The sequence below is a fragment of the Pseudochaenichthys georgianus genome, chromosome 1, assembly GCF_902827115.2.
Source record: "Pseudochaenichthys georgianus chromosome 1, fPseGeo1.2, whole genome shotgun sequence".
NCBI classification, from domain to species: Eukaryota; Metazoa; Chordata; class Actinopteri; order Perciformes; family Channichthyidae; genus Pseudochaenichthys; species Pseudochaenichthys georgianus.
Window position 1 is genome coordinate 14,527,328 of NC_047503.1, and position 52,152 is coordinate 14,579,479.

General features: G+C 41.0%; 2 protein-coding genes and 1 long non-coding RNA gene across 3 annotated transcripts; 2 read left to right on the top strand and 1 right to left on the bottom strand.

Annotated features, from left to right (window-relative positions):
- Positions 1-3,309: 3,309 nt before the first annotated feature.
- Positions 3,310-4,484, bottom strand: LOC117451842 (uncharacterized). The gene is made up of 3 exons (XR_004552732.1): positions 4,407-4,484; positions 3,874-3,935; positions 3,310-3,671 (listed from the first exon to the last, which is right to left on the bottom strand). It is a non-coding gene; the product is annotated as an uncharacterized lncRNA (long non-coding RNA).
- Positions 4,442-11,392, top strand: get3 (guided entry of tail-anchored proteins factor 3, ATPase). Its single transcript, XM_034090146.2, has 7 exons — positions 4,442-4,663; positions 5,366-5,513; positions 6,217-6,365; positions 6,496-6,646; positions 7,219-7,326; positions 9,227-9,424; positions 9,517-11,392. The coding sequence occupies exons 1-7, from the start codon at positions 4,488-4,490 to the stop codon at positions 9,643-9,645; spliced, it is 1,059 nt and encodes a 352-aa protein (XP_033946037.1). The 5' UTR covers positions 4,442-4,487; the 3' UTR covers positions 9,646-11,392.
- Positions 11,393-12,549: 1,157 nt separating this feature from the next.
- Positions 12,550-22,024, top strand: best2 (bestrophin 2). Its single transcript, XM_034093396.1, has 9 exons — positions 12,550-12,701; positions 12,781-12,875; positions 14,059-14,292; positions 15,498-15,652; positions 15,799-15,876; positions 19,028-19,180; positions 19,289-19,369; positions 20,235-20,389; positions 20,633-22,024. Exons 1-9 carry the CDS (start codon positions 12,550-12,552, stop codon positions 21,426-21,428), a joined length of 1,899 nt encoding a protein of 632 aa, XP_033949287.1. The 3' UTR covers positions 21,429-22,024.
- The last annotated feature ends 30,128 nt before the right edge of the window (positions 22,025-52,152 follow it).

Below are 52,152 nucleotides of genomic sequence, written 5' to 3' on the forward strand. Positions count from 1 at the left end.
AGGCAGGACAGAGCCCACTGCAGGTCCACACTGAGGGGCAGCTGGTTCTGGAGCAGACGCCACGCCACTACCTGGGCGGAGACAGAGACGTACAAGGAGGGAAGAAGAGTGTGTTTAGACATAATATAATGAAGGGTGTGCATAAAAACGTCTAAAAAGAGATAAAGGCATAACTTGCATTCCTCTAAAGAAGCACAACATATCTTTCATGTTAGTGGGTAAAACTTGAAGTATCTAGTCAGTTTTAGTAAATGTCTTGTGTTTGCTTGATTTATTTCCCTTAGGTTTATACAGCATTTTTGGGAAATTGTATACCCTGTTCGTTGTTTTGCAAATGTATTCACAATTACATCATCCTTTATCTTGTATTTCTAACAGTTTTGTGTCAATAAAGGTGCAGGCAACATGACATCCAGCTGGTAGTGAGTGTCTGTGTGTGTATAAAAGATGTATGGAACCATCGCTCAGTGTTTGTGTGTATAAAAGATGTATGGAACCATCGCTCAGGGAAACCAGCTCCTTTACGGGCCCTGTCGTAAAGCAAACACACGAGAAATTTGGGGTGAAGTGTCTTGCCCAGGGACACAACGACATGCTGACTGCAGTGGGGTTTGAACCTGTGACCCCCTGATCCGAACACCTACGGACAGGGGCGCCGTAAGGGGGTGAAAAGTTAGGACGATTCTAAGGGCCCGTGACTGACAGGGGCCCCAACATGTTCAGAACATTAAGAAAAAAAATGTAAGTAACCTTTCATCAATCCTCAATAATTAACATTAATAGAACGATATATTGATAAATTACTCACTAAACTTACGATTCATTTAACTTATTTTCTTCCAAAAGTGAATTACCCAAAGCCTCTGTACACCCCCTTCTATTTACATGTAATGGTTTGGTCCTGCCTCCAAACGCGGTGCGGCACCGGCACTTGCAGAGAGTGAAAGCATGTGAGGAGGGATGCTAGTACTTACTTGTGTTGTTTCAACGACCAACAAAGTCAGGCTCTAAGAAAAGAAGAGAAAGACAAGAGAGAGGGACTAAAGGGCGACAGTATGTCACACAGTTGTTCACAGGAAAAGGTGGGTGTGGTCCATGAGTGGTGGAAATTAGTCTGTTAGCTAATGTTTTTTTGTTTACTAAGCTGACATTAAGTACTGTTAATATCTTTACAGAAAATACAGAGGTCTTTAATTTCACTGCTCTTTTAGCTGACATGTAAATGTATGGTAGGTAATTCACTTCAGATACACTTGTCGTTATATTCCATGGAATGCTCTTAACATCCGATAGCAATGAATATATTAAATGCTTTGGTACAAAAATGTCATCTGTGGAAGCCGTGGCGCTGTAAAAAGCACGACCAATCATCTGAGCCGGCCCGGCTAAATTAACTGGATGGCCTACCTGCCTGTCAGCCTTCCATCTGTGCACAAGCTTATCTCGTGCCCTCATTGGTCATGTGCGCGTTCGTGTGTGTTGGAGGAGGGGCTCTGTAAGGAACTCTGAAGGAAGGGGCAGATTTTTTTCGGTTGTGTACTTTCACATTCTAGGGCTTCTAGCTGGTTTCTCCATTCTTACCTACCTACCTTTAATAAGTGCAGGCAGGCACATTTTTAGCACCTATTCATACTAAATCAGTTGTCCCTCCCCCTGGTGCCAGGTCCAACAGATCCATCTTTAGAACCAGCTTTTCTCCAAACTGAAGGAGGTGAGCAGCATTGTGTTGAATGCCACATAACATATATGAAGGGAGACTGGAATACAACAAATATATATATAACAAAAAGCTAACATCTAATTTAGATTATACATTTCAAACATAGCCAATGATCTATATAAAACAAAAAACTGCTTTTAGTCTATTTAGGATGATGGACAGTTCGAAGCATTTAGTGATCAGTCTGAAAACAAAATGTTAATCACCGACATTTTGGCTATGATATTAATACTAATGTTATTATATTAAAGCAGGGGTGGGGAACCTCCGGCTCCCGGGCCGTATACGGACCGCTAGACCATTTGGTACGGCCCTCGAGGTAATTTATAAACAAAGTGGCCTGTGCCTGGGCCCTTTCTCATTTCTCGAATTCCCCTCCTCGACTCCCCTCCTCGACTCCTATCCTCGATACTTAGTCCCGCCCACAGGAGATGCGAGCGGAGGAGCCGAGGAGGGGAACCGAGGAGAGAGGAGGGGAAGCAGCAGGCGGTTAGAGAAATGAGAACTCCTCTCCTCTGAGCGGTCATTTTAAAGAGACGTCCATTAATGATGACAGAAGGCACAGCAGCCCTCTGTCTGATGGACAGATGTGTTCATGATGACTTATATATTTACTTTGATTCATTCACAGTGCGGTATAATGAGACAATAACAGGCTACAGATGCGGACACGCACACACACATATATATGTGTATATATTTATATAAATATATACAATTTCAGAATCAAACGGAGCACTCTCATAACTCGTAACACTATCAGAGACTGGATATACCCCCCCCTCTGGTCGCTACAATGAGGAAAATAAATTACGGGCCAAAAGTTGTATTTACAAGTATTACAAGTAAGCAGAGGACACCAAACCAACATACCTGTCTGTCCGCTGCACGCACGCACACACACACACACACACACACACACACACACACACACACACACACACACACACACACACACACACACACACACACACACACACACACACACACACACACACACACACACACACACACACACACACACACACACACACACACACACACACACACACACACACACACACACAAGCCGTTGTGTATTTTATTGTGAAGCACTGAATGGTTTTAGAAAAATATCGACTCTTTGTTTGTAGATATCTACTACTAAACTAAAGCAAATAAAGAGAGTAGGCCTGTTATACTGAGTGATATATATTATACACACTGCTCTGCTTTCTGCACCTCACAGCTGTTCTCTCTGTAAACATCGCGTCGCGATGAAAGTAGTTTCTAAAATAATATCCAGGGGATGCATGCAGAGCTGTCATTGGCTGAGATAAGTCCGGCCGTGCGTCACGACTCTTTGAAACATCTCTGTTCCCGGAAATGCATCCGCGAAGGAGCCGTGGAGGACCATGGAGGACCCATCAGTGTATCCTCGGTTAGAGCTCCTCCAGAGAGCCTCCTCGATGCTCGATGCTCGGTCCTCGACGTGCATTTAGAGAAATGGGATGTCCTTCAACATGGCGCGCTAAAATTCATTTCCGGGTCACTACCGGAGGACAGAGGAGTCGAGGAGGGGGATTTGATGAAATGAGAAAGGGCCCTGGTCAAGAACAAACACACCATTTTATTCTATGGATTGAGTCCATGTAAACAACAGTGTTGAAACATTGGCTTATATGGATAAAACAAATGCATATCCTTCTTGCTTCTTCTAATGAACACTTTAACAACGTCTGATTTGCAACAAAGCTGTTTTAGATATCTTTACCTTGCTGATGTCATTAAATATCTCCTATCATGCTATTTTTAGGCATATTTATGGGTGTCAGATATATAAAAAACCTCTGTGATGTGTTTTGCTCAAAATACCAAACAGATCATGCATTTTAGACATCCCTCAGCTGAGAGAGAACATCTAGAGCTGAACGCAGAAATCTTCCAAACTTCTGTGAAGGTCCAGCGTCACCTAGGCGAGAAAAAAAACCCACAATTAATACCAGGCTATTTAGGATATGAAAAGCTGTAACACATTTCTGTTGAGTAGAGTTTTACAGCATCATTTAAAATATTCATATGCATCACAACAATATATCTTTTTTAAAACCCAGATTTCTGCACAGCAGTTGTGGATAAAGATTAGATTAATAGTATTAAACTAGTAGAATTACATTCCAGTTGTAGTTGTGTCCCATAGTTTCCCACTTGCGTCATCCAAACAGTTCCAGATATTCTAGAACAGAAAAGTTGAGAAAATGTTTTAAAGATTCACTACCCAAGTGATTTTAATAAATAAAATAAAAAAAGACCAATTCATTTATTCTGATTAATCACTTGGATGACATTTTTTATTATTAGGGTTCTGACATTATCAAATATGAGAGACATCATTTGGAAAACAGAAGCTTTGAACAAAAAAAAAACCAAATAACTAAAATAGTACAGTCCTACTAATTTGATAGAGAGAGAGCAAAACATGTTAGTCCGTTCTTCCATCCAGTGAAGTGGGGCTTAACCAGATCAAATCATGAAACAGAAACTCCACATTTGTATTTCTTTAAAAAAAAATACTGCAGCTTTTATTGATATTAAATTAATAGGGTGAATTGATGCCAACCCTTATGGAAGCCACATTTGTTGAACAGGTCCACATTGGAAGAAAATATGTTCCACAGTCTCAATGTTGCTACTAATTGTAACCTACTAGCTCTCCACTGTAGACCTTTTGTTACACGGTGTTTGTCCGAGGAACCTTGAAGGCAGCAGTTTGGTACATCCCCCCTCGATGTCGCTGTTCGCTACAGTGTACACAGACAAGATGGCAGCTTCATTGGAAGACGAGTTTGAAGATGCGCCTGATGTCGAGCCGTTGGAGCCGACACTGAAGAACATCATCGAGCAGAAGTCTTTAAAATGGATATTTGTGGGTGGAAAGGGTGGTGTGGGTAAAACGACATGCAGGTCAGTTGAAGGAAAATGCTAATTCCGCCTGCTGATATTAACTAACGCTACGTCGTATGCTAACATAGCTAGCTAGCTAGCTGAGATTAGCCGCAACCATAATTTGACGTGGCTAACTCTTAGTGAATGATTAAGAAGCTTTTTACAACAACACCACTTTAATAAGAGATACAATACCGGATATAGATGTAATATCATACAATGTCATTGCCGTAACATATTAAGACAGTTAGGCCAAGCTAGTTGTCAATTAGCCGGGTGACGTTAGTAGAACGCTGTCTAGCACTGTCACCAGCTAACATTAGCCAACTGACATTTACTCATCACTTCTTTAAATCGTTTGCCTTTGGTTTCGTAAGATGACACCTACAGCCTGTTTGATATCTTCTGCCTGGTGTTTTTTCAACGGTTTACCTTGGTTAGCGTGCAACTTAGCTAATGGAAGGTAATGCTTACACTGGCTATCTGGCGTTAGCCGTCATGACAGCTCCACCATTACGCATATTTTTAACATTGGAGTCATTGGGTGAGGCTTTAAAAATGGTGTAGCATTTAAAAAAAGAAAGAAATACAAGACGCATGTGTTCGGTTATGGCCTCGAATAAAAAAAATATCAATATTTTGTTTGTTACATGTTCACTGCATCTTTTCAGATATGGGAACAAACAGCATACTTACCTCTCTCTTGTGTCGTTTTTTCAGCTGCAGCTTGGCGGTCCAGCTCGCTGCTGTCAGGGAAAGTGTCCTCATCATCTCCACCGATCCTGCTCATAACATCTCTGATGCTTTTGACCAGAAGTTTTCAAAGGTGCCCACTAAGGTCATGGGCTATGAAAACCTCTTTGCGATGGTAAGTGGCACAGGAACACGCTACAGACAAGCTTACATTGGTTTCACCCGTTCCAAAAGCACGAGGCAGTTTAATTTGTCAAAGACGAAAAAGCACAGGTGTAACTAATTACATTTTAATTGTGTCTGTAAGCTTAACAACATGCATGTTCGTGAACATTCACCTGTCGGATGCTAGTTAATGTGAGAAAACTCTAACATAATGTTTGAATTATACAATAGGATGCCAGCATAATACATTTTAAAGCTAAAAACATCATATTGGAGTCACTCAAATGGCACAGGTGTTACTAATAACATTAACAAGGGCATGAAAACACAGCACCAGTGTCTAAAGCAGCTAAATTCAATTTAGCCATCATTAATTGTATTATTTACACCTGTGGTTTAATTGCCATGACATGTGAAAATGTATAGTTCTTCTTTCTTTTTTTGTGCATAATCTCAAAACTCTCTCAAAAAAAGTTTTACAAGTAGGCTATAAAGGATCAAAACTCAATGTAGGCTGTTTATGTCAAATAAAAACAAGAGCATGACTTAACTATTTTTATAGTGTCCCAAGGCTTATTCCACATCTGGGAAACAAACCTTTATTGTGTAAAAAAACAGAATTGCCCTGAGGCCCTGAAATAATTTGCAGTTTCCCAGCCACTCGGTGTGTAATATGCTGATTTATTTTTTTCATTTGTTTTGTGTGAGTGTAGGAGATTGACCCGAGCCTGGGTGTTGCAGAGCTGCCAGACGAGTTCTTTGAGGAGGACAACATGCTCAGCATGGGTAAGAAAATGATGCAGGAGGCCATGAGCGCCTTCCCCGGCATCGACGAGGCCATGAGTTATGCTGAGGTCATGAGGTAAGTCACATGCTCACTGGAAAGCCTGTTCTCTCTTTGTTAGCAGTTTTCTGGAATAACTTTTCACAGTGAGCTAATAAAAAATGGTCAAATGTTTAACTAACTCACGTACTGTCTTCCTGTCTCCCAGGTTAGTGAAAGGAATGAACTTCTCAGTGGTTGTGTTCGACACGGCACCCACCGGTCACACACTGCGGCTGCTCAACTTCCCCACCATTGTGGAGCGTGGTCTGGGCCGCCTCATGCAGATAAAAAACCAGATCAGCCCCTTCATCTCCCAGGTGAGGAGGGACACGCACATCCAGTCGGTCATTGGTTGTGGTTATTTACAGATTCTTTTTTTTAAGTTTAAATGCCGTCGCGGCAAAATTATAAAGAAATGAAACTGAAAATTCTCTCAAATACAACTGCCTCTGAGGCACCAGCTAGCGAATCTTATGCAGGGGAAAATATCCAAAGTTCAAGCAAGAACGCTGTTTATGTGCAGTTAATCCCAATTATCCAATATCAGACGGTACAATGACAACAGTTTTTACTATTGTGCCTTTTTTGTGGCCACCTTGTGTCTTTCCCCTGGTAAAAAAATATGTGCCCTCTCCGTTGTGCTAATCCCACCACCACCTGTCTCCAAAATATACATAATCAGGTTGGGAACAGTACTGCATTTTTATCAAGTAACATTTAAGAACGCTTTTCATTTGCATTTACGGCAGTATTGAAATGGTGACGTTTTTGCCTTCCAGACCTTAGAGCAACTATTTAAAGTAATGCACAATGGTTTATTTGTTATATACATGAAATATGAGCTATCCCATTGATATACATCTTCTCTGTTTCTCTCTCTGTGTTGTAGATGTGTACCATGCTCGGTCTGGGTGACATGAACGCTGATCAGCTGGCCTCTAAGCTGGAGGAGACCCTGCCCGTCATCCGCTCAGTCAGTGAGCAGTTCAAAGACCCTGTAAGTGTCTTGCTGTTTTAACATAAGCACATCCCTCTATGTTACTTTTCTATGTCATGCCAAACATTTGTCCCATCTCACACGGGATTACAAGACACCACTATTTTACATGCATCATAATATGAGTTAATGTGACTATGCTTCGGTTTTGTTTGACTTATTGCAATACAGGCTTTTAAAACTGCCAGTATTGCCAGACAAATTAGGCATTTTCTATTTAGCTTAACACTGTCATCTCTCTTTGCTGGCGCTCTGTTTCTTTGGACATACAGACCTCTGCGCTGTTTGCATCCAGCGTGAATGTGCATGTATGTGTGCTGTGATGATGCTGCCTCTGCAGTGGCTCAGTATATTCAGGAGAGGAGTATTAACAACACAGATTAAAACTTTGATATACTATTAAAAAGAAACTAAACTCTAATCCTACTGAACCCAATAGAGTTGTGCAGTATTGATGCACATCTCTGGAAAAACCTAGGAGACCACCCCTTATTTTTCTTCAATCTCCACATGTATAGCAGCCATTGAATTCCAACACAGAGAAATGTTGTGAATAGTTTATAAAATAAAAACATGTTAATTTAACTCGAACACACACTTATAAATAGTAAAACCAGAGAAACTGATCATTCTGCTGTGGTCTCTTAATTTTTAACAGAGCTGTATGTTTTTTATTGACTGACCCGGAAGTTAGCATTCTTAGGGGCCGTGGACAAAAAGCCAATGGGATTTTATTTTATTGGATTTTGAAAAATTCATAAAATAAGATCTTTGGCACACACATGGTATTTACACATATTGTTGAGCAGAATAATCACCACCAGTAAAACCAGTTTTATAATTTTCACGAAAATGGAATTGCCAGAAGTAAAAAGCTAACGCTACGATACCACCACACCTAAGCTAAAGGTGGCTAGTAATGCGTGTGATGACGTTTAGTAGTCTCATTTAGTCACCGTCATAAAACATAAAGTGGAACTGGTGTGTTCCTATAGAGTGGTGCAGGGATGACGTATTTTTGTAGGCCGACCCGGAAGTAAGCTGCACATGGGTTCCCTCGACAAAAAAGCAATGGGATTTCTCCATAGGATTTTAGACTATTGTAAAAAATAAGATCTGTGGAAAACGAACATGTTTGATAAATGCACCTTTTGTTCAGCCGGATAATCTCCACGTCTATCCTACTTTTATAATTTTCGCATCATAAATCTAATCCGCAGAAGCAAAAGGCTAACGTTATGCTACAAACGAACTACAGCCGAGTACAGCAGGGTCGCACGACTTCAACGTCACGCCAACTTAAGATCGATATTCAAAAATACAGATACAAATTGTACAATTTGAAGCGTTTGTTTCAACAGTTTGCAAGAGCGCAGGTACCGGCTTTCAAGCAGAACAGGGGCAAACAAACTTTGCGGGAGTGTTTACGTGTTCGGTGTAATGACGTACAACATCCTCCACAATTTCTGCAGTCCTATTCAGCCACTTGTTTACAACCATCGTTTTTCAGACACGTAAACTCTTCAAAAATCAAATGAAGAGTTATATGTATTTAATGTCGTAGAACAAAACGTGATCCGTCTCTTAAATTTGTGTCAACCACAGACCTTATTTCCAGATATTTTCCAAAACCCTATGGGGAAATCCCATTGACTCCGAGACGAGGGAACAGGAAGTGGTAAAATGCTAACTCACTTCCGGGTTTTAGGACTCGTTCCTGCACCACTCTATTCCAAGCATCTAACCGAAAACAGTTAGACAAGAGAACCAGAAGTGTTTTTGTTGTCTGCTTTAGGCGTTATACAAACATCCTACTTTTGAAACAAAAAATAGAACTAGGGTTAGTTTAAGCATTCTGTGTATGTTTCGTCACCCTTTTTTTCTTCCCCACATCCATCAGGAACAGACCACCTTCATCTGTGTGTGTATCGCTGAATTCCTCTCCCTGTATGAGACGGAGCGGCTGATCCAGGAGCTGGCCAAGTGCCGCATCGACACGCACAACATCATCGTCAACCAACTTGTTTTCCCCGAAGCAGAGAGGCCGTGCAAAATGTGTGAAGCCCGCCATAAAATACAGTCCAAGTATTTAGACCAGGTACGTGTAAGCAGAATGATTTTGGGGGTTGTGACTCTACGGCTTAAAGGTTTGTTAACGGTGTTTCCCCCCCCCCTCCCCTCCCCCTACAGATGGAGGATCTTTACGAAGATTTCCACATAATCAAGTTACCGCTGCTGCCCCACGAAGTCAGAGGAGCCGAGAAGGTCAACACGTTCTCTCAGCAACTTCTGGATCCCTACAAACCCCCGAACAAGTGATCTCCTTCTCTGCAGGACCTCCTCTCTGCCCCTCCCCCCCAGACCACACCTTTACAGACCACACCTATCCAGCCTCAAACCCTGCAGCAACAGCCACCAATTGATCCCCTCAAAGTCTGTCAACCAAAAGCAAATCACTGCTACAGCAGGACACTCGCGCTCACAAAATCACAAACACACACGTACATAACCTGAAATATTGTTGGAGAGGTAAGACAGCCCAGCTTGGTGCTGCCTTACCTCTCACTTCTCCTTCCTTCATATCTGCCTTGTGGCATTCTTACTTAAAGCATTTAACTTTCTCTCTAAAACGTCCCTTCCTCCTCCATCACCTCGAGTGTTCCCAGTGACGGTGCCCTTTGTTCCAGGATAAAACAGCTTTCAGGCGCTCAGTGTTTATGCCTTGTTTATTCTGTGTGGTTTCGGTGGCTGTGTGTGTTCCCCAGTTTGACTTTTGACTCAAATTTCATGCAAATTGTTCTGGAATTTACATCAAAATATCTAAAGATTCAGGGTGTGTAGCAGTAGAGTGGTTCAGTGATGACGTCTTTGTTTAGGACAACCCAGAAGTAAGAATTAAAAGTGGTCCCTAGACAAAAAGCAAAGCAATGTTTCTATTTTCTTTTTCGGAATATTCTAGAAATGAGAGCTTTGACAAACACAAGTTTTTGGTACTTAACACGTTTAGTTAAGCAGGATAATCACCCCATATTAACACTGCTTTATGGTTTTTGAAGTGCAATCAGCAGAAGTAAAAAGCTAATGTGGCTATGAATGAACTGCATTTAGTTCACATGATTTCCCCTCACAAATGCTAAGCTAAGGCGGGCTAATGTTCAGCGTGATGACATTTAGTAGTCTTATGTAGTCACCGTCATTTTTTCATGACAAATAGAAGATTTAAACATCCACGAGTGGGGTTTCTACTGACGTATTTAACGTCTTAAAAAAAAGTAAACATTTCTTCGGATGGTATTAACCACAGACCTCCAACCGGTGTAGACATCTAACCCACTTGACTTGGAGACGAGGGAACCGGTAATTCTAATATGCAAACAAATTTCTGGGATTTAGGACTAATTTCTGCACCACTCTATAATGAAAAAATATGCTATCTCCTTAAAAAAAATGTTATTGTAATAAAGAAAGGCAGAGCAATCCGAGGTGTTTATTTTACCATGTGTCAAATCATTAGACTTTGCAGTAACCCAGTGTCGATGAGATTTTGAATCAAGTCAAGTTTGGAGATCAGTATTCATATTTGGCCATGTCATTGTTTGAACTGGACAGTCTTAATGTTACATATTTGAGGCCTCTGTTGATGGAGCAGCACCAGATCTTATGTGATTTAAATTCTAAATGTGAAAAGACTCTTGATGTTTATTCGACTGGAAGCTAAAAAGAGTCACAGCATCACCCCATACAATGCTCAAACATTTTGTGTCCACGGACTTTATGGGAACACTATTACATTAGTAGCCTTATTAGTGCATTGTTAATATAAATATATTGAATGTTGCTTGATCAGTTGTGGAACAGATGAATGGCGAGTAGTTTAAGAAGAATCAAAGCATCTCTGCCCTGTGATTGGCTCCTGGACTGTGATTGGCTCGCCCGATACTCCAACAAGTTCCTAAAGGAATTGGCCCTCTTTCTGTCACTGAATGCTTTTGAGTCAATCTGTTTTCTAAATATTTTTTTCTTCAAATTATACTGCGAGTGTTAATTAAAACTAACTTGCATCAGACGAGAGCCCTTTGTCGTTCATTTAGACCTGCACAGTGCTTATTTAATGGCAGCATGACGCCTCAGTTAACCTTTAACACAGCAATTCAGGAGAGATTTACTTTTATGTGAAGGATACAAAATATCCCTTATAAACATTAACTATACATATGTGAATGGAGCCTGAGGGATTCAAAGTCACCTTACATAAAATAAATCCAAATAACAAACAAACAATAGAGTCCAATATATCACACACATAAGGCAGCTCTGTTCAAAACACCCAAAGTCATTAGGAGTCATAATAAATGATTTCCTTTTGAAAAACATGTCCTGGTGGGAAATTGGATTGCTAACAAATGGGATTATTAAACCCCACATGGATTATTTTCCCAGCATGAAAACAAAGAAGTTTAAAGGGAGGAAGACTTTTCTTTTTGTACACAACTTGTTTACTGAAAGAAATGTATACACTTTTTCTGGTTATTCAACCATAATGATAAACCTGTAGCCATTGAAATTGCTTGTTGTTTTCATATCACTTCACACGACAGTTATACGGTCCACTGGCTGCTGTTTCGTAACTCCCCGGTGCTGTCCGCTCCGTGGCCCCGGCGCTGTCCGCTCCGTGGCCCCGGCGCTGCGGCCTGTCGCTTGCGGTCCATCACCGAGCCGCGCGTCCCGGTCGGGGGCCGCGCTAACGAGCTCCTCCTCCTCCTGGTTTTGGGGATTTACCCCGGGGCGCACTGACCACTGGACGCACCGAGGAGGCTCCGAGGATTACTGCCATGCAGCCGACCGAGCCGCGAGTTAACCGAGCTGACGCCAGGGGACATCAGGGTTATGAGCTCTTCGGGGGGAAACACTCCACTGGCGAGCGCAGAGAACACTATACCGTTAAGTGAAAATGTGAATTCACTTCTCCACCGGTTCCAATTACGCACAGAGATGCGCTGAGCAATTGGACACATTCATCAAGAATAACAATTCACAAGGTAAGGAGATATTCTTCCAAGACGAAATAGGAATAAGTGAATTTTGTATCCTTCTATTGGAATTCACTTCATCTGTGAAATGACTAAGAGAGTTGTTTAGGTTTGATCTGTCCTTGGCCTCATAGCAGGAGTTTTTTCTTCCATGCAGCTCTTTCATTGTAGACCTTGACATTTGCTGCCACCAATGACTGTCACATACACAGCCAGAGTTGCAAATGCCCGTTTCTGTGGCTTCTCCAAGCTGCTGCTGGCCTGGAAGGGCAGCATCTACAAGGTGTTGTATAAAGAGTTCCTGGCTTTCTTTGCCATGTACACCGCCATCAGCATCACATACAGGTGAGACAGAGCGAGAACAACTTAAGGGAACATCACTGCTTTGATTTATAATGACTTTGTATCACGGTTACTCTTTTAGATTTGTCCTGTATGATGATCAGAAGAGGTACTTTGAGAAGCTGGCAATTTATTGCAACCACTACGCTAGCCTCATCCCCATGTCCTTTGTTCTGGGTGAGTACTTGTCATGTTTTTATCCACTTTGGGATAACAATAGATGGGACAGTATTTATCTACATGTCCCAGACATTTGTTCTGTGTGATGTCTGCGTCTCTGATGTTTGACTCAGAAGCATTTTTGCTAAATAAAACAGGAGGGGGTCAGAAATGTACGAAACAACTTTTGTTTGGTTTCTATGTTAAGGACTTTCAGCTGTAGACCTCAGAATATATTTAGTTATTGCAATGGAGGTATAAATACAGCCAAATAATTAAAATATTGATTACCTGACTCATTTTGAGCTTTAAAGGATTGTGAATAGTTGAAAAACTTTAACTATGTAGAGCAAAGAAAATCTATTAAAATATCCTTTGTAACATTTCTACCACCACTTTTACAGAATTGAAAGTGGATTTTCTGCTCTGTACTTTAAGCGTTTCTTTTTTGATATATACTAAAATACTTCATAAGGCTTACATACAGTAGAGCTTTATTGAGTGGTTGACTGATTGATTTGTCAGGAAAAAAAATACAGAAAAACCATTCAGAACTATTTTTCTCAGATTAATCGTTAGTATTATTCAAATAGTATTAAGTGACTTTTCATGAAAGAAATGTATTGGACTACAAGCCAGTGGAATAACAATGCACTCAGCACTTTAACTATGACTGCAAATGGGTCACTTTTAGACTAGATACACAAATGTTATTGTGTATTGTGTGTGAACTGTATGTTGTGTGTAAACTGAGTGTCTTTGTATTTGCTGGTAGGAAAGACACATTTCCACATAATGGGAATATTTTATCATATCAAAGTGAAAATCAAAATAAGACATTGATAGACCTCACCTTGGACTTTGAGAGGGATATACATGTTGACTAGTATTGACATTTTGTAAACCAACAATGAATCAGTACTGAATTAGTCTAGAAAATAATTGGCTGATTACTACATTTTGGAAAGTATCTTTATTTGCAGCCCTATTATAAAGTATACAATGAGAAAGACTATTATCAGACAGTACTGACAGTATCATGTATCGGTTGTGCTCCATAGCAGAAATGATGTAACAGTCAAGCACACATTTCTTATATATTGCTTGGGGCCCCTGAGGCCACTGGAAAACTGTCCTCCTAAAGTATTTCTAGAATAATCCAGAATAACCCCCTGTGTCTCTTCTCCATCGCTGTGTGCAGGTTTCTATGTGACCCTGGTGGTGAACCGCTGGTGGAGCCAGTACACCAGCATCCCGCTGCCTGACCGGCTCATGTGCATACTGTCGGGGGGGCTCCAGGGCAGCGACGAGCGGGGCCGCCTGCTGAGACGCACCATGATGCGTTACGCCAGTCTGTCGGCCCTGCTCATCCTCCGCTCCGTCAGCACCGCCGTGTTCAAACGGTTCCCCACCATGGACCATGTAGTGGAGGCTGGTGAGTAGCTGCCAGGACCGGGGGTGGAGGTGCTGGGGTCCATATCATACAACTATCCAAAGACATTTTAAATGGATACAACTTAATAATTAGTCAAACTCAACTTTATTGTCAATCTTCTGTTTGTGTGATACAGACAGGGAGATCAAAATGCTGTTTCTTACAATCCAAAGGAGTAAGAATAAAAAAAATATATACATATATGTATACATCTGTACACCCACACATATACACACACTGTATACATATACATAAGACGCATATATATATATATATATATATATACACACATTAAGAGGCATAAATAAAAAAGGCACACAAATATATACAAAATAACAAATAACTGTCACTTCCAAACGGATGAATATTACAATAGTAAAAATATCTAAAGTAGTGCAATGACTGTCCATAGCAGCGTAGCGATCAATGCACAATTGTAGCCAGTACACTTCTCTATAATCAGTTGGTATCTGCACAGAGTTTACACGTGTGATAATCTTTTCTCACGCTGTAGCATCAGTGTGTGTTGTTTCCTCCACTGTACATTTTCTACACCAGTGGGCAGGAGAAATCACAAGGACAAGCACATCTTGGAATTCAGTGGTGATAAAAAATCTTATCTATCATACGTCAGTAACACTGGTGAAGCAATCGTCTTCTCACTGTTTTCTAAATAAACTGTAGTTCAACTTGAACACTAAAAGTATATTTTAGCTGAGAGCTTTAATGAGTTTTCCTGATACATATTTTGTTCTAGTTGTTGGAGCTTCAGTGGCTCAGGAGTTCGCTTCTTTTCCTTCAATACAAAAAGGTGGGGGTTTCTATCCTCAGCATTTAACATGTTGCTGTGCCCTTAGTTAACCCTAATTGCCCCACGTCATTTTGTTTGTGTGTGTGTGTGTGTGTGTGTGTGTGTGTGTGTGTGTGTGTGTGTGTGTGTGTGTGTGTGTGTGTGAACATCAGTCTCCCTGAGCAGCTGGCAGTTTGTAGCCTCTGCTTCAGTATGAATGTGTGTGAATGCTGTCTTGTAAATGTAAAAGCGCTATAAAGTTGAATATTTACTCACTTCATCAATACATATTTGGAAATCAGACTCCAAGAAATGTTCATACTGACTATTAATTCCTCACTCGTCCCTCTCTGTTAGCCACATTATTTATTTAGGATACAATCAATCTGGGGTTTTTCCTCTTCCTTTTGTTCAGGATTCATGTCAAGAGAGGAACGGAAGAAGTTCGAGAGCCTCCAATCTCCTTACAACAAATTCTGGATCCCCTGCGTGTGGTTCACCAACCTGGCAGCAGTGGCCCGCTGCGAGGGCCGGATCAAAGACGATCACACACTCACACTACTGCTGGAGGTGCAGAATCACACCCACACACTGATGACGAGGAGATACAGTCCTTGTGTTTTGACTGAGATTAAGTTTGAGATCCACACAGACAGAAGAGCTGAATAAAGGCTGTGAAGTGACCTCAGCATGTCTCTGTGTTTGTGTGTGAACAGGAGCTGAATGGGTTCAGAGGGAAGTGCAGCATGCTGTTTCACTACGACATGATCAGCGTTCCCCTAGTCTACACTCAGGTGAGTTGCTTGGGAGGCTTTGTGCATGATTTTTGCACTGACATTTGTTTTATCCGAGGGCTAATATGTAATGTCTGGTACTAGCCTGCACAGGAATAAGGGGCAGCGTTTTACTTCTACTGGGTCAAACTATCTAAGTTGACAGTCGTCAGATATATTATATATATATATATATCTTTTTTTTTTAAACAGGAGGGCTAGTACCCGCACAATTCTACCAAAAGGTTGAAGCCGGTCAAAATAACAATGCTATCCGATAATCTTCCTGTGTGGAAATGGCCGATAGTTTACGTGTTGCTGTGTTTAACCATATTTTTTAAGTAAAATTGTTAATACAATACATGTGGCAATGGAGATACTTGCTGGACTTTACAATGGGTGAAGCTGCTGGTTTGATTTGAGGATACATGATCACTTCTTTACTTCGGTTCTGGGTCACTAAACCACAGGAAAGATTTATGGCTAAAATGTCTCGACTCAAACAGTATTTTGACAATGTCACTGGTTCTAAACACTACAGCTTTTAGTGACAATTGCTCAAGCAAAGCTACCACCATAAAAGTAAATCACATATTAGTTCAAAGGTTTAATGATTCAAGCATCTTACCTTTATTCCATAATGAGAAGTTGAGGCGCCAGAAGAAGTCAACATGTCTGCAGTGAAGAAGTCCCTTGGATGTTTTGTTGCGCAGTGGTCCTTGGTGAACTTTTTTTATCTAAATGTTCTTGTAATTTTGACTTCCTATTTAAAATTCCGTTTTTTAAAACAGATGCTATTTTAATATACAGTACTAATGAGAGGAAATTGTAATGCCTATTCAACTCACTTTGTCTTTATGAAGAAAATAAATAGAAATCCTGTCTGACAGATCAACTCTATATATTAGCTGGAATTCACTCGTATAGACCTTTATCCCAGCAGGCGTTTGACTTAGCCGGATAAGAGCAGGTGCAACTAATGACTTTGACGAGCGCTCAGTTTAACTGTCCCAGTAAAGAGCCAGCATGCACAACACCTCAATGCCCAATTAAGGTTATTAGCTGCACCTGTGTTGGGCAGGACGAAAAGTGAGAGAGCACTACATTGGAAAGGTTTCTTTATGGAGGCTGATTTGTTCTTGATATTATTCGTGTGAACAGATAAATAATCTGTGTGTGAATGTGTAGTCAAGGCAAAAACAGATTTCTGAACTCACAAAAAATCTGAAAAATTATCTGCTAATATGCAAACTAAGAAGAAACTAGAAAATGCATTTCCTGCAGAAAATGCATGCGAATGCTGTAAACTGTGAACATTTGTGGCTGAATTTAGCTGAAAATGCAGAAAAAGCTGAATATGTTATTAGTTGAATGCTCTCAGTAGCTGCTTTTAGCTATAAAAGTCAAGTAAGTGTGTTGCTGAACTTAGTGGAGAAAGGCAAGAAAGTGAAATGATTTGAATCAAAATTGTTACAGCTCAAATGCAATGACTTTGTTGAAAACTTGAAAGTGAAATGTTAAACTGGAAGAGTAGGAAAAATAGTGAAGAAGCTTAATATTTTAAAGAAAATGTTTTAAAAAAGGTATAAACAACAACATGTATAGCCTCAATGTCCTGAAATAGCTGAATAATGTAATAGTTGAATGGTTTCTGTAGCTGAAAGTAGGCTGAAGGAGTTAAATATTAAATATAAGTAGTAGTGAATGAATGTGTATTAAGAAGAGAAAATAAAGTAAAAACGCTTTGAAAAGCAGCAGAATATTTTAACTGCAAACTTTTGAACTAAAACCATACATCACCAATAATGTATAACATATGTGGAACATGTTGAAGTCAGTATGAGGTCTCTATCAGACAGAAAATAATAGGCTGAGACAGTCTTTAAACTCCAGTCTGTTTGTCAGTGTTTGTTTCTGTGCTGAGCACCTAATCATAGCACCTGTGTGTGAGCCCATAAATAAAAGGTTACCATGGTGACGACGTTATCAAACACCTGTGTACGTGAGCCCAGAGATCAAAGGTTTCCATGGAGATGTGCTGTGAAAGGAGAGCCTTTCCATTGTTCTGAATGAGAAATAAACCAATTACATTTCTAACTGTAGTTTAAAAACGGTAGCTGCTTTCGTAAAATGTCAACGCGGGGAGGATGTCAGGACCCTGAGGAGCGTCGGAATCTGCTTTTTGTGTACTTTTGGGTCCATAATGTGGCATATTTGGCAGATTTACTAAAGGTGTGCAGCTGCTGCTCTGAGGACAGATCAGGCTTGATTTACAATGGGCCTTAATGGAGACATGTTGAACGTTGTTGTCACTTCATGCCCTCAGGAGGCATTTTGTTTAATTTATTTTCTTAATTTTCATTTATTTTTCAACGTAGGAGAGGTCTTCCTACGTTTTTCACAAAATAATGTTCAAGGAGTGTAGGGTTTGGGAATTATGGCAGTTTTAAAAAATAATTTAAGGCGAATTTCAAGCTCTCCTCCACTCTAGCTGTGACATCACACACTCTAAAGGCCCGGACACACCAATCTGACAACAAAGAACTGACCCAGACGGACCCCGACTGTTGCGTCGCCTCGCGTCTCGCAACATGTGTCGCACTGGAACATTACATGGAATATTTCAAAAAGTATAACATATTTTGAAAAAGTTGAAAGTGTCCCATCATGTACTGAAAAGGCTGAATAGTTTGATATTTGAATGGTTTCTGTAGCTGAAAGTATGCTGAAGTTATTGAGAGCCAAAATATTGGTTGAAATAAGACGAGGAAGAAGATTAAAGATTCGAAGAACTATAATGGAATGCTGTAAACAGCATTCACACTAAATATATGAACACTATAAAGAATTCGCAAATAAACAAAAAGCATTTGTGGATATCACAACTTTTGATCAGGAATCTGGTAATCTATTTTGTGGATCTCAATTTTCAGTTTGTGGATTGGCTTTTAAACACACAGAGTTTTGAGACAAACTTTCCGCCGCTTTAACTTTTGTAAGATACAGAAACTGATCTCCATAAAATAATTTACTTTGAAACCAGTGAGCTTTATTACAAAGCTGTTCTTTACAGACTTTTTTCAATAGGCTACAAAACATCTAATAACATATTGTTGTTTGTGTCTGCTTTGTGGACTTAAAAACTAATACCATGTTATCGTCTCTCCCACAGGTGGTGACTTTAGCGGTGTACAGTTTTTTCCTGGTGTGTCTGATTGGTCGACAGTTCCTGGACCCAAATCAAGGCTATCCGGGTCATGACCTCGACCTCTACGTGCCCATCTTCACCCTGCTGCAGTTCTTCTTTTACGCTGGATGGCTCAAGGTCAGAGAGAGGGTCACATGTCATATATTTCATTATCTGTGCACAAGACCAGGATCACATCAATAATCCATGTAGTTAGCTTGTAACACGTCCTGTTTTGTCCTGTAGGTCGCAGAGCAGCTGATCAACCCTTTTGGAGAAGATGATGATGACTTTGAGACCAACTGGTTGATAGACAGAAATTTCCAGGTTTGTATGATGTTACTGCTGCCTTTTCTTTATTTTTCTATTGTTACACCTTACCTATATATTCTGTTATAATTTTCCCTCTCAATGTCTGTTGTCGAAATCATGGTCTGTGTTGGCTGATATTTTGCTACTGCTCAACCTCTTTTGCTTAACAATCATGCCTTTACTTAAATGTATATTATATATATATATATATTGGCCAGGTCAGCATTGCAAATGAGATTATATCTCAATGCTTTTATCTGGTTAAATAAAATTAAAAATACATTATATAACATTTCCACATTCAAATTTCCAATGAATAACTTGCCCTATGTTATATATTTCATACAATACACTAGAGTTTTCAAGAGGAATCCATATATTTTTTATTATTTATCTTGTTTTAATTTGGTCGCCTTTAAAGGAGATGTCTGCCCACGCCTTGTATCCCCATGTGTTTGCTTTGGGGTCGATTGGCATCATAGTTGACTATTTATCCAGTTTCAAGTCCTATCTTTACAATGCACTCTTAGATTTTAAAACCGGGTGAAGGATTGAAGTCATTGGATGTCTGAATGTTAAGTTATCAGAGGGACAGGCTGAGCTAATGTTAGCAGTGAGCTTATGTTCCATCCTATGAAACTACGTTTTTTAGTGTTCTTTACCGGTTTTGAAGAGGGAGAGATCTCAAAGGATAATTTGGCTGCCCGTAAAAACCTCCTGCACAATGATCAATAAAGGAATCCTAACCGGGACAAGCTGATTGCAATGACTGGTGAAAACACCGCCACCGAACTCCAACTTCTGTTACTGTTTTGAGATAACCCTAGTGTTAGCAAGTTGCACACTGTGCGTTAGTTATCTGTCTGCATTTTCTCTGCAGGTGTCCATGATGGCGGTGGACGAGATGTACGGAGATCTGCCGATGATGGAGAGAGATCGATACTGGAACGACTCCAACCCTAGACCTCCCTACACTGCCGCCACTCTCTTTGTCCTCCGCAAACCCTCCTTCCAAGGGTCCACTTTTGACATGGCGTAAGTCTCTGGGTTTTACCTTTTTCGTGTGTGTGCCTGACTTGTGACTGTAATACTTTTGATTGTAATCCTCCCCAATGTTTGGGAAAATGTGGGTGATGAAAGTGAAAGTATTCAGCCTCAATTCAAGAGGTGGTGTGAAGTTATCCGGGCTGAGAAAGTGAAAATAACCAATCATAGAAATAAACTGTTAAGGTATATCCATGCAATTGTAAGGTAAAATGTCACTACATCTCCTGACAGGATCCCTAAAGAGGAGATGCACTTCCAGCCTCTGGAGGACATCGCTGAGAACATGGAGGAGTCAAGCAGTTATCACCCCAACATGGCCCTCTTCAACCGCCTACTCAACGCCGCTCCTTCCCCCACTGCACTCATGGGAGGGGCTCTTCGTCGCACCTCAGCACAACTCCAGAGGCTACGCCACTCCCCCAGCATCGACCAATGCACGAGCGATGATGATGACGACGACGACGACGACGAAAGTGTTAAAATAGGTAAAGGTGGGTCGCTGCCGTCAGGTCTGGGGCAGGACACCCAGAGCACCGTGTCCAGTGTCAGGGACGCGAAGGGCCTGAGGACACCGCTGCTGGAGGTTCAGTTTGTTGCGAACACCGAGAGGCAACGTCATTCTGTCTTCAATGAGAAGAAGGAGATGAGTGAAGTTGAGGAGAAGAGCGATGAAGAGTTGTACATAAGGGAGGAAAGAGAGGAAGTAGAGAGTACTGTTGGGGAGATTCAAGCTCCTTCATCACGGCTTCTACGTCCCCCCCAGTCCTCCAGAGAGACGTCCACTCGGTCAGCATCGGCCATTCCCTTCACTTCCCGTCACCGCTCTGCCTTCACGTTTCACCCGGCTGCCGACTCCAGTCTGGAGCACTGCAGCTCACAGCCGGCCATCAACCACAACAGAGCTGTGCCCACTATCCCCAAGCCTCCTCTTGGTGGAAACAAAAAGTCTTTCCTCACTGTGCCGTCTCACAACGAACCTCAGCGCTTTCGCAGTGTGAGCATGGGATCAGAGCTCACTGGGTCTTAGATGGACATGGGGTGGTGATGTTCCCATTAACTTTTGGCTGTTTGAAACCATAATGATCGATCCATTGCACGTTTTTATGGATAAAATGTGTAATATATACAAAACTGAGCTTGCACATTTACTTTGAATCTATAAACTTTTAGACCAGAGTTATCAGTTGTTTTCAAATTAAAGAAAATAAAACAAATTGCATAGGAAAACTTTGACATAGGAGGAATCATGTCTTACTGAGTCTGTATGAAAACAAACAATTCAATTTCTGTTCATTCAATACAGACATTACAAGTTTGTGTTAAGCTAGGCTAGACAAGTTGTATTGTAGCTTAGAACTGAAACTAGAGACAGGGGTTTTCTGATTGGACTCCATCAAAAAAGGAGGAAGCAATCCCTTACAATTTTACTCAGTGTAAGCAGCTAGCACACCAATGCATTCAATTGTCACCTAGGTTTAGTTGTGAGAGTCAACAACCACACTACGAGACAGGACTTTAGAGATGTAATAATCTAGCCTATTAATCATGATAGCTTAATAATTAAGATGGCTTAATATCAAGCTAGCTTCATAATTAAGCTAATTTGTTCAAAAAGCTAGCTAATAGTAGGCTAATTTACCTAGTTGCTCCTTATATCTGTTGTCAGATACAGAAAATACAACAACATGTGAGTGTTGGAGTTGCTGTAAGGAACATTTGTGCTAAACAGGTCGAAGCTACATGTGTAAAAAGAAGATGAATAGGAGAACAATGGGCTTCAAATACAAATCTTATGTGTGTGTAAAGTAAAATATTCTGGTTATCTGCACATAATATTGTAGTATAACAATGTATTGCCTGTAACTACTGAAGTCTGTTGTAATATTTAGCATTAATCAAAATTTGGACTGAAAAAATGCTGCTGAAATGAAGACAAATGGGTTACAGTTTTCTTTGTTTACTTTTTTTTTTGATTGTTTGACTGTAAATAGAATGATTCCTAATGCATGTATGTTACTTAATTTAAACAAATATTGAATGAAGAGAATGAGATTACCTGACTTTTTTTACATTAATGACCACATGAAAAGTTATAATTAAGGTTTTGCATAATTTCTAAATGAAAATGTATCCTACCTGCAAAAATAAATGTAAACAACTATACAACACTGAATGGAGCAGATAATGTGGTGATTATTAACACACATTTATGTATGAAACAGACAAAAACAATACTTTATTATTATCACTCCAGTTCCAACATTGACCAGCAGAGGGTGATAGCAGCAAACAGCACAGCAGTGTCTTAAAGGTCCCATGTCATGCTTTTCTGGTTATTACCCGTCCCCTTGTGTGTTATGTAGCTTTTGCTGCATGTAAACGGTCTGCAGAGTCACAAAGCCTCAAAGTACACCCTGTAGAGCAGGGGTCTTCAACAAAAATTCAACGAGGTCCAGTTAGAGAAAATCTCCCCATGCAAAGGTCCGGGACATACAAATGTCTAAGTTGCTTCATGAATTAGTGTGATATATATTGAAGTGACCTGTAGCTTTATCAACGTCTGCATGTAATCAACAACTGACTGCCAATCAAATAAAGAAAGTACAATTCAAAAACAACAATATGTATTGTCAATTAACATTACTTAAATACTGTGGATATGTGTAATGTTCCTCTCGGGCTGTCGGGAGACAATAAATGAAATAGCTTTTGAAAATATGTGCATCTTAAAAGTGCTTAATTTTAGATAAATAAAATAAAGTGTAGCAGCAGCGCGAGTTTCCATTTTTCTTTGTTAACCGTTTCACATCATGACTTAACAGTTTCAGACGATTATAGAACAATATCAGTCTTTACACATCATAACAATTGAACAGTTTTAAAGTTTCTCTTTCTTTCCCTCTTATATTGCAGTCCCTCTCTCACTTTTTTTAAATTCAGTGTGAGAATTGAGCTCGAGCTTGTCCTGCCAGGAGTTTGTAAATCTGGGCTGAAATGGAGTCAGGGCCATTCTCACACACATGCAGGTGCTCATTGGTTACAGTGATGCAAACACAGGTATGGTGAAAAAAGAGAGAACTATTCGAAGCAGAAAAAAACCAGCGTAATATACCATCTGACAAAGGCCTGTGCTATAATGCTTCAATTAACTGGCTATTCTACTCAGATCAATAGGAGACAGAGATGTTAAGTTAAAATCAAGGGTTTTTATTATTATTTACAGCAGGGGTGGGGAACCTTTTTCCTTTCAATTTTTACAACATCCTCCGAGGGCCGTACAAATGATTGAACTCAACCTCTGCTTAAAAAAACAAAAATCACAGCCCATTAATTTGGCCTTTCTTTCATGCTGTGCAAAGAAAAAGCAACCTCTGAATCCAGATATCTCACCATGACTCTCGTATGCATGCATGTGCACGGTGTGGCATGACCACCAAAACAGAAAGATATGGACACAAGATGTGTGCAAATGTATTTAGTATCCTATCCATGTGAACATGATTTAAGTGGGAGGGGGGACCTAACCTCCTCTAGGGGGTTCCGGCGGCATGCTCCCCCGGGAAGATTTTTTTTTTTTTTTTTGTTTACATATTGAAGTTAAATGCATCAATCTGGTGCACTTTGAGAGCAACATTAAGAGATCTATGGATATATCTCTCAACACCCATATGAAACAGAACTGTAAGCAGATTTTTCTTTTTGTATATTTTACAAATCACTCCCCTTTTAAACTCTATTCTTGTTATTTTTAACAACTTTTTTGTTACTGTCATATAGTATTTTATACCTGTTTTTCATTTAGTCTCATTAATAACTATAATGATCATATCAAGGTGTGCCTTAACCTCACTGAGCTGAGGTTATTTGAGCCTCTCAGGAGAGAGCTCTCTTCCACCTGGTTGTAGAAAAGCTCTTTAAATTCGTTAGCATAGCTAGCTAACCAGATGCTAATAACAACAGATAGCCACTGTGCTTACAACTAAAGACACAGCCACGCAAACACTGCGGCATGTGTACGGCTCCTTATGGGTATTGCAATATTTGAAGAGCTGGAGCGGCGTTCCGGTGCTCTCTGTCAGCACTCCTTTCAGACGAGACATATACCACGTGAAGACACGTTATGCTCGTGTTGTGTTCAAGGAACCTGTACTTGGCCAGGAAAAACAGGTAGGCTACTCGCTACTTGTTTAATTATTTTTGAGGTCTAGATTTCTTCTTCTTTTTTGAAGTGAGAAGTTGTCCGTCAGTCGGACTGACGGACGGACTCCCCCCACCCCAAAACGAAAACTCTTCGGTTCTCCACGAATTACACAAGTCACCCATATCAGCGTTAAAAAAGCGGGAGGCTTCGAAAAATCCCCTATTAATGTATTGATTATAGCTCCGGGTCCGTATAGGTCGGCGTCTGGGTCCGGACCGCGGTCCGCCTGTTGCCGACCCCTGATCTAGAGAATTCGAACGGCTCTTATCATGGCTGCCACTGAGGGACTTCCGGGTAATTTCACTCCGTTAGGAAGGTTCCTAAGCTAAATGGACTATTCGACTGCAACCTCAATTTTTTCTCAGCTGCAGCTCCCCGGATTTCTCAGCCTGAGACAACGGGACGCGGTGAGGCTGTGAGTATGTGTGTGAGCACACACACAAACTCCCAGCCAGGCTGCGGGTGTGTGTGTGTGTTCGGGCTGGTTTCGGGCTGGGTTTCGCTGTGTCTCGCTGTCTCGCAGACGGCCACTGGGCTCCCAAGGAGGGGGGGGGGGGGCAGGAGCTCAAACAAGCCTTTTAGGACAGAGAGTGAATACACATACTATACAGAGATGCTGTATGAGAAACCAATGTGAGTTTGGAACATTGGACAGTATAAATCTGTTTTAGCATACCTCAACAATGGAATTATGATCAGTAGAAATGGCCATGACATGGGACCTTTAATAAAACAAATTCACCCTCATTCCACAATCTTGCTTTCCTTCATGCCCATTTGTGGGCTGCATGCCTCCGTTTCTCCTCCTAGGTGGATGCCCCTACCTGGGCTGCAGCCGGAGGAAGAGCGCCCTCCTGGCCTGGGTGGACTGTCTCTGTTTGGCCAGGAAAGACTGAGCCGGCCCTGGAGCTTTGGAGTCCTTAAACACACTGTTCTGCTGCAGAGCTGAGGACTGCAAGAGGCCAAACACCTGTCAGCTAGTCAGGACTGACACCTGCTTTCATTAATGATGAATGCTGCTGCTACATCTACTACTATACCAATGAATGTGTAGAATACTGATATTCTGAATAATCTGTGCTGTTGTATTTGCTGTAAAGTGTCTCTACTGTAGGCTATTTTTATTATATGTACAGCACTTTGGCTCGACCAAAAATCGTTTATAAATGTGCTATATAAATAAAACTTGATTTGATTTGATTTGAATATTACTTACACATGCCTTGGAGTTATTGGCATTTTTCTATATGTGACTCGACAGCATGCATAAATCAAGGCCATGACTCAATCATTGTAATGCTATGGTCACACTACAAACATCAAAAGCTGCAAACAGCTACATTACGGAAAGTCAGGCAGCGTCGAGTGTCTGACTTGTGGGAAGCCATTGAGGTATAATGTGAGACTTCTTATATCAGAGAAAGCACTTGGCTGTCAAAGTCCTTCCTATAGATAAAAGGGCAAAAGTGCATTTACCAAGACTACTTACCAAAGGAAAAAAGGCATGCGAAAGATCAAGTTAAAAGATAAAATAAAAAATCTTGTTTCAACCAGGCAATCACTTAGGTACTGCAGGTTTTGATTCAGCTCCAACTGTTAGATTCACTGTTCTTTAGCACGTGCGTTTCATTGAACACACATATCGCTACACCCCATCAAATGTTATAAATGTTCATGTAGGATTGATACAGTTACAAGGAATGTCTTTCCTGAGGTTTCTCCCATGTTTCCCTTTGAACTGTGGGTTTTTACCCACAGTGCAAAGGGAAACATGGGAGAAACCTCAGGAAAGACATTCCAGTTCCTCCGGAAGTTTCTCCTTGTACGATGTGAGGGTGTAAGGACAGAGGGTGTCGTTTTCTCATACTGATATTCTGCACAAACTGTGCTGTTGTATTTGCTGTAAAGTGTCTTTATTGTAGGTTATTTTTTATTTTATGTACAGCACTTTGGCTCGACCAAAAATCGTTTAAAAATGTTCTATATAAATAAAACTTGATTTGATTTGATGAGTGTACTCACCATGCTTTGCCAGGCAGTCAGGATCAGTTTCTCCTCCTGGTCCTGTCTGGACTTTATACCATCACCCTGAGTGTCCTTTAGCATTCACATTTATATTAACACAATATATTAAGATGCCTAACATCACAAAAAGTAGTTATTAGAAATCTGGATGGACCAAAACTCACCTCTGGGGCAGCTGTCGTGATATCCAAAGGTCCGGCCTCCTGCTGGCCATTCTTTGAGACATATCACCAAACACCAACCCGAATTCAAACAAAGAAATGTGTGTGTGACTGAACGACTGGTACACCAACGGCCCCCTGACCTGCTCAGATTGTCTGCTGCTCGGTGCTGCTCTTGGCTGTATTTTGCAGCGGAGGCCCTGGTTTTGTTGTGTGGCCGACAGAACAATATGGAGAGGTGCTGCAGGCTTAAACGCTCTGGCTCCTCGCCACCGTCAAAGACGCCATCCTGCTGACCCGGGCACATTTGCTTTCAGACAGTCGTTCAGCAGGCTGGGGATTAGTAAGTTATCACCATAACAATATGCAATTAACTCGACAATATGTTGAAATTGAACATGTTACGTTTTGAATCTCGGAATCATATTATAAATCATAACCTGATTTACAAGAGATTACAAAAGATTATTTTGTATTCTTGCGTCATTTCACACGTAACTGTTTTCACACCGATCCATGAGTTAGTTGGCATGTTTGTCTGTCTGTTTAACTGCGTCATAACTTGTTTCAGTGACCCAGAAATGCTGTAGTTCCCCTAATTATCACTTGACCAGCATCAAAGGCAAGCAGTTTCAGCATATCAGGAGAGATCAAGCCACAGAAAACATGTCTGGCTACTGGTGGCGAGTGTGTCTCTATTTCCTGTCTCCCAAAGTCAGTTGTAAAAAAAAAGGTCAACCCATTCCTGTCTTTGTGTTGGCTTCAGGGGAAATGTGGTTTATGTTTTTGTCATTAAGTGTGAAAACACAAGTGTGGGGGAGGGTTTTCAAAGAACTGTGTTTGTGTGTGTCAGTTTCTCTGCAACCAGGAGCAGGCAGGCTTACTGACGCTGTCTAAGTTAAGACTGAAGTCGTCTCTGCCGCTCATCCCCAATGAACAAACAATCTGACCATATTTACCACACAGGAATGTGTGTTTGCACATATCAAACACCCTTTCTGCTTTCTGCTGTGTGTGCTATCAGTTTGTGGGATTCTGTGGAAAAGAAATGAGCTCCTGAAACGGAAAATACATACAACAAGAAATAAAACACAGAAACAAAAAAAGAGGGAAGATAAGAAACTTTCACAGATAAGTTTCGTGGAATCTACCTCACATATGAATGTTCACTTTGTTATGAAAGAGAAACATATCACAAGGCCACAGGAGACCTACAACGCGCTGCAGATTCCTGTTAGCTTGCAGGGCCTGAACATCTGTTGTGAAAGCTTCCTCCTACTGCTTCTGAGTTTCTGAGCTGCAGACGTAGTTTCCTAAAGATTTCTGCCTCATCACAATCAGTTTCCCTGCATCAGCTGAATCGAGCTTTCTGCAAGGTAGATTGGAAAATAATCAGCTCATACATGTATGTATAAATCTGGCAAAACAAAAGGAACATTTCACCTTATCTTGTTCTTTTTATTTATGACCATCATTTTTGATCAGATATGGTGACATTGTTCTCACACAAATAAATATCTAGGAACATGGCAACCTCGCTACAACAAGCAGACAGGTTGTGACTTGTTTTATGAAGCAAACGTTTCATGATGTAAAACTGTTCTCTAAAGTCAAAGTGACAGTTGGTTCAGCTGAAATGTCCGTAATAAACCTTTATTGTACCGTGACCCTTAGGGGCTCTTCGGAATTACTGCAGGGGGCCCCCCAAATTAAAGTTTTTTAATCTAACTATTTTGTCAAATAAAAATCCAACCAATTGAATTTACACAACACAGATATTCATAGTGTGTATGCTGCCACTGCTTCCCATGAATCCTTGCAATAATTATAGCTAGCTTATCTAAGATTAATCCCATCGAGTACCTATCCGCAACAGTGAACTCCCTGGCTACGTATCATTATTTAAATTGCTTAGTATTGTATAAAACGTTTTTTTAATACATGACAGTGAATGTACATGGTGCATTTCATGTTATTTTAGGCCCAGTTTTGTATGAACCAACATTTTAGTAGGCTGTGGGTCCGTCTTTCAGGTAAGGGATCCTTTTCTTGAAAAAGTCACATGGTTTACAGTAAATACACCTCGTCAGAGTTAATCAGGGAAGTTGGACTTTAAACTGAGGTGGATTACAACAGACAGGTGTGGGCATTACATTGTACTACTTGTCTTTGTCGAGGTCACTAACCTGAGGGGTTTGTCTTAAATAATGTCGCCAGATGACCATTGTTGACTTTTTGGTGAAGTCACCAAAAAAAAAGTCTCATTACCATTGAGAACCAATATTTGGAAATACAACATTGTTGTATGAAACAGGAATTTAAAGAGACATTTTGTAGGCTCAATGACCCAATTAAAAAAGTCTACGTGTTATACATAATCTCAATGTCAAGCTTCCTGGATAAAATACAAGAAAATAGCCATATCCTGTTTCTCCGAGATGTTTATGATGTAGAGGTTGGTCACTAGAAAGATACAAATATGTGTTAGAAACAATCACTGGGTGGCCAAGTTACACTAAAATGTGTACCAACTAACAGATATAGTCCCGAGAAGATTTTAAAAATACAATACAGCTCCATTAAATACAAAAATAAAACATGGCTGTAAGTAAAGAAATGTCACTTAGCCACAAAAAAGAATAACTTACACACACAGTTAAATCAGTAGTCACATTCATACACTCCCCCATGTATTATGTGATGAGTGAAATACACACTCAGACACACTGTTAACAACAAGGCAATAATATGATACAACGTGCACTTATAAGTGAGTAAACACACTTGTGACTCCACTCAGTGTTTATTGTACTAACTCTAAGCCTGTACTTTCACATTTGTTTTTGTCTGGTGCGTGTGTGTGTGTGTGTGTGTGTGTGTGTGTGTGTGTGTGTGTGTGTGTGTGTGTGTGTGTGTGTGTGTGTGTGTGTGTGTGTGTGTGTGTGTGTGTGTGTGTGTGTGTGTGTGTGTGTGTGTGTGTGTGTGTGTGTGTGTGTGTGTGTGTGTGTGTGTGTGTGTGTGTGTCAGGCACTCCCTGTCTTACACACCCTGCGACATGGAAAAGGACTCTGTGCATAAGGACCTGTCTGTCTGGTTCTCCGTGTGTCTGTGTGTATCTGTCTATCGCCCTGTTGGTAACAAGCTGGGTCACTGGGTCTCTATCTCCATCACACACACACATAGTATCTTTTTGGCTGTGCGCTGTACACACTTTATTTAAACAAGACCACTTTATCAGCATTGTCTGACCCAGAATGAATCAGTTGTTTGTTAATGGTCTGTCTGACGTAGTAATGTTATCAAGATGGATGGAAGCAAAGAAATACTTGTTTGTGAGGGCTAGTTAAGAGTGTGTGTGTGTGTGTGTGTGTGTGTGTGTGTGTGTGTGTGTGTGTGTGTGTGTGTGTGTGTGCGCGCATGCGTGCGTGCGTACGTGCATGTGTCTGTGTGTGTGTCTTAGATTATCACGGTGTGTTTAAAGCACCAAATAGATAAGATTTGTCCTTTTTCCTGTTTATCTACAGGAAGTTCGTAATTTTGGGGGAAACCCTCAGTGTTCGATAACAATACCACCCTCCTGTTTGCATGAGAGCAGCTGGTTTGCTTAGCATAGCATAAAAGCTGGATTCAATGAAACAGCTTGCCTGGTTCTGCCAACATGTTAAAGGGGTACTATTCAATCAATCAATCAATCAATCAATGTTTATTTATATAGCCCAATATCACAAATGTTACATTTGTCTCAGTGGTCTTCACAGTGTGTACATAATATCAGTTTGACAATACAACACCCTCTGTCCTTAGACCCTCACATCGTACAAGGAAACACTTCCAAAGAAAACCCAGTTTAAAGGGAAACATGGGAGAAACCTCAGGGAGAGCAACAGAGGAGGGATCCCTCTCCCAGGACGGACAGACGTGCAATAGATGCCGTGTGTAAATTGAAAAGATAATACATTTACAACATAGGTAGTCCAAATGTTTGGAAATGCATGTGTGTATAATAGGAAGATGAATCCACGAGGATATCCATCCAGGACCGATGATCCAGGACCACAGCCACGACTCGCGATCCAGGACACAGGACCGCAGGATCATCCATGACTCCGGATCCCGGCGTATATAGACACCAGAAAGAAAGACATTTGGGGAAGCTGGGTTAATCGGAACATGAGAGTACACAGGTACAGACAGAGAGAAGGAAGAAGTAAGATGTCCCCCGACGAACTAAGCCTATATCAGCAAAACTAGGAGCTGAATCTAATCAGCCCTAACTATAAGCTTTATCAAAAAGGAAGGTCTTAAGCGCACTCTTAAAAACGGATAGGGTGTCACTGATTATGTTTAGGGTTGTTTTTGGTCTGCAAAGACTACAATCCCAAATGTCCCTCCTTCCTGAAACGCCTCCTTTTTACTTCTGTAACATAATGACATCACTTGGTTACACTCACATTTCTATATTGGCAAACACTTTGTACGTGATAGGCTAAGGTGCAGGACATCTCTAAGCGGATGACCAATCACAACAGAGCCTCATGTAGACACAGTAGATGCACTAAATACAAATATGAACCTGAAAATGTGTATAATAGTGCTCCTTTAAAAAAATCTGCAAACCGGGACCGCCACAAAGTTACTTATTTGTGTCACACGTACAAAAATTGTAATCCCGGATTTGCAAAAACTCTCGAACGCTCTTGCTCAGGGTTGGAATGTCAACGATCGTGTTTGCTCCCTAATTATCAGCACAATATGTACTTCAAATGTATTCTGTGTGTAGGTTTTGATCTTCACTCTGCTGGCATTACCTTACAGTTATATAATTTGGAACCAAGTTATATTAAACAGCAACAGCCTTCTCAGATGTGCTTCCAAAGGATCATTTTTATAATCTAATTAAAAGGGTTCATGGTCTAATGGGGGAGATATATTTGTTGGCAGGGGAGAGCTGGGGGTGGAAGTGAAGAGTCTTTGATGTGAAATCCCCCTTCACGCAGTGTGGAATAATTCCTTGAATTCTGTTTTGTCAAATGCTGGATCTCAAACTGGTTTCTATTTTTTCCTATGGAGCTAGACCTGGTAGTATTTACACCTGGGTGTCACTGCAGACGTGTTTCCCTGCCAGCTGCCACCTGCCACACCAGCCTGGCAGCTTCCTCCACCCGGACCCACCACTGTTTATGTCTGGGCTGCGGCCCTCAGCAGCAAACATGTTTTTCCCTCGAGGATCAGAACACTGCGCAGACACCGTCTCCAAAGTCAGACTGCAGGTTATTATCTAAGTCAACTTGAAGATGTTATTATTTTCCTGAGGGTGGAGCTGACTTTAGGGATTTCTACACACTGTGAGCAAGCTCGGTTTGTATAGGAAAAACGTTGTCATTAAAGGGACAGTTCAACCCATAATACATATAATATAAAGGTTTTCCCTTTATATTCATCTAGATTGTTTTGTCAATTAGAATTAGAATTTTTTTTGTATGTATATGTTTACGTTTTTCATAGATTATATTATTACACCGTAGTTTTGTATATGTTATGACAATCAACCTTTGAATCTTGAATGAGATGTAAGGCAGGCATATATTTTCATATTCCACTCTCTTTTTAAATTATTTTTTAACACGTCTCTCTTTATATTATTCCTTAAAAAACAACCTGTATGAAACCGGCCCTGTATGAAAACCTCATGCATTCATTTTCCTCTCATTTATTCATGTTTTTTCTTCCATTTCCTCCCGTGTATATGTTTTGGCGAATAATCGTGAATAAAGTAAACTGCCCCTAATTAGTAGCAGAAGCTGTAAACGTGGAAAACAACTGGCACGGCCCTTTGAAGCAAGAACATGTTGAGATGAAGAAATCCAGCAGCTGCAAGCTTACACATCTGCATTGACAACAGATGGAGAGGGGAGGAGGTGGTGTTGTGGGGAGGAGGAGGAGGAGGTGGTGAGGGGGTGTGGGACAGCAAACAAGTGTACTCCAGGGCGGAGGGGTGACTATAGGGCCGACTCCCCTCCCGGACCTCTCCTCCTCCCGTCTTGCCTGCTCCCATGTCACCCCTGGGCTCCCTGATGGATGCTGACAGTAGCGGCTGTCCTCCGTCCCCTTACCCATCACCCCCAACCATCCCTCCTCCTCCTCCTCCTCCTCCACCCCCTCCCTCCCCTCTCCTTCACTCTTGCCCGTTCAGCGTTGACCACGGTGACCTCGCTTTGGAAGCTGCCGTCCTGCGGCTCAAATCTTAAGGGGCGAAGCGTCTGAGCCTGGCTGTCAAAAGCACATCCGGGACGCGATCCTCCACCCATCCATGACTGTTACTCCCTGGCTTGTTTCTCAACGCTACAGGCAAATCACTGCATGTCTCTTAAAAAGACAAAATGGAGTTGTACTGCGTGTATCAATACTTTTCTCGTAACTCGACTGAGTCAGTTCGACACCTGTGCTAAAACAACAGTTACTCAATCTGGCACAACTCAAATGTCACCTCATGTCAATCACTTTTCTTATTGTAGGGTGTGGCATTAGCACACACACACACACACACACACACACACACACACACACACACACACACACACACACACACACACACACACACACACACACACACGCACACACGCACACACGCACACACGCACACACACACACACACACACACACACACACACACACACACACACACACACACACACACACACACACACACACACACACACACACACACACACATACCTTCCCACTTCCTGTTGTGCAATTTCATAAACTACCGAGGCAAAGGCGGAACTTGCAGAACAGGATGGAAGATGGCAGGTAATCAGCCCAGAAGCGGACATGGAAATAAAAGTGGGACACACACACACACACACTCCTCGCTGACATGGGTCAGTAATGATGAGGAAAAGTTTCTGAAATAGCAGACGAGAGAGGAGAAAGTGGAGAATGTCATATTTCGTTGGGCACATGTATTATTCATGCTGTCAGCGGAGACGGTGAAGTCACAGGAGTGTAAGTAATAACGTGTGTCACATAAATCAACAGCAATGATGACCTCATTTTGCCACATAACTCCCTCCGCCCACACACTCTTTAAGCAGCTCCAGATGCATGAGGGTTTACACAAACACACCTTGGAAACATATGTGCCCTAATTTTTTTCTCTGTGGATAATCACAATAAACAAATTCAATAATAACCAAAATTAATGTAATAGCTGGGAGTAGCCCTTATGGATTTAAAACAAAAGATGTGACGTGTTCTAATGAATGGCCGTTCCCGGAACCAAATGGCAACCATCTTGGATCCAGTTTTAAACCTGCTTTTATTTGATTCTGAGGAAAAATAGATTCATGTTTTTTTAACGAATGTATACAGTTTAAGACAACTGTGATGGGAACAAAACAAATATTCTACTAAAACTTGGATAATAAAGCGCCTAAGAGAAAATTCATGCTTTCAATCATTAAGATAATTTCATAATTGTGCATTTATATTGCACAAATTGTTTATTTTTCAATGTAGCCTGAAATTAATATATATGTACTGTCTTGGAGTTTTGAGTGGCTATAGGCACATACATTGAGTCACTCCTTGGTTTTCCCTACAACTGGCAAATACATCTTTAGTTTTATGCAAAATTGACATTGCACTGCTGTAGATGGGGGAGATTTAGCTAGTTTAAATGACTTTATAGTAAGATTATAACCCAATTCATAAGATAAATTAGAGAGTTAATGGGATCATAAATGTACTGGGAAAAAATAAAAACAAGTTTTTCTGCACAAATATACTTTCTTTCTAGGCTGTATTACTGAAATATATATATTTTTTGTCTTTAGCTTGAAGTTCACATGTAAAGAGTCCAGACAACACCGTGCCTGTTTCTAAAGGGTACTCGTACTTAGTTACTCTGCATCACGAACACACTGTGTTTTCAGATGTTGTGTCTGAGAGCTCGTGCAGGTGTTGTACCTGGCAGCCAAGTACCCGTCCACCCACCACAACACCTGGCTGGAACCGCAGACATCACACAGCAATAAACTCTCTTTCACACACACACACACACACACACACACACACACACACACACACACACACACACACACACACACACACACACACACACACACACACACACACACACACACACACACACACACACACACACACACACACACACACACACACACACACACACACACACACACACACACACACACACACACACGAGTGTACATAGCAACACACTCAGTTGTAGACACTGATCAGAAGATTACTGCGGCACAAGTCATTCCCATTGTCAAATCACAGACAGACAGGCAGACAGACAGTGAAGAGAAACTCTCACCATGCAAATATGAAAAACTATACCCCCTCCATCCCAAGAAAGAAACAACCGAAAGTCGTGAGCTTCATTTTCCCATGGCTTCAGTCACACACATACATATCTAATTATAAAACAAAATACAGATGTGTCTGGTCTGCCGTGTGGTGAAGGCTTTAAAATAAGGTCTATTAAACGCAGCCGCAAAAAGTCTATTAATCACAAATATTTCTTTACTGATTTGTTTCCAAATCTCTGCATTTTTCTGTGAGATGGAGGGACAGGTTCTCGCTCGAATCCTCGCCTCGGGCCAGCCTGAATCTAGGACGGGATGTCAATAATTTCCACAGCCTTTATTTTTCCGCCTCTGTTCGTGGCAGTTCTTGTCTTGTCTTGCTGCCTGTTGTTTTGCAGCTCAGGAGCCTTGAGAGTGATCTCATCTGCGCCTCGCTCCTCAACCCCCGCTCCCAAAACAACATTGTATTTATCTGACCAAAATAGCTACCTCAGGCTGGAAAAACCCTAGTCAAGACAAACAGAAATAGGCCAAGAGTTTCCAAGGAAGCCAGTCTGGGCCGGAGGTGATGCTTTTGACTGACAACAGCCACGGGGCAAACAGAACAACACTTCGGTGAGGTGATGGTTAGAGGCCGATTTAATAAAAGCTCTTATTATTCTTGAGCTTCTGGCAAACAACAGAACTACAGGGTGCTGGGTGCATTGCTGCAACACATGTAGGCCTACAGTAATATATAAGCGAGCAAAACAGAACAATTTGTGCTTTAAAAAACTAGTATTAGAGTTACATGGATGTTAATTTATGTGGTGATGTAAATCAGAATCAGAAACGGGTTTATTTAGGTCGAGGAATTTGACTTGGTGTCGTGGTGCATACATAAAAGAATGACTGTAATCGAAATTCTTATTATCAGTGTTTCCAATCATATGTTAATGATCGCAGGGGGAGTAGGTCAAGTCATGTAGAGTCATTTGTATTTATTCAGCCCAAATTTGGCTATGCACCTTTTACAACATAAATTACAACCTACATCTTCAGGCCTCTCATTCAGTTTATATTCCAGGTGTAGACAATTAGTCACAATGCCTTGAGTGAAAGTTCCCTTGAGTAAATGTTTGTTCTACACTTTATCAATGTCAGTTGTATAATGACTGTTAGATTATAATTATATATCTTTGAACACTACATTTTAAATGCACCTTTAAACCCGTGCTTCCCTTTATTCCTTGTGTTAGCTGAAAGGAATAGTGTGACAGAGAAATCTTCAGGATGTCAATGCTCCCGGCAAAGAAATAGTCCCAAAAAAAATACCCCTCATGAAAGCCTCAACATGTCATTTTTACACTTATGCATCCTCATGATCATCAATGAGCTTTACTAGTGCTGGTAGGCAGGTTTTTGTACACGTGGAAAGAGCCAGGTCAGCTGTTTTTAGTCTTTATGCTAAGCTACGCTAACTAGATGGTGGATGTAGCGTACTTATGCCAACTTTCATGTTTCATAACTGTATTTTGTGCCTCTAATGTGAAATGTCTCCATGCTTTAATGTTCAAAAAGGTCTCTTTTTTTCTCTTACTGCCTGTGCTGCAGCACCTCTTTTCACCCTCTGTCTGAAACCAGAGTCCAGTCTGCTCTGATTGGTTAGCTGGCTGGCTCTGTTGTGATTAGTGAACTGCTTAGAGATGTCCACCCTTTTAGCCTTTCAAGTACAGTGTATTGGAGCGCTAGCCAATAGAAACGTGGTTACATAAAGTGTTACGTATATATGATATATGTCCATTGGAGGTTTTTCAGGCAGGTGGGAGTGTGTGGGAGGGAAACTGCCTCTGGACTTAGAGATGTTTGCCTTTGCAGACCATTTACATGCACACAAAACTAAATAACAAACTACAGGAAAGGGAAAACCTCAAAAAGCAAAAATGGGTCCTTCTAAGAAATAGACAGGAGAATAACAATTATCTGCAAGAAACTACAACAATGAGCATTCCTTGAACTGTAACTTAAAATGTAACATTGATTAATCTGATCAGCTACAATGTTAGCTTTCAGTCGGTGTTACACATGGATTCAGTAATCCCAGAAAGCCAATCCTAACTGACTTTGAAGTGGCTTTGCTAACTCTCTCCGGACACTAACAATGAGATAATCCGGATACTGCCCTCCAGTATAGACCTGAGACACACGCATGAACAAACAGACACACCACAACATTCACACAGACATACTAGCATGAAGCCATGGCCTGACCCTCCTTTACCGCACAAAAAGGGGGGAGGGGTAGGAGAAAAAGGAAAAAAAAAACACATTCCACTTCCCGTAAAGCCGGGAGAAGGAGCAGTGAGTCAGCGGAGCAGTTTGAAACGGGCCCTTTTTAGTTTGAGACACACCGTCTTTGAACGTCAACACGTGGACCTTTTAACCTCCACAGCTCCTCCCCGAATGCTGTTGATGGTGCCGCTCTCCTTTCTTCACACACCCCCCTTTCTATTTGTTTAGTCTCTACTTAAACAACTCATTCCCTGACTAGTCTGAAAGTGATCGTTGCTCTCAGTTCAGCTGCAGGTCATGCAGAATGTTCTGGATTAGTCCATTTTATTACTGTTAACACCGTTTAATTGTTGTAACATACATGCAACCACAAAATGACACACACAAAGTACACTCCCATCAAAAAAAAGCCACACATTTAATCACAGTTTGTAATAGACCTCAGCATGATGCAGCCAACCCCCCAGTGATGCCAGGAAAACAAAAATCATGTCGGAATAAACCCTCCTTCTCTCTTTCTGTTTCATCTTGCCGCCTCCTCCAGACAAAGGCCCCCCAAAAAACAGACTGGGACCCTGGAATGATGCTGCTTTTCCATTTGATTTACAGGCAGCATCCTGAGTCACGGCCATCAGGTCCCGCTCTGATCACGCTGACAGCCTAATTGACTCTACGGAGGAAGAGTCCATGGTATCTGTTCTCCATCAACTCTCCTGCTGGCAGGCTGACTCACACGCTGAAGTTCAGGTGGACCAGCTATCACTGGAATCTGTTCACACTCAACAGGCAGCCTGTTTAATGTTGCATGATTTAGACCAGCTGGTTCGGGGCTTCTTGTTCCTGCCGTTTTTGTTGTTGTTGTTGTTAAGTCATCTTTTTGTCCTTTGTTTTGCTATGTTGTCTTGTCTTAAGGTGTGTAACCCCGACAGCCAGGTGAAAAGTATACATTCAAGCTCTATTATTACCTAGGCTGCGGCTACTCTATTATTTTGTCTACAAATCCAAAGCCAATTAGTCCCTACTGTAGACATCTGCAAACACATGTTACAACTATATATTCTTATTTTTCATAAAACGCTATCAATATCATCAAAAAGCTGGGTCCTGTGACTTTCAAGCAAATGTTAATCAAATGAGAGGAAAAAGTACATGTTTTAGGGACTACTTTCAGCAGCGGAGTGATAGACACTTGGTCCAGTGAGTATTTGACGGCTGTCCGTGGGATTGTTCCAATTTAAACTATGCTAATGACAAGCAGGTCACACACTGCCACACTATGACTCACAACGATGGAGATCTTTGGCAGAATACATTCATTGTAGGTTTTTTAGTCTTTTTATGGTGTTTGTTAACAATAAAAAAAATATGGTGAAAGGTTATGCCTACAAAACTTAAACACAATTTAAGAAAACAAACATATTTGTAAGACATGGGGTGAGTCAAAATGAATTTAAAAAAAAGTATTGGACGCAGTCACGAACTTGAGTCATCAGAGGAGGGTGTTCAGGTCTGGGCAGCTCCACGGGACAAATAAACACACACACACACACAAACACACAAATGTATGGATGTTAATGCATGTACAAGGACATATACACACTCTCTTTACTCTCCCTCCAACACACACACACACACACCCACCCACCCACACACACACACACACACACACACACACACACACACACACACACACACACACACACACACACACACACACACACACACACACACACACACACACACACACACACACACACACACACACACACACACACACACACACACACACACACACACACACACACACACACACACACTAAACCCTTCTCGTTGCTCTGGCTGTGCACCCAGGGGGGACAGCAGTGATTCAGAGCGAGTCATGCCCACACACACACACACACACACACACACACACACACACACACACACACACACACACACACACACACACACACACACACACACACACACACACACACACACACACACACACACACACACACACACACACACACACACACACACACAAATATTTGCCAGAATGCCAAACTGCTGCAACCTTTATTGGTTGCAGCCCTCTGAGCCTCTGTAGATGTGAGTTGATCACGGTGAGTTAGTTTGATAAACAATACAGACGCAGTTTTCTGATCTGAGCGCAGAAAGCTGGCAGATCTGGTGACATGCAACCTTGTGATCTGTTATCACATGGTCAGATGTCACTCTTTTTGTCATGTACATCAAAAATGTAACTAAAATATGATCCATAAAGGTTGCAATGTGAAGATAGATGAATTGGCTTATATTTTTATATTTATATGAAACCGTACTAAAGTGTACCAGAGCTTAATTTTTCTTTGATGCTGGATTAGGGATTAAAATGTATTGTTGTCATGTCAAAATGTCAAAATGTATCTATATTAGGAGAAACTGTGTAAAACACGCCAAAACTATTGGATAAGATTTTCCAAAAACTGCCATCTTAATATTTGAGGGGATAATCGTAAGGTTATCAATAATGATGTCACATGTGCACTGGCAGATATGAAAGTAAGATTTTAATTTGCCACCAGAGCATGTTTGTTGTATAAATTTGGGTTGAAGACGACTGGAGGGGATGAGAAGGGATTTTGGCTGAGTTTTTTTTCATCCACTCCCCCATCCTCATGTTGAGCCATTAATCAGAGACAATATGAAGTCATCACTCCCTCGTGGGATTTTACTGCCTGTAAAAATAAACCTTACATGGCTCAGAAGCGCAGTTGCTGATATCAAGAACTAACACTCTTTGGCAGCCTGTTTCATTCGTGTTTTCTGGGTAACATTGAAATCAGTTGGAGATTGGATGGATGTTTTTCTGTAGTTTTCATGAGGTATGCAGCAAATGTGATGATTGGAATCAATCAGTTAGTTCGGGGAAAGGTCTGATCTCTGTGGAGCTTCATATTTTCCGTGAAGAAGGAGGAATGTACCACAAGCCCCTGAATGCATGCTCAGGCAGGAGAGAAGAAGAGAGGAGAGGAAGGAAAAGTGGAGAAGAACTGAAGGAAAGGAAAGAAAAGAGAGGAAAAGACGAGAGCACAGATGGATGTATGTTGTAACACAGAATGGGGAGGTGAAAGAGGGCGGTTAGCTGGCATGGTGTTTGTGAGCAAATGTATGCGTCACTGAAGCTATTCCAAGATGCACAAATGCACTCTCTCACACGCACATTTTGATACGCTTTTTTTTGCTGTTTCCTTGACAACAGTATTGTATTGTCGGGGATCAGAGGTGGCAGTTGTGTCCGTGTGTGCGTTGAACCTGTCTGTGTTCAACACAGCTGTTAAAAGCTTGTTAGTCAAAAGCTAAATTGCAAAACAAGGTGACTTGGCGTCACTGACAAAGGGACGACTTTGCACAGTCTGACAAAAGCCATCACATTGGATGAAGTTCAATATTCAGTCAAAGAACATAAGGAGAATAAAGGGCAGGCGAGGTTGGGAGTGAAGGCCCAGGAGATGTTTCAAAGGTCCTCTGACGGCAGTGGGGTTTTGAATTTGTTTTGCAACACGTCGCATAGTATCGTCAATGTGTCAAATCTATTCTCGGATCATCTAATAATTGCTTAGAAATTCATTGACGTCATTAAGAGACGGCAACAACGTGCAAACGGCAAATCTGGAAGGATTTGAAAAAATAATTCGCACTGCACTCACTGCTTTTGATTTGCTGATAAGAAGGTACTTCACACTTACAGTATCTGCAATTTCCAACTCAGTAATGAACCTCACTCAACAGTGGCAACCTAATAATTGCTAATGGGGAGCTGAAAAAGGATTAGTTCTAATTTTGTTCTAGTAAATTAGAACAAACAGGATTTGTTCTAATTTATGGTTTTTATTTAAGGGATGTTCTCAGTGGAAGCTCCTGTAAATGGATCTATGAATAGATCTATAAATGTAGATCAAATGTTGACACACATATACAGACACGCACTGTCAAGGTGTCATACAATCGCAGACACACACGCACACACACTCACAAATACACAATAGCCCCCACCTACTACTTCTACACTACAGGAAATCAAGCATTTCCTGCTTCATGCGGCACAGGATGTGAGGTTAGTAACTCGTTGAGCTGCAGTGTATTATGAATGAGAGTCACTCTCACTGTGGACCACACACTCACAGCACTTTTGAAGTTCTATAATGGGTGGTAATCATATTTATATGAGATGCTGTACTCCCACTCATCAGAGGAACAAAGATCTGGGTTAACAAAAAAGGCCAAGATGGCAGGAATTATTTACTCGATGCTATAAAAAAGAGACAATGGTAAATTAAAACGGGCTAAATGCTTGGAGAACTCATTCTTTGTTTCTTGTCCAGGTATATTTTTCTATAAAAGGGATAATGTTAGAACAAATAGAGCAGTTCAGTGATGACATATTCTCATGGGCCAACTCTGACGTTAGCACCACAAGGGCTCCCTTGAAAAAGAGCAATTGGATTTTCCAATTTGATGTTGGTATATTGCAGAAATTAAGCTCTTTGGCATACACACATTCATGATGCACGAGTGTTTACTTCAGCAGGATAATCTCCACATATTAACACACAAATTGCCAGTAGAAAATCGTACGATAGTGTTCTGTTGTCAAAGATAGAGACTCCTCCCAAAGGGGGCGGTATGTTGCTACATTCACATAGATGTCAAGAGAAGAAGTGTAAACTATAGCTGCTGTTGCTAAATATGAGCTTATAGTAGAGAGCCGTAAAACTGTATCCTCTGTCCTGCGCTTTTTGTATGCTTTCCTCCTACTAATACACAGCAGCTAGGCTATACACGAACTACATCACAGTCTCATGGCTGAGCGTCACCACTGCTAAGCTAAAGGCGGCTAATGTTTGGCGTTTTGACGTTTTGTAGTCCTTTGTAGTCACTTGTTAGCAACTTCCAGTTTTAAGCTTCTGACATTTACAAGGGGGGTTTTACTACCATATTTTACGTCCAAGAACAAAACGTGAAAATATCTTGCTTGTTTAAACCACAGACCTTATTTCAGGCTTCTCTAACCACAAACACATTAAAAAAAACGTTGACTTCAAGAAGAGGGAACCGGATGAGGTAGAATGCTACCTTTTTGAAGGTGTTTCTACCCCACTCTATAACATTTTAATTTCACTTTATACATACAAGTTGTACCCATTAGCACATGAACAATGGTTCTCAATAAACTTCTACATGTGAAAAAAGGACATCAACAACAAAATGGTAAAGACTGTTTGCGTTGGACTTACAAGTTAGCTGGAAACATTTTGGACCAATTTAATAGTTAGTGCTTACCTTACTGAAGACGAAATCCGTTAATTGCAGTTGTCATTTCAAAATTGAAAAATAGAAGTAAGAAATAGGAAGTCTGCTTTTGTCCACTTCTGACTAAAAATAAAGACTTATACAATGACGAGTTGTGAATCTGCCACTGTTATCAAGGTAAACTGCAGGGCTAGCGAGCGGTCAATTAGCCTAGCATCTGCAGAACAACAGCGTCTGCATGTAAGGCAAAGATGATTCTATCTGATCATTAGTATGTGTGTACCTATGTGCTCCTGCAGAGTAAACAAGGGTCAAGTGATGCCTGGCCAGAATACACTGCTTGTGCCAAGAATGTCTACATAAAAAACACCCCGAGGGCGAACAGCATGCTCGGCAAAGCGCACATAATGCACGCATGTGGGAGGGAGACAAATACCAAGAAAGACGGAGAGATAGATAAAAAGAGAAGATGAGATGCAAGGAACAAAAGCAGGCGGTGTTTTTTGGGGGAGAAAGATTAATATTTGTACACATTGCCTGATGGTTGGTTACTATCATACCCGTCTGATTGAGCGATAACACGCTGCACCTCATTTCTTGGCACCACACTACACCAGTAATACCAGACAGCTGGGAGGCAGAAAAAAAGCAAAAGTCTAGTTTAACCGTTTCACTGCCAGACAGAATTGAGTTGGTTGTGGTCGTGTGACTAAAATCGTTCTCTCTCGGTCTCTAAAGTTTCACGATGATGAGTATTGATGAAAGTGCCACTCGGCCTCTCCCAGTCACGCCTGTCTCCACCACAACCTGAAAGCTAAGCAAACACCTAATAGACTAGGCATCTATAAGTCTTCTGTCTGATAACTAAGAGCTGAAATTAGAGAAACATTTTCTGATAAAACGTCAAATAAGAAATATGGTTTACCACATCATTATCGAAATGCAAAAAAAAGAACTGCTTACCACTTCTGGATCTCGGTGCTTGTGTGCAGAGGGGATGTTTTTTGCAGATGTTATGACTACAATTAGTCTGCATTTTCCCCCATCTCGGTGTTTCTCTTTCCCCTTCACTCTCATGGGATTGAATGGGGAGAAGATATGATACAAATGTATGTGATCATAAACAGATTAAGACAGAGAATAGAGTAAAAAGTTGGACCGGAATTTAAAAAACGAATATGAATAAAGCATAACATAATGGATCAATGATCCCATCAATTTGATGTTAATTGCATAATACAGAAAAAACACATTTCAAATTGACATAATATATCATTTGCTCTGCTTGGTTTTTGGCTGTATCAAAAAGTTACTTTTAGCTTTAGCCATATCTGTGCATATGTTTATTGTTTATGTGGACCAATTTAAATTATTTTGTAAATACAATTAGAACACATAAGAAAAATTGAATGGAGTGAGGCAAATGTAAAATACAAATACAACACAACAGTGTTAAAACAAATGTAAAACTTTTGATTAATGTATCAAACAAGATTAAGCTTAAGGATAATTGTAAGCGGTTTATGCACTGTGGCTGGATAGTACAAATGTGGGGATGAATTACAATTGTTAAAGCATACTGTAACAGTAGCACAATAGAGAAGATCATGAAATCAGCAGCACCTAATCAGTAATTAAAGTTACACTTCAGAATGTACATTTTGTTAGCTAAGTAAGCCAACCACCCGGAGTGAGTGTGCTAGATAGAGAAAAAGGGCATATTATTTTAACTGTAAGGGAAGGCTTGAATACATTTTTCCTTTAAAAAGGTTTGCTTTAAACACACTTTTATATCAAAACAAATGAAAATGTTACGGTTAGAGATGAGAGCCAGCTGTTTAAAAAGATTTGAAATAAGGTTAAAGCACTTTTTTCATGTTTCAGTTTCACCCCATCACAAGACTGACCACTGTGGAGAGTACAGATCTACGACATGTCCCATGTGAGAGTGTTTGTGAGTGAACGCATGTGTCATGCATCGGGGGGAAATGAACAAAGAGTGTACATAAGGCACAAATGAGTCTCGTGTAAGTGTCTGTGGTTTGTTGTCTTCGTGAGAAGCGCTGTCTGATGTTGTGGCTCGCTGTGTGTAATTTAGCAATTAGCATATCTTTGTGTAGCATGCTGACAATACCACTTATAGTAAACTTCCACACCTTTATCGCAACAACAGGTCTGTGGGATGAAGTACAGTCGTGAGTTATCAGAGAACTATTTTTACATCTTGGAGCCGTCACATAAAATACACTTTTGCACAAATGGTTCACATCGAATGATCTCACACACACACACACACACACACACACACACACACACACACACACACACACACACACACACACACACACACACACACACGTCAGTAAAAGCTCAAGACAGCAGAAACAGTAAATGATGAAACATACAGTCAGCAATATCTACTTGCTCAAGGTCTGAGATGCCTCTCTTGATATTTGTATGCAGACTGGTAGAAATGATCTAGGAAGCCCCTTTAGCTTGAGAGGAGGCATTCATTGCCCCCAGATATGCAGCAATTGCCTTTGACCGCCTTTATGCTCGCTCACTTAGTTTTCTTGGTATGAGAACAACTGTCCTTTGACAGGAAAGTTCCTGTCACTGTGAGAATGTGTTTGTGTGAGTGTGTGTGTGTGTGTGTGTGTGTGTGTGTGTGTGTGTGAGTGTGTGTGTGTGTGTGTGTGTGTGTGTGTGTGTGTGTGTGTGTGTGTGTGTGTGTGTGTGTGTGTGTGTGTGTGTGTGTGTGTGTGTGTGTGTGTGTGTGTGAAAACCCAAGCTGGTGAACCACTTCTGGTAAATAAAATAGAAGTGGCTTCGCATTGCCATGACCCAGACAGTAAATAATGAAGCTGAAATCAGACTAAAATTGAGGGGCTTGAATGACTGATAAGGAGATACAGTTTGACGGTCTTCCCTCTCACTGGAGACAATTTGATTATGCGATGAATATGATGATAGTGTTGTGCAATGTGAGTTATATTATAGCATTGATCAGTCGACGCCACACAAATGGACAGGTTCATTTTTCTTGAGGCAGAGGAAGTTTTAAGCTCTTTAATGTGTGATCGAATGTCTCAGAATAAAATGACACCAGTAAACTGGAACAGTGTGGGCATTGTCACGATGCTGCATTATCAAAATGTGCATCACTCTGTGGAGTACAGTATGTTGTACTGTTGCAATGAATGAATGGGTGGGAAACTACCTTTGCAGAACTCCTCCGTGGTTTTGATCACGGATGTTAAATAATAAATCAGCTCCCCATCTTAAATCAACAAGGGCTCTCAAATCCTCGTCTTCTAGACATTGACTATTTTTGGGTTCTCACATCCACTTCTGCTCACATCGCTGTGCTTTATTTCCAGGAAGCAATGGCGTCTCGGAGTACTGAGTCTCAATGATCATTAGCGTGAGAGCATCAGAATGCGCCTCGAGCGCCTACACAGTTTCAGCCCAACTCGCACCATTGATCTCGCCAGTAACCGTGTGATTAGACTCACTGGCCTTTCCCTGTATGTACTCGCTGTCTCTTTGATAAACATTTCTCATAAGGCAGACACTCAATTGCTGGCAGAGATGCATACAGAAAACAACGAAGAGTGACAGATTTATAGACCCAAGACACAGAAACTAATGCGGTAGAATGTTATTTAAGTAAGCTGATATCAATATTAATATGAGTACACGAAGAGAGGGGTGTTAGTGATAAACTAAAAAGGAACTTTGATTTCCTTGGTGTGTTGTGTGGGTTCAAACTCCTACTATAAAAAGGTTATAACCATTTTTTCTTTTATCAGCAGAATAATCTATATGAATAGAAACCCCGCTCTGCATGAAAGATAAACATAGCTCGCATCTCTCATTTAAATTACCTGCTGGGAAATGGTGTAGGCCGAAGGAAGGCTCTAACCTCAAACCAAAACCACATCTTCTCATCTTAGACTTGGAGAGTAAATAAACTAAGTCATTTACTAGCTACTGTGATTAATGTTACAATCTGCCCTGCTGTGAACGAGCTCTGTCTCACAGATCAGTGCGTATTTCTGTTCCATTTGGAATTTAAAACGAAAGGTGAGTTTAGTAAAGAAGACATGTTCAGATATACCGAGCAGGAAGGAGGAACACATGCTGTGTCTGAGTTTGTGGATTTACATTAGCTATGTTGCACGTTAGTGTCCCAATGTGAAATGATAAGTCCTTACGGTGCACTCAATAACAGTCCAGAGTGTTGATATGGTTAAAATACATTATTGGCTGATTTACAGACATCTCTATCCCAATGATAGTCAATGGGAAAATGTCCTTTAGGCCCAATGACGTGAAGAACTGACACGGAAGTTGTAGTACCGAAAACATTTTTCTGGGCTGATTAATTTGACATCACTTGAGGACTTTTACGATTTTGCAAGCTCCCTCTGGATCCACAGAAGGACGCCATACAACTCTTTACACATATACAGTAGTACTGCCCAAGACCTGTAAGCACACTTTGGAATGAGTTGAATCTATGGAGTTCCTCTGTAACCATGCCTCTTCTTTGGAAGGATGAAACGATGCATCAACACAGCTTGTCACATGCATACACGCATTACCCTATTCACTCCACATGGAGTCCACACATACTATTAGGCTTTACAAAAAGAAAGGTAGACATAGACGCGCCACCAAGGTCGTGTATACCTGCAAAAATCGGTACAAAATATATTTGTGTGAATTCACTGCACAGGTTGAAATAAATGATCTGTTGTTTTATCTGAGAAGTCAGAAATGAAAATGAGTTTGCTGTATTTTACATGTATTCAGCTTACATTATAAAGCATAATAGGCTGGCACAACATTTTGAATTGTGAAAGTCAGGATATTGCACGGAGCACAGCCTGTGAAATGCATTTGAACTTGGCTGGATTTGTGGTTTAACATCATAGAACCCAACCTTATAGGTACAAAATAAAGCACTTTAAAGTTAGCGTCTGTGTATCCTGTGGGTTTTATAACTGGAAGGGTTGGAACTGGATTTTCCTTGGAGATCACTGAGGGAGACGAGTCGCTTTAGCTTCTTAGCTTTGCACAACTGGACATGTGTGTTCAAAAACAATACCATTCCACAATGTCTGCAAATTATGACGCAAGACAACTTCAGTTTCTATCGATAAAAGAATATATATTATTAATGTGCTTAAAAAAGGTGCTGATATGTGTATTGTTTTACCTTTCAACAGTGCCTTGCTAGCTTCCAGCCTTTATGCTAAACTAAGCTAACGTAACTCTTGGCTACAGCTTCCTGTTCAACACACAGATACGAGCAGTGATGTACCTGAAAGCGTTCAATGAACGATCGTTCATGAACGCGTTCATATTTTGGGCGAACGTGAACTGAACGTACTGTATTTCCGCTAGATGAACGTAATTGAGAACGCGTTCATTCTCAGCGCTGTATAACGGCGTTCAAAAGTGCGTTCATTCTCAGCACTGTATTATAACGGCGTTCAAAAGTGTGCCAGATTTCATGCCTTTCAGCCGAAAACCCAGTTAAAACACACCGTAAACAGGCTTCAAAATAATGCGGAAAACACCCAATCTGGCAACAGCAAGCTGCCTGTGATGCGTACGCGCCTGTCACCCCTGGCTGTCGCACTAAAATATAAATATACTAAATATATCAGACTCCTCACAACAAACAATGTGGAACCGCGGAACCGGCGAGCATTGAATGAATGAATTAGTATGGACGAAGCCGAGAGCAGCTGGAGCAGCACTCGCTCAGAGTGAGACTCTACGGCAGGGGTGGGGAACCTCCGGCCTCCGGCCGTATACGGCCCGCGAGACAATTTGGTACGGCTCTCGAGGTAATTTATAAACACACGCAAAAAATAAAAAAAGTAAAGAAATCTAGACCGCAACAAAATTAAACAAGCGAGTGCCTGATTTTCCTGGCCAAGGTCAGGGTCCTTGAACACAACACGAGCCTAACGTGTCATCACGTGGTATATGTCTCGACTGACAGGGTTGCAGTTCTGACGGAGAGCACCAGAACGCCGCTCCAGCACTTCAGAAATTGCAGCACCGATAAGTCCATACACATGCCGCAGTTTCTGCGTGTCTGTGTCTTTAGTTGAAAGCCCAGTGGCGATCTGCTCATCTGTCATACTGATCAGACAGTCAATAACTGTGTTGTTATCATTAGCATCTGGTTTGCTAGCTATGCTAACGAATATAAGAAGCTTTGTCTACAACCAGTGAGGTAAAGGCACATCTTTATATGATCATTATAGTTATAAAAAAAATAAGAGAATAAAGTAAACAGGTATAAAATACTATATGACAGTTATTAATAAAGAAGAATACAGTTTGAAAGGGTAGTGATTTGTCAAATATCCATAAATTAAAAGAAAATCTGCTTACAGTTGTGTTTGGGTGTTGAGAGATGTGTCCATAGATCTCCTAATGTTGCTCTCAAAGTGCAACAAATCTTCCCAGGGGAGCATGCCCCCCGGACCCCTCTAGAGGAGGTTAGGTCCCCCCCACTTAAACCATGTTCACATGGATAGGAAACTAAATACATTTGCACACATCTTGTGTCCATAAATTATCTTTCTGTTTTGGTGGTCACGCCACACCGTGCACGTGCATGCATACGCGAGTCATGGTGAGATATCTGGATGAAGAGGTTGCTTTTTCTTTGCACAGAATGAAATGAATGGGCTGTGATTTTAGTTTTTTTAAGCAGAGGTCAATAACTTGTACGGCCCTCTGAGGATATTGTAAAAATTGAAATGGCCCATTAACATCGTACAGGAGACAAATAATAGCTCGCAGCAACGTATTGAAAAAAGAACTATGAACTATAAATTAGTTCATTTTTGAAACCATGAACTTTAGTTCAACATTTTGAATTATGAACTATGAACTGAACTAGTTCATTTTAAAATGTGTGAACTGTGAACTGAACTAGTTCATGTAGAAAGTGAACTTTCCCAACACTGGATACGAGTGTGGTATTGATCTTCTCTTTTAACTTTTCCCTTAAAACTGTGTGTTTGAGAGACAAGAGGGTGACTCAGACTTCTACTGAAAGTTGTGTAATGAACATGTGTTGGCAGTTGAAGCCCTAATTAGGAAGAAGTGTTCATAGCGACCCAACACACTGCAGACAACTACTAACAAATAATTTTAAACAAACAAGGTGTACAGCCTTGAGTAATGTGGTTCTTATCAAGGTTAATCAGGGAAGCAGTGGCGTACATTTTAACATCTTATCTAACACCTGAGGTAAAGCATCCTGTTTTCTGTAGGTCTGGTGCAACCGTTAGCATGATTCCTGACTTGGATCTTTTCACACCTGGGTTGTGTTGCCACCGTCTATGGTTGCCACACCGGCACCACAGCTGGCCCATTACCGCAACTTATTGAGGAAATGAAAATGTGGTGTACCCAAATCCTCCACACCCCTGGCCTCCTGCCACCTTACATTCACTTCTCGTATTTTCTCACAAAGAGGAACCCTGCATCCAACAGAGGAATCAAACCTACATCCTAAATCCCACCTCTCTCCCACTTTAGAACGAAATCCAGTTGTCATCTTTGAGTGGCTTATTGAGGTGTAAAACAAATACAGCGTGGCATTATTCTGCTTAATAAGATACATATGAGTATTCGCTATATTATATAGTTATTTAGCACCCTGATATCAGAGATGTGGCTTTAAAAAATACTATGAACTATGAACAATAATAATGATAGAATTAGTAAAAAGAATGAATAGGAATTAGGGTAATTACATGAAGAGTAAATAAATACTTTCTCAGCTGTCATTTAAACTTTTTTTTTTTAAAGATTGTGTAAGTAAGTTATTACATAATTTTGGAGCATTCAAATATCTTCTCTTTGTATTTTGTCATGCATAAAATATATTGCTGTGAGCAACCTTTTAGTCAGTCGGTTTGTCAGCCCTCGTATCTCACACCAAATTATGATAAGTCTTGTTCGGGTGCGTTTGCAGAAAAGGGAGTGTTTGGCTTTTACTCAGACCAATTTGGGATCTGCCTATCATCAAGCACGAGTCTATGGCCTGTGTGTGGGACTGGTCTATATTTTCTCTATCATGTTATCAGAAAAGCTGTTTCCTTTAATCTACTCGTAAATGTATAGTTTGAACTGCGGCGATAGCTCTTACAAAGATTTTACAGTATTTGTTTATATCAAGAAGTTCATAAGACACTCGAACCATATTGGTGATCCCCATTTGGGACAAAGCACTGCTGCGCAGCTTTAGAAAGTCACTAGCATGGCTCATGGTAGTTTCAAAGAGAACACGGCTGTTTTGCAGCAACTAATGTTACATTCAACGCAGTAGATAGCTGGCTAGCTTGAAGATTTGTCATTCAGGGCAATTCATTATAACCGACTGTTGATATCAAACATTACACATACTAATGGCCTCTATCCTTCAACAGTATAGAGGTACTTACGAATTACACTCCACACTAGACATGTTGACTGTATTCCGGTAGTCGTAAAAACATACTTGTCACCGTGAATGCATTCATCCGCTCAAAATAGAAAGTGAAAGGACAGAAGGACGGTCTTGTTGCTATGTAATCTATCAGAGACAAAAGACACCTCAATCTCAATTTTTTTTAAATATTGTAAAAACAATATCCAACCTCACAGTTTCATCCCCCACTCATAATTAAGTTTTTGTATTTTTCCAACAAGAAAAATGCAACATGAGCCAGCTCAATTAATAAACCAAATGGGCATGCAAATCAGATTAGACCTAATTAAACCCCCACTTCCTGCTGTTGCCTTCTTTTTACAGACTGGCAGAGTGACAGGGAGTTTAAGCATCCGTGTAGATGAAGGGGAAGTGGGAAGGACAGCTCCATATGCGTTAAGTCAGCCCGGGGGGACAGCTGGGTCCGACTGTCTTTTTCTGCCACACTCATTTGGCCCCAGCAATCATCCTGTCTTGTGCTAAAGGTCTCTCGTCGCTACAAGGCTCCTTGGCACTATCTGGGAGCTACAGACGAAGAATATGCTGATTAAACATGCCTTCATTAAAGCGATTACATGCAGAAGGCGGTTCAAATTCCCACGGGCAGCCAAATAACGATGAGGGGGGAAGAAGACGTAGAAGGCTTTTAGTGCGGGGCTGGGGTTCATGGAGGAGAGGAGGGGGTAAACTGATTATGGCTGCTTGTTAGCGTTAATTTAAGTTACCCACACACAGTCTTTAAAGACTGACTAACAGTCTTCTTAGACTTAATATGTTGTGTGAGCTGCACTCTCCTCGCGGGGACAGCCAGCTCTCTGCCCTTACGAACACCCCTACCTGACTCACCACACCTACAGGCCACTTCCAGGTCATCGAGCTTCCACTGCAGAAGACCTTGCCAAAGACGCAGGAGAGACGTTACTTCTGGTTCATTAAATAAAGCCGGA

Excerpts from the sequence above, each read along its gene's own strand:
- get3 (XM_034090146.2), top strand. The coding sequence starts at position 4,488 with ATGTCGCTGTTCGCTACAGTGTACACAGACAAGATGGCAGCTTCATTG. Across the intron at positions 6,366-6,495 it reads AGTTATGCTGAGGTCATGAG|GTTAGTGAAAGGAATGAACT; the intron begins GTAAGTCACATG and ends CCTGTCTCCCAG. Across the intron at positions 6,647-7,218 it reads TCAGCCCCTTCATCTCCCAG|ATGTGTACCATGCTCGGTCT; the intron begins GTGAGGAGGGAC and ends TCTGTGTTGTAG.
- best2 (XM_034093396.1), top strand. The coding sequence starts at position 12,550 with ATGACTGTCACATACACAGCCAGAGTTGCAAATGCCCGTTTCTGTGGC. Across the intron at positions 12,876-14,058 it reads CCCCATGTCCTTTGTTCTGG|GTTTCTATGTGACCCTGGTG; the intron begins GTGAGTACTTGT and ends CGCTGTGTGCAG. Across the intron at positions 19,181-19,288 it reads TTTACGCTGGATGGCTCAAG|GTCGCAGAGCAGCTGATCAA; the intron begins GTCAGAGAGAGG and ends TTTGTCCTGTAG.